Raw genomic sequence first — 67,828 nt, forward strand, 5'->3', positions numbered from 1 at the left:
CCACAATGTACTTCCATTTTTTTCCCATTTTCCTTCATTATAATGCATTTAATTAAACAAGATGATCAAAACAATACACGCTGTTTCAAATATGATCTTATGTATCAGAGTTCATATTATATCATATTATTTCCTAATCTGTTTCTAATGATAATCTATTTTACATCTAGCATGTGGCCTTTTTTCTCTCTTCCTGTAGACTTTGTGGTGAAACTGAATTCCTAATCTAAATTATTTGACCCAAAATCTAAACTATTTGAAGGACCGCCTCTCCCCAGTTGCATCTATTCAGCCCATCAGAGCAGAAAAGAAAGATTTGTTGCAAGTCCCACCTACTCAGAAAGTACACCTAGTTGGACTAAAGAAAAGGCCTTTCTGTGATGGCTTCCTTCCTTCAGAATACTATCCCCTGGAAGATAGGATTGGCCTCCACATTGACATTTAATGTTGTAAGATGCCCAAAGTCACAATGTGTGAGTTGAGTGGCCACAAAAATTTGTTTAATCTATCTATCTATCTATCTATCTATCTATCTATCTATCTATCTATCTATCTATCTATCTCTCTATCTCTCTATCTCTCTATCTCTCTATCTCTCTATCTCTATCTCTATCTCTATCTCTATCTCTATCTATCTCTATCTATCTATCTATCTATCTATCTATCTATCTATCTATCTATCTATCTATCTATCTATCTATCTATATATATAAATGGCTGTGTGTGTGTGTGTGTGTGTGCGCGCGCGCGCGCGCGTCCGTGTGTGTGTATGTCCCAGCATAACTCTGGAATGTCTTGAGCAATTTCAACCAAATTTGGTACACAGATAACTTGTTCTCTGGAAATAAATACTGTGGGAGTAAGACACTCCTAAAACCCCTTGGGGTGTGTGTTCTGTTAAGATAAATCCTGTTGTGCCTTAAAATGGCTTCTACTGTGCAGCGCAGTGGTGGTGCCATGGTAACGGCTTCACAGTACTCCACAAGGGGGCTCCTTCTGTTTAAAGGGGAAAATCCAATATTAGAAATTACGTTTGGTCCGGACATTTTCCCCCTATAAATAAATACCCAGACAATGCTGGGTTATCGGCTAGTAAATAAATAAAAATAATAAATCTAGCAGACCGACAGAATCATAAATAATGTTCAACCTATAATTGAAAACTAGGGTGTCATCTTAAGAAGGACAGATCTTCACACTTCAACGTACAGAGATTTGTGGCTCATGTGATTTCCTTTTCCATGAAGGAAGAATTGACTCTTTTTTTATTATTATTTTTGAGAAGGTGGGGCTTAGAACGGCTACAGACAAAGATATCACATGCTTCCTGTCCCTGTGCTTATTACTCTATGGCCCAAATTAGTACTTTCATATCCAGAGGCTGCCCCTTGTGCAAAGGCCATTTGGGCATCACCAAAGGAAGAACCAAAGCAAACATTCCATTCCAAACCACACTTGGCACAAGTGCATAGACAAACACGCCAGAGCACTTCCCCAACGCAATAAAGCTTGAAGGAGGGAAAATAAGCCAGTAGCCAGATCAGGTTTCCTTGCCACAAATCAGCAAGAAGGGGGCTCGGATCAAGGTATGCGTAGAATTTGGTTGCACGACTTATTCTGAACAAAATCCTCCAACCAAATTTAAAGAAGCATAACTATCTGAAGCTTTAAAAAGATGGTTATAAAAGTCTTATGAATAGCTGGAGTTCAAGGTGGGAATTTATATACGCGTTTCGTCTTTTTTAAAAAAACGTTTTGCTGGTTGCAGTAGTATTCTTTTGGCAGCTGTTGCAAATCTCTGACAAGTTTATCCTTTGGGTCCTGTGTGGGAAATCTGTATGGAAGTCATACAGCACGCCAGCTAATGCCTTTACTTGAATGTGAACAGACAACTCCATCCTACGAGGGCATTTAAAATTGACCAACCCTTTTTGCAAATTCATATGAAAATTCCAAAAAACAGCAGAAAGTTTCTTTCTTGCCCTGTTTACAACAGCTAACTCGATTAAAAACCACACCAACTCTTGCTGCAGTTCAGCTGTGTTTCCCCACAGGCTGTATTATAGTTCTCTAACCAGTCCCACAGCATTGAATGATGTCATGGGATCAGTTCAGCAAGATGAAAGGCATTAAGCGGAACCCGCTGGCACTGGGGAAAACTTCCAACACACAATCCGTGAGGAGCACAGCTTGAGAACAAAAAAAAAAAAAGGAAAGGAAAGGAAAAGAAAAGAAAAGAAAAGAAAAAAAGAAAAGATCGGTTAGAGACCCAGCTATTCAAATCCAAGAAAGACGGATATTTTTTTTATCCCTTTCCAAGGAAAAAGAAAGGAGGGTAAGTTGAACTACACTGATAAGTTTTTATTAAATGTATGTAAGAAAAAAAAGAAGCCACAATATTATTAGCTGCTAAAGAAGAAAGCAATCTCCCTCCCCCTCCTCCCTCCCTTTCCCTCTCTCTCTCTCTTCTCTTTCTCTCTTTCTCTCTCTCTCTCTCTCCCTCTCCCTCCTGCCCCCCCCTCTCTCTCCTCCAAAGCACAGCCTTTGATGTACGGCAACAGATCACTGATCAGATTACAGGCATTTGCTCTCACTGCTTGTCTGCCTTTGATGTGTGTGTTTAATTTTATTTTCCTGGATTTAAAATTTGCCTGGGCTTGTACTGACATACGTTTTTTTAAAAATGGGAAAAGATGAAGGTGTTTAATATAGAAGCTTTGGCAGAGTAAAGTTCAGTTGCAGGAAGCGTGGCTGTTGGATGGGCATCAGGATAATCCGGTACAGTATTGTATTATTATTATTACATTTAAAATGTGTCATCCATTGAACGCTATCTGCTTTGGGGGTTTGTTTATTTTGCTAGTGATTTGAAAGGGAAACTTTAGGTTATTTAAATCAACCGCATTCCTAGGAAATATTCCGGGAAGCATTCTGGTTTATAGACTCTATGGGGTAATATTAGAATAAAAAAAGAATTGTTCTCAGAAAAAGAATAATAAGTGCAGCATTTGTAGTACTCATTACAATTAGAAGCCTTTGTTTAAAAAATGTTAATCAGAAATGTGTGGCTTTAAGGTTTACTTAATAAGTACAAAAGCTGCCCCCATTTAAATGCTACATTGTGCCATCTCTTCAAAATAAATGATATGTGTTGGATTTAAAGACTTGAGAATCGTGGTCTGTAACTTGCAACCCACTGCTAGTTACATACAAACTAGGAAATGTTGAAATGTGTTTACAATTGAATTGCTTGCCTCAGTGAAGGCAATGAACTAGCGTGGAAACTACACCAGAAAATAGACTGCTCATTACTCCATCACTGCAATGCTAAGCGTGTATATCATGAAGTGTGTATATCATGAATTCTACTGGGGTTGATTCGTTGATTCACTAGTTAATATGTTTAGGATAGTAACCTTTACTACCTCTGGCTCTTGTCCAAATATGTGTGTTCCTGAGTCAGAAATGCTAACGGACAGAATTGCCACTTGTATTTTGAGGTGTTGCAGATGCTAAACTCATACACATGCAATCTTGAATGCACAATAGTATTTCTCTGAACACAAGAAGCTAGGAAAGTATCTAGGGTGAAGTACATATACAGTAATGGTTAATTATACTTAATCATATATATATTCATTCATTTTATGATTAGAACAATTCTGTGTACATTTACTTTGAAGTTAAGTCCCACTGTATACTTTTCAAAAATCAACGAAATTGTGCAAAATGTAATATAGACTTTTTGTGAGTTTCCTAATTAGATTCTTTAGACCTCTCCATAAAAATAAACTAACTTTTTTTTAAAAAGGAGATTAAAAAAACCTTTTAAACAAATCCCAGTTTTTAACAATGTGGCCAAACATTGAAATTGTAATCTGTTAAAAACCAAATCAAAACAAGATTTGTTTAAGCAGCTAATACTCAGAACATGTTAACTGGGGATTAACTGCTCTTAACAGGTTTTAGTGATGAACATCTGTTAAAGGGTTTCAGATTTTATGTTCCAAAAGCCAGCCTCTCAATGTGAGATCATCATCATATTTTGTGAGATCCATAGCCATCAACTATGAGACCTCTGACTCATAGTAGTAAGCAAATACTCTGAAGAACATTTGTTGTTTTCTTAATAAGAAAATACAAAAACTAAAGGGCTTCTTACTGGTTCTAGGAGTACGTGAAAACACTAGCAGATCAATAGTATAATAAATTCATTGGATATAGTAAACTCTTTAACATTTATGGGAAAGTCCCAAGATAAGATTAGTCATTAAAAATAAATATTTTTCTTTTTATTTAACACTTAAATCCATACCATATGCCTCACTCTTAAAACTCAAGCATATCTTTATGTTTGTAACCATATCCACCTCATCCTAGACAAATGATCAGCACAAGGAGAGGCTCTAATTTACGTTCTCTTTCAACAAAATCTGGAGCCACTCTTATGATGATAATTTAGGATAATTTAAAAAGTACAATCATTTACACATGTTGTAGTAGCTTCTTTGGTACATTTAGTCCCTCGGAGAAGAATTAAAATTCCACTAAAACCTTATTTTTTTTAATTGCCGTAATGTAAAGATATAGGCATTGTGCCTAATCGGATTTGCTCTGAATTATCAACTTTCATCTCAACTAGATTTGCTGTACTAATTCAAGTTCAGTCCACTTATCTATTTATTAAATCAGCTTTTCCTGCTTTTGGCTGCAATTAGCAATACAGTATATGTTTGCATTATGTTGGTGTGTGTGTGTTTGTATGTATGTGTATGTATGTATATGTATATATGTTTGTTTTCGTAGATTTTCATGGGTACAGGTATGCAGGTCTTGGCGTATTCGGGTCTTTTCCCGTGTAAGATTGAGAGTATCTTGGCGACATTTCGATCTTCGGGCTGGTGCCTTCGGCTTCATGCTTGTGTGAGCAAAGCGTGATCGGAGCTGCCGTCTTTCTATAAATATTGGTGGGGGTATGTGGAGTGCTGGCTTTGTTGCTGTAGGCAGATTGGTTGGCTGTGTTGTAATATCTTGAGTCCTGTGCCCAGGCGGTTGGCCCCAGGAGGTTGCAGCATAGGACTCAGGATATCACTACAATAGAGCTCAGGATGTCATCACACAGTCCATTACCCAGGTCGTTATAACACAAAAGAACAATAGGAACACAGCCAGTACCTCAACCACATCGGATGTTATGAAACAGCCAACTAATCTGCAAACATCAATTCCATCAACTAATCAAGATGTTACAACTCAGCCAACCAATCCGCCTACAGCAACAAAGCCAGCACTCCACACACACCCCGCCAATATTTATAGAAAGACGGCAGCTCCAATCACGCTTTGCTCACACAAGCACGAAGCCTAACATTGAAAATCAGTCAGGCTTGATGATTCCAAGATTTACAAAGTCAAAGCAAGAGCTGAGTATATATCAGGAGAAACATAAAATTATGTGGAATGCAAAGGGAAAGGGGCAATTTAAATATATGTATGTATGTATGTATGTATGTATGTATGTATGTATGTATGTATGTAGTATTTGTGCTGATAAATAAATAAAGGGAGACTAGTATAGATCTATTTCAAGCTATTTAGCTCTCATCAGCTAGCCATACCCTTACTGGGATTCGAACCTGGGCTGTATTGCATATTAGACAGATGTGTTAACCACTAAGCCACAGGCTCTGATCTGTTATCAGCTGAGCCAGGGAGAAATGTATATATTTAAAGTCACAACCCCTGGTATGCCCCAATTATGGGAGGAAGCTAACTGCTTCCATTCTCTGTCCATCAGCTCGTCACAAGAGACCATCCAGACAGAAAGCCCAATATTTTACTGTTGCCTTTGTTACATTTGTGTAGTATTTGTGCTGATAAATAAATAAAGGGAGACTAGTATAGATCTATTTCAAGCTATTTAGCTCTCATCAGCTAGCCATACCCTTACTGGGATTCAATGTATCTATATTTATACTTTAAATATATATATGAAAGGGGTTAAGGATGAATGGGTGATGTATGAGTGTGGCTGAAATACACAAGTTAGTGATCGTGACAAAAGAAGTACATTGAAATGATTTGGTTTTATAAAGAGAATGAATGAGACCTGAGTCAGAAAACAAATATATAAATAAGATAGAATGGACTGAAAGGAAGAGAAAGACCAGGAAAGTCATGGGTGAATGGAAGTGAGACGAGAGACAGTATAACAGTGAATGCATTAATGGTGCTGTAGAGGTAAATAATCCTGTTATTGAATTTTTGCAAATCTATAGCATTTATAACTCTATTAAGAGAGCAGCAGTTGCATCAATAACTGTGACTGCAATTACACAAACCCTTCAATAGATGTAGCATATCTGGGCTGTATGTAAAAGTTTACTTTTTAGTTGATTGAACAAAAAGAATCACTAGTCATATCAGTGGAGAAGTGGTCATTTTTCTATGAATTTAGAGAGCATTTCTGAGGATATTAGAAATCAGGCATGGACTTGCTCTGCCTAAACTCAACTGTAATTAATATTCCATCCAATTAATTCATACTTCAAAGAAACTACTATAAAGTAATGTAAATCATTTGCCTTGGGCAAATAACAAAAGAAAACTACTGTTAAGTCCAAGCATATACATGCTATATTTTAATCCTTTTATTATTTTCTTAATTTAATAATATTAGTTGTTCTCTAAATATACTGTAATCAGAAGGTGGGCTATGTTTGGGGAACCACATATCATATCACAAAGCTAACTGAAAGTATAGGACATTCTTTATCTCCATACTCCTTATAGGGATAAAACTTTCATGACTGAAAAGTAAGATATAAATGTAATACATTAAATCAGGGGTGTCAAATGTAGATCTGGCCTGTGGGGCAGTGGTGAAATCTAAAATTTTTCCCCCACCGGTTCTGTGGGCATAGCTTGGGGGGGGTGTCATGTAATTGGGTGGGCGCGACCAACTTTTTTTCACTTTTTAAAGCATTTTTTTCCTGCTGGTTCAGGCGAATAGGAAGGAAAAATGCTTTAAAAAGTGGGCGGGGGAAGTTTCTGAGGATCGCGCGACTCACAGCTGAGTCATGTGATCCTCGGAAGCTTTTTTTTTTTACTACCAGTTCACAAAACAAAGGACAATCATCCCTACTGGTTCAGCTGAACCATCCCGAACTGGGAGGATTTCACCCCTGCTGTGGGGCCACCCTAGAAATAGTGAGCGACCGGCCCGCGGTACTGTTGCCAGCAAAAATGGAGCTCCATTTTGCTGGCAGAGGGTTGCAGGTGGCCGTCACAGCTGGAAACAGAGCTTGGGAGCCCGTTTCCCTGGCAGGGTGCTCAGCTCGCCACAGGAACCGTCAAGCTTGCCACACCCATCCTGACCACACACACCCCAGCCCCCCCCCCCAAGATCACAACCCTGTTGTCATGATATGAAATCGAGTTTGACACCCTTCAATAAATGAATCATACGTATTTTCTCTCATTGTCCCATTACCAACCAAGTTTTCTGTTTCTATGGGATTATGTTATTTGTATTGCTAATATAAGAAATGTAACTTGTCAGTCACTTATAAGACAATCCTATATTGTACATATCTGCTCAAAAGTAATTTTTACTGCATTCAAGGGCACTTGAAGGTTGGTCTAGGATTACAGCTAATACTTTCTGTTAGTTATTACTATACATGAAAAGGTTATCTTTAATGCATGTTTCAACACAGCAAAACCTGATGACCATAAAAATAATGAGTTTGCAGCTGGCCTACCAAAAGTTGCCTTTATCTCTTAAAATTACCCTATCATCATTAATCAAGTAATACCTTTGTTGATTCCTCTAATGAATATTACTTCAAAGTCCCACAGTAACTTTTAACATGAAGGAGCACAGTAAATTTCTGCTACTGGAAATACAGTGCTGATAATTTAGTTCATTAGTCCATGCTTATTGTCTAATGATTTTAATAGCGTGCCAAAATGTTGCCTGCAACAACATTCTTACAGAGGGAAAGATAAAATCTTTGTTACTGTTCCTAAAACTAATATGGAAGCTTGGACAATTTACAGGAAGAGGTGTCAAGATTGCTCAAACTTGGCACGGAGGAATTGTGATATGCTTAAAATGGCTTAAAACAAAGCCTCTTTGTGGTGTACAGGGTGCAGGTAGTCCTCGACTTACGACCATAATTGAGCTCAGAATTTATGTTTCTAAGTGAGAAATTTGTTAAGAGCAATTTATCCCATTTTACAACTTTGCAGTTGTTAAACTAGTAACAGGGTTGTTAATTGAATCTGGGTTTCCCATTGACTTTCCTTTCCAGAAGTTCACAAACGATGATCACATGATCCCATCATGTGACACTGCAACCACCACAAATGTCAACTCGTTGTCAAGCATCCAAATGTAACTCGCATGACCATGGGAATGCTGCAATGGTCATACGTGTGAAAAATGGTCATAAGTCACTTTTTTCAATGCTGTTGTAACTTCAAATGGTCATTGAATGAGCTGTTATAAGTTGAGGAGTACCTATACTAGACCAAGACTTACTGAATTATTTTTTTCACATAAAAGTAGAACCCATTTGATGTAGTGGTGAAGATGCTGGCTTAGAAACCAGGACACGGTGAGTTCTAGGTTTTCCTTCGGCATGAAAGTTGGCTGGCTGATTCTCTCTACGTCAGTCTACGTCACAGGGTTATTGTGGGGAAATAGGAGGTGGGATTATTAGGTATGTTTGCCACCTTGAGTTATATATTTAAAATAAGCGGTCTGGAGAAGTCACATGGTGAGATAGGTGGCAAAGAAATTTAACAAATAAAAAATAAAAAGGATAAAAATCTAATCAAGATGTTAGTGATAATATAGGTATATGCTTCTTTATGGATATATACTAGCTTACAACTAAGATACTATATGCAATTAAAGTATATGCCATGCATCTTTAAAACTTTAAACACAGTGTAAAAACTATAGCTGAGACAAAACAAATTCTTTCCACTGATTCATGCAATTTTTATGGTTAAGGTACCACCTGTGAAAAATTATTTCTCAAATACATATGCAGAATTCACTGATCAGGGCTCCATAGACAGGAGGTGTCAAACTTGATTTCATTGAGGGTCACATCAGGATTGTGTTTGACCTCGGGGTGGGGGGTGGCCAGGGTGGGGGTGGCCAGCCTGACCTCACTCATGTCAGGGATGCAGTGACATGCGGTGAGGCTTATGCCTGGTGAGACTCAGCTGGGCATCCTTTTGCGAAGCCTCGGCGGTGGGGGGGGAATTTGCGGCCTCGGTGGTGGTGGGGGAATTTGCATCGCGGGAGCCGCCAAGCGCCCGGGTCTGCAGCAAAGGCGCTTGGCGGCTCCCACGATGCAAAGTGCCCCGCCGCCCACCCGCTGACCCGGCCTGCGGCCGCTGCTTCTCCAAGCTCCGCCGCTTGAAGTCTCGGATCGCCTCTGGGGAAAAGCTGAGTGAGAAGCGGAGCGAAGCTTCTCCGTGGCCTCCCGGTGCTGCACAGAACCTCTGTGCAGTGCCGGGAGGCCGCGGAGAAGCTTCGCTCCGCTTCTCACCCAGCCTTCCCCCAGAGGCAATCCGGGACTTCCAGCGGCGGAGCCTGGAGAAGCAGGCTGGGGCAGCGGGCGGCAGCAGCGGGGATGGTGGGGCATTTATTTTGCATCGCGGGAGCCGCCAAGCGCCCAGGTCTGCAGCAAAGAGGCAGCCTCCTCCTTCTCGCCCAGTCCTCTCTCCTTTGAAGCACGCCCCGCCCAACGTAAGCGTGCTCAAGAAGACACGATTGGCTGCTTCCAAATCAGGAGGCGGGAGAATTAGTGCCTCTTTTCCATCTGAACTTCTTTGCCTTTTAACTCTTTATTAACTTTTAGAAGGCGAAAAATTCCTTATGGAAAAGAGGCCCCGAGTTCTGTCGCCTCCTGCTTTGGTTAACACTAAGCAGACACCAAGCCACTGTGACCTGGAATCTGGTAGCAACTATCTTGGCTTTAATTATTTAAAAAAAAATATTTAAATTTCTTTTCTTTTCCTGAGGAGAGTGGTGAGGCTCCGCCTCCCTTGCCTCTAGTGACTGCACGTCCCTGCAGGGATGCCTGTAGTGACCCGAGCGCTCTGCCAAAGAAAACAGGCTCCTGAGTTCTGTTTTCGGCTGTGACAGCCTCCTGCAACCCTCTGCCAGTGAAAACGGAGCTCAGGGGGGCCTTCCACAGCCCTCTCAAGCTCTGTTTTCACTTGCAGAAGCCCTGCGGGCTAGTCCTTTGCTGTTTCTAGGGCAGCCCTGGGGGCCAGATTTAAGCACCCTATGGGTTGGATCCAGTCCACAGCCCTTGAGTTTGACACCCCTGCCATAGAGGAAAGTCTCGGAAGAAGGCTGTAGGATCCAAATGCAGCAGTGTAATCCATCAAGCTAGTGGTCTGAAATCACCAGTCACAAACAGCCTTCCAAAAACAGACTGGAAGCCAATGAAATTAATGTTGTGATAAAACCATACTGCCTAGTCTCAATGACCTATTTATTTCTGGCTTGCTTCATGGGATTGAAGATTATGCCAGTATCACTGTGAGCACTTGGGAAAGAAGACACAATATAGCATATACATATTTCAGTAGAACAAAATATGGAGACAGCATGTCAATAAGCAATAATACCTTTTCGACTTTCCAGATGCCCAGAAAAACCTGGCTGTTCTCCAGGCATTGGCCCAGGGGTGAAATGCTACCGATAGAAAGAAAAATGCTACAGGTTTGGGTGAACCGATAGTCAGCTGTGCCACAATCAGCTGTGCCGCGTGATTTATATTCACTAGAAAGCAGGAAATCCTGCTTTCTAGTAAATCTAAATTGTGCGGCATAGCTGTTCCCCCCCCCCCCGGCTCGCTATTCTACTTATCTTTTCAGATTCACAAAAGGCTTCTTAGCACCTACAGTGTGCATGCGCGCAAAGGGTATGTTTGGCACGCATGCATGTGCGAAGCAAACCAGTAGCAGGCTTCAGAGCATTTCACCCCTGCATTGGCCTATGATGAGCATCAGCCTGCAAAGGGGGAGCTGTTGCGAGTTCATAGCACCAAGATGGGAAGTGAGATATTCTTCGACAGTGTGAGACTACAGGTGATCCTCAACCTACGACCACCATTGAGCCCAAAATTTCTGTGGCTAAGTAAAACATTTGTTAAGTGAGTTTTGCCCCATTTTATGACCTTTCTTGCCAGAGCTGTTAAGCAAATCGTTGCAGTTGTTAAGTTAGCAACATTGTTAAGTGAATTTGACTTCCTTGTTGACTTTGCTTGTCAGAAGCTCACCAAAGCTGATTGCATGATGCCCTGGACACTGCAACTGTCATAAATATGAACCAATTGACAAGCATCCAAATTCTAATCGCATTTTGATGCCCCAACAGTCATAAGTGTGAGAAACGGTCGTAAGTCACTTTTTTCAGTGCTGTTATAACTTTGAACCATCACTAAATGAACTGTTGTAACTCGAGGACTATCCGTATAGCTTTATTTCCCGTTGCTACAATGTTTATAACAAATTATTTAAAAACTGCAACCTTCCGCCATTCAAAAAAGCGCAATGCTTTAAAGTTTAAAGGAGTCTTGAGTCATTTAGAATTTAGTAATACTTCTGTTGAGCGGCTTTAGTGTTCTACTATATAAACATCCATTCACTCACTCGCTCAGTTAGTAAATCATCCCAGCACAAAGCTTTCAGCAAGAGATGCATGGAAACATATTGCTCAGAGTTAAGCAATCATCAATTTCTTTCTACAAAGAGACCATCCAATATAATACCATAATATATTTGGGAGAATACTAGTATAGAAAGTTAATGTTGCTCTTGTACTATAAAAGCATCTGTTGCCAATATCTGCGCAGATCCGCTCCAGTTATGAAGTTAGGGTAGATATTTCTGCTATATCATAAGGGCTGCTTCAGTTAACTTCCCAAATAGATAAGATTTTACTTTTCAACCACATTAATGAATAAGTCGAAGGATAAAAGAGAATATATAAAAGTGGTCATTATATGACATTCTTCCAAAATATAATAGGATATCATCAGTTATGTAATGCTAGGAAGTCTGTTGTGCTATTAAGAACATCTGGTTTGATTCTCCGAAATCAAAACCCCTTGGTTTCTAAACTTCAGGACAAATGCTGCTACTCATGTCAAAAAAAACATTGTTGAGGACATTGGCTGTAATTCACTATTTTCAATGTGTTATAACTTCAAATGGAGACTAAATGAAGGGCTGTAAATCAAGAGCTACCTGTAAAAGCAAATTCTTTAGCAGCTCTCATGGTGACTATTTTCTGTATATGCTGCATCACAATAGTAACCCGTGAACAATTCTTGGAAAAGGGGATTATTTATCGGAAATAACTCAGTGTAATTAGGCTGCGTCATTGGCATCTTCTAGATTGATGCACATCTTTGCTTAATGCTGTCTACAAAATTATAACTGTCTGGAGAAGACTCCTGCGAGTCCCTTGGACTGCAAGGCGATCAAACCGGTCAGTCCTAGAGGAGATCGACCCTGACTGCTCTTTAGAAGGCCAGATCCTGAAGATGAAACTCAAATACTTTGGCCACCTAATGAGAAGGAAGGACTCAGTGGAGAAGAGCCTCATGCTGGGAAAGATTGGGGGCAAAAGAAGAAGGGAAAGACAGAGAATGAGGTGGCTGGATGGAGTCACTGAAGCAGTAGGTGTGAGATTAAAGGGACTCCAGAGGATGGTAGAGGACAGGAAGGCCTGGAGGAACGTTATCCATGTGGTTGTGATGGGTCGGACACGACTTCACAACTAACACAACAATGTCTTTTTTATTTTTGAAGAACTTATGACCTCTTATTCTTGAGTAAAATCACTTTTTTGTCCAAGATGCTCAGAATGAAACACCAATAGTTAGAATTAAGGAAAGTGATTCCAAGGCAGTTATTCAGTCCAAGTATTATTTTCAGAATTGCCCTGAGCTCAAAGTCATTTTACATAAGTTTTTTTTTCCCTTTCACACTCAAACATTCATGTCAGCAACCTATTATAGGAAGAAAAAGTGTTTTTCATCTTGGCTATTACACAATTAGGATATTCCAGTTCACATCTTTGGTAGTCATAAATTACAAGCTTTTAAAAAACATCACTAGACGAAAATGTAACAGCAATATCTACCTATGTTGCCTGGGCTCAAAGGCTAGGAATAGTCAGAAATGGTGAATACCTGGATGAAAAAACCTCCAGAAAATGTCAGAAGTATAGGTTTAACTGGGATAATTGAAAACATGCTACAACAATGTACCGCAATGCTAAATTGTTTTGATGTATGTGAGGGAGGGAGGGAGAGAGAGAATGAGAATTATTAAAATAATAATATTAAAAGAAACCTTGCTAAAATTCTAAAGAATATCACTGGGAGAATATCTGTATGTGAAATTATCAAGAGAATTTTTTGAATGCTCAATAAACATGCTTTCAAAAGAAAGCATTTAATCTGAAGAAAGCATCTGGTGATTAAGTAGACTATAAATAATGCGGTGATGAAAGAAGAAACGGAACATAGCAACTTCTTCCTTCTGCTATGATTTGGGAATATCCTGGGCCTGTCCCTCAATAGCTTGTCCTCCCACAAACTCTGGTGATTGGGAAAGAAGTGTATTCAATGGAGGGATTGGCAACAGCTACTAATGTCTCCCCGCCCCACCCCCCCTGGGAAACTGTACATAGACAGAAACAGGAAGCAACCCTTTAAGCCCATCTGCTTAGCAGTTCTCTTTGAACTGTGAAACAGAGAAGGTGGATCACCCAATAAGCAATCACATTGTCCACTAAGTTGCACACTTGCATTTTGCTGTGTAGATTCAACCTAGTGAATTACACTCACTCTAGAACAGTGTTTTTCAACCTTTTTTGTGCAAAGGCACACTTTTTTCATGAAAAAAATCACGAGGCACACCACCATTAGAAAATGTTTAAAAAAATTAACTCTGTGCCTATATTGACTATATATAAAGTAATTTTCCCACGGCACACCTTACACTATGTCACGGCACACTAGTGTGCCGCGGCAGTGGTTGAAAAACACTGCTCTAGAATGCCACTCAGAGACAGAGGCCTGACGAAAGGTTTTGCCAATTGTCCTTTGCAGACAATAAGAATAGAGCAAATTCTTAGAAAGTGCATAATTGCCAATAGGCAATATGATGGAGGGGACTAGATTTATTGGGGCCAGTGCATTGCCTCCTAGAGAGAGAGCACTATTAAGCGATGTCCCATTGTGATCAACCAGTAAATTGCTTAACCTGTGACTCAGGAGGAAAGATACTGTAATTTACTGCTGTAAATACAAAGTTAGTATATATATATATATAACACCCATAAAATGTAATTGACAAAGTAGATATTGCATAATCTCACCAACTTTTTTATGCACTTGATCTTCATTTCACACTCTGCATTTGAGGAGATAACTCCAAAAATCTCTTCAACCTTGTCATCATGTTGAGATTTTAGCCATTTAAATTTGTTAAATTTAATGTCAGGCTTCTTAGATGTTGTCTCATCATTTTGCAGGAGCCTCCCGGATAACACTAAACATGATGGTCCCCAATAGCTTTCAGTTATGGATTACTCTAGCAGTGTAGAAAGGAAAAGTCTGGGAATGTTCATTCCTTTCCAGTACCTCTGTTGAGCTTTTGCTTTTCCCTGAAAACTAAAGTGATGGTATTAAGCATGCCTTAAAAAAAAAAGTCATGCTTAATGTTGCAATGATCAGCTCAGTAGTAACTTCGTTGTCTCACACCCAGTTATTATTGCTTTTGCTGAAGGAAAGTACTTTTATGCATAAGCAAATCACGAGGATGGTACAAAATGTAATATATATATTTTAAAAAGTATTGGGTTTAAAAGGTGGTTATTGAGGACATGAGCCTAACCTTTTTAATTTTACACTAGATCCTAATCTTTAATTCTGCAAGTATAAGTTGTATTAAATGCAATTAAATTTGTTGATAATTCAAATAAATAATCCATAATTATAGAGTCGACCATTAACAAGAAAGAGTTCTGTGCCAAGAGTTCTATAGGAAGAATGAAAAAAAAAATAAGCATTTCATAGTCAGGAAAGATACTGGCTTAAGAAATGCAAAACCTGACCATGTAAATAAAATGAAGATCAAAAGCATGAAAACAAATGGGATAGTCAGTGATATCATTTAAAAAGGGGGTATTTGTTAGATTGAAAACAGATTATAAACAGGGAACTTCTGAAGGGGCAAAGGAGATAGATAAAAGTAGCAGAATAGGTTGGGAATAAAAATTAAAATAATAAAGTTGATGCACAGAAAGAACAAATTAGTTGAGCTCAGTATGGTGGGAATTGAAAATGAAGATGAAGTTCTAGCAGCTTTACCCTTTGAAGAGCCAGCTTGATGTAGCGGTTAAATTGCTGCCTTAGAAACCAACAGACTCTTGAGTTCTAATCCTGATTTAAGGTGTGAAAACCAGCTAGGTGACTTTGGGCCAGACACGCTCTCTCAGCCCAACTCACCTCACATGGTTGTTGTGGGGAAAATAGGGGAAAAGGGAGTATTACATATGTTTGCTCCCTTGAGTTATTTATAAAAATAATAACAGCAGAATAAAAATTGGAATAAATAAAATGAACTCAGCTGTAGTTCAGTTTATATATTTCAATAAAGTGAGACTTCAAATACAGGTTGTCCTCCACTTAGGACCACAACTGAGCCCAACATTTCTGTTGCTAAACAAGACATTTGTTAAGTGAGTTTTGTTTCATTTTCTTGCTACGTTGGTTAAGTGAATGATTGCAATTGTTAAGTTAGTAGCATAGTAGTTAAAGTGAATGAGCTTCCCCATCGATTTTGCATAACAGAAGGTTGCAAAATGAATACAAGACACGGCAACTGTCATAAATATGAGTCAGTTGCCAAGTATCTGAATTTTGATCATGTGACCATGGAGATGCTGCAATGATCGGAAGTATAAAAAATGATTGTAAGTCACTTTTGTATGAACGGTCACTAGTTGAAATGTTGTAAGTCGAGGACTATCTGTAAGCATTTAACTTGAATTCAGTAGGACTGACGTTTAAGCAGCAGTAGCAGCTTTACTCAAAGTGCCATATAAATATAATAAATGTTTTACTATATTAAGCAACCTAAGAAGACTTCCTGCACACAATCATTTGATGCAGTAATATTAAAATGGCAGGCTCAGATTAGGTTGAGATCCTTTCTGTAGTATTTAGGTGGCATTTCTTGAACATATTTCCTCCTTATAATTCTTTCTACGGCTTGCGCTAAAGGGAGGGTATAAGGGATTCTTTGCTGCTTTGCATCTTATAGAAAAGCTAATTCATCAGAAAAATTCAGCAAGTCTTTTTAAATGTATGAATGCAATTAACACTAATGTTATGACTAAGTCCTTAATTACAGCAGATGCATCAAGAAATGCTTTTCAAAAGCATGGGCATGCTAATGTTTTCATTGTTTTATCTACATCTTCCTCTTACTCAGTAGATCTGTTTTTCTCTGCCTGCAGTCACTTGTACAAGGGGGAGGAAATGGTAGTTAGCTAACACAACCTAGTACTGTATGCTTCAGCTGTGCCTAACCAAATAAAAGCTATCTTTGTCATGATAACTCTTAGGGTACTTTAGTGGCTGGGAAAGGCCAACATCACAAGTCATGTTTTAATCCACCTATATCACACAAAGCCCTTCATGGTATTGGATCTGGGTACTTGAGAGACCGCCTGCTGAATTACCTCCCACAGACCCATTAGATCTCACAGGGTTGGCCTCCTCCGGGTGCCATCTACCAGCCAATGCCACTTGGCTATTACCCAGGGGAGGGCCTTCTCTTTGGCAGCTCCGGCCCTCTGGAATGAACTCCCCGCAGGGATTCGGACCCTCACCTCTCTCCAGGCTTCCGAAAAGCCGTCAAAACCTGGCTTTGCCGGCAGGCCTGGGGGTGATGAGTTCCCTCCCCTCTCGACATGTATGGCTGTGCGACTGTTGTCTACTTTTATTATTTGTATTTTGTCTTTTATGTTCCCCTTTTTTCCCCACTTGAATTGTTTGCCGCCCTGAGTCCTCCCGGAGAAGGGCGGCATACAAATAATACAATACAATACAATACAATACAATACAATACAATACAATACAATACAATACAATACAATACAATACAATACAATACACTGATTGCCTTCTGGCTGGTGCCACCCTCCTTTATGGGAAGATAGGGCCTATTTGATTGGCTTGATTGAGTTAAGCTTGATTGAGGTGAATTGATTAATGATAGATCCTACTGGATTCCAGATGGAGCTTGGTTATTTTTCAAGGAACTTATGGGTGATTCAGGTGAAGCCTTGGTTGCCTTGTGGTTTACTGAGGAGCTCTGGGAAACAAAGCACCAGAAGAGACTACCTGTATTTCTCCACCATAATTGCATAGGCTGAAAGCTATCCAGAGGCCGTTTATCATGATCCAATGTGTTGCAGCCTCTACAGGGCTGCTGTGAAAATATTCCGGCTATTTAGCAGATATAGTTGGTCAAATCTGTTCTGAGTTGGACTCTGATTGGACAGGTCTACCAAAGTGTAGGCACAATCCAATGGGGTGACCTGGGATGAATTCAAGTCTGACTCTCATGAAAATAGCCAGATCCGGAAGAATAGACATGTTCTGGGCACCATCAATTAAAAGTGAAACACACTTTCTCTGCAGTGGCTGCTACTCTGTAGTTGTTCCAGAGATCTGTATGACTCTCACCCTAATAATGCTTTTGAAAGTCTTGAAGTACTGGCTATTTATCTAGGCTTTGGGGGTTAGTGTAGATGGGATTCTCTTGTTAATAAATTTTTGTGTTTATTTTGTGGTTGGATTGCGAAGTTGTGATTATTTTGTAATTGTTTCTGTACTTATTTTGGTCAGTTTTCTGTACAGGGCGGGGCATAACCTTTTCCTAGGGGGTCACAGCAACACTTGTAATAACAACACAAATAATTCATACACCATTCGAAAGCCCATCAAAAACTGAGTTTATTGACACGATTTAATAGTCAGTATGACCACCATTAGCCCTTCGAACAGCATTCAAACGAGGTGCCTCTCGAAAGGCAATGCATTTTATTCTGTCAATGATCCTTTGTTCTTCCGAATCGAATTTTCCAGCCATTCTTAAAGCAAATTTAACATTTAATAGCTCATTCAATTCAGTTTTTTATGGGCTTTAAAATGAGGTGTCGCGGAAGTTGTAAACTGCTGTCGATCTTGCTGTGACCCCCTAGGAAAAGGTTATGCCCCGCCCTAGAATTGCAAAATAATGACTGTTTGAAGATTTGTTGTGTTCTTATCCACCTCGTTTGAATGCTGTTCGAAGGGCTAATGGTGGTCATACTGACTATTAAATCGTGTCAATAAACTCAGTTTTTGATGGGCTTTCGAATGGTGTATGAATTATTTGTGTTGTTATTACAAGTGTTGCTGTGACCCCCTAGGAAAAGGTTATGCCCCGCCCTGTATTTTGTTGATTGTTATTTTATTGTTGTGAGCCACTGAGAGATGGTTGGAATTCAGTAGCATCAATAATAAATAAACTCCACTTATGTTGATATTGGACATAGAAAAAAAAGGATATCTTTCCAATGCAGAGAACGCAATGCAATGCCACCTTCCTAATCGTCATCTGAATCAGACAACACAAATTCTTCAAATAACACACTTATTTATTTTAAAGTGAACCATGACTTTTAGTGAATTATTCCAATTTGGGGAGTTTATAAACCAATAACCCAATTTAATTTTGGTGATCATTTTTTTCATGTGAATACACCTCAGCTAAAGAGCTAGTCTTTCACCTTCTATAGCTCATGGGAATGCACAAGATTGCCACAAAGGATAATCTCCAATCCTGTGTTATTATCATTTCTTCAAACCAATTTCCATTTTCCGGAAGATCCGATTTAGGTCCTATGAAAACTCTTCATCAAACTGAATTTCTAGTGATCACAAGAATATGTCCATGCAAGTTTTTGGGCAACAATTCCTTCCTTCCTTCCTTCCTTCCTTCCTTCCTTCTTCCCTCCCTCCCTCCCTCCCTCCCTTCCCGTCTCTTTTAGCCTGGATTTTCTAGTGGTCCCCGATCCCGTTATTAACCAGGTCCAACTCTTAATTACTCTTTTTCCGTTCCAGCCAAGATCAGCTGGATATTGCCAATATAAAAATGAGGTATTCCTCTCAAGGCGATTCCCTTCCTCCCCAAATGTTTCTTTCTGCGCCTTATATATATAAAAGAAGAAAAAGGGGAGAGGGGGGAATCACCCTTATTTATTTATTTATTTATTTATTTATTTATTTATTTATTTATTTATTTATTTATTTATTTATTTATTTATTTATTTAAATTTCCCGGCCGCTGCGTTCTCGCGTTTCGAAGCGTCGCCTCCTCCGGGGATGAGTCACGTGGTTTAGAGACCCACGATTGGTTTGAGCTCGCCCGCCCGGCTGGAAGGGAAAGCGGCGGGCAGTTGCCTAGGCAACGGGGAGAGCGCTGCAGGGCCGAGGAGGAGGCGGGGGGTAGCCCGGGGAGCGACGGGAGCCGCCGAAACGGCGGTTGCTCTGGATGGGAGCCTGGCGTGGCGAGAGTGGCTGCCGCTGCCCCGCCATCCCTGGGGAGGGGACGAGGGGCGACGTTTCACCCCTCGCGAGCTCCCCCGTCTCCCAAGCGCTGCGGAGCGACCCTGGACGGTGAGACTTGAGGGGGCTGATGAGCGTGTTGTGGGCTTCTCTTGTGAGGCGACCGGGCGAGGAGGAGGAGGCGGCAGTTCTGCTGGGGAGAGTGGAGAAGCTGAGGGGGAAAGCGCGAGAGGCGAGGCAGCGCGGGGGATTCGCCCGCTTTGAGCTGAGGGGACTCCCGGGAAAAGGCGGAGGTTGTTTGTACGAAGAAATGGTGGCCGCCAGCCTGGCCGGCTTTCAAAGCGGGTAGTAGAGCTCCGCCTGGGATTGAGGCAACAGGATACCCGGGCTGGGAAGCTGGAGTGGGCGAGGGCTATTTCTGTTTCGCTCCGGTCCTCCTTGCCAGCCGGTTTCCCAAAGACATCTGGCTCGCTCGCTTCTGTGGCAAGGCAGGATGGCCGAGAAGATGGGCCTTTTTGATCTGAGGCGGCAGGGCGCTCGCACTGGTTCAGACGCCCGAGAGTGAGGGGGGCTTGGTGGGAGGCTTCTGCCTTTCCCATGACTCTCCGCCAGAGGCTCAATGGGGATTGTCATTATTATCCACCGACACCAGACTCCCCTGCATTGGGCAGCATCCAAGTTTATTACAATAAGCGATAATAAAACACCCACACACCCACACAAAGACGCATGTTGTATTTAGGCATAGAAAGAAAGGGTGATACTCCATTGCATAGAAGAGCCACTTTCAAATCCTGGGAATCAGATTGTCCTCATAACAGGCTTTATCCATTGCTAAACCAAAGCAGTTTCAAAAAGAGGGCTGTGAAAATATCTACAGATCCCTCACATCCTGGACATAAATTGTTTCAACTTCTACCCTCAAAACGACGCACACCAGAACAAGGACAGTTTTTTCACGAATGCCATCACTCTGCTTAACAACTAATTCCCACAACACTGTAAATAATTTACTAAGACTGTATTACTATTATCCTTCTCTTCCTTACTATTATCTATCTCTTCCAACTTATTACTTATTACTATATTACCAACTTATTACTATAACTATGTTGCTTGTATCTTTCAATTTATATTGTTTTTATTTATTTCCTAATATGATTTGCTAGGTTATTAATAACCTTGACTATCACTAAGTGTTGTATCTTTTTCTTGATGAATGTATTTTATTCTTCTTATGTACACTGAGAGCATATACATCAAAGACAAATCCCTTGTGTGTCCAGTCACACTTGGCCAATAAAGAATTCTATTCTATTCTATTTTGTTGGATTATCCCAATTTTCTGGCTTTATTTAACACACAACTAAAATTAATGTTGTGTACTGTTTTTGTGATCTGTCATATGAACGCATCCCAGCTGAAACAAGAGATTATAGTTTTTCACCTTCTTTGGCCCATAGGAATGCACCACAAGACTAACAACAAGATCTTCAGTCTTCGGTGATATTTTCTGTCATTTGTCTAAATCTATCTGACTTCAAGAAGATCCAATTTGGAGATAAAGAAAACTCGTCTTCATTGATATTTGCTACATTTAACTGTGTTTGCTGCATTTAAAGGTTTGCTGAGTTAAACTGTATTCCTGTTTTGGGTTTTTTTTTAGCTGTTAGGTTTTTGTACTTTCTGAGGGCATTTATCAAAGGAAAGAATGAAATTTAGTAGAAGACTAAACGGCTGTTGTTCTTCCTTGGAATAATATTGCTATGCCCAATGAAGTTGGTTACAAATAATATCTCTATAGGACTGCAAGGTAGAGCTCTTAAAGAGAATGTTAATATTATTTATCATCTGCAAACACTGGTCTGTAAATATGTGTAAACTCAGCAACGACACACAGTATTGAGATCAATATGTGATGGTTGGGAACAAGTGGGTTTGCTTGCCAGAAATGCTGGCATTCAGTTGATAAAAACTAGAATTTTTTTGGTTTGGTTCAATACTGCTTTTCTGCTGTTGTGGGTAAATACCTTTATTTGTATGATGAAATTGTTGGCAAACAAACATGATCTTTCAGCTACTTTTTCTATCTCATATACTTAAGCCTTCATTGTGTAAATATTTCCTTATCCTATTCTTTGAATAAATACTCATTCATTTTTTTGTAGTGTGGGAAGAAACAGTTTGATTCTGGTTATCTGGAACTCTATGTTCCAAATAGATTTGGTAAATTCAGATCAGGAACAGCTGCTCCATATTCCTCCTCCTAGACTAGAGGAATGGAGTGAGAAACAAGGTCTTTTGTGTTGTTGCCCCATCCAATAAACAGCTTAGGAAGCAAAGAAAATGACACCTTTTCATGGCATTTTTGGTGCTTAAAAGGGAATTTGAAATGACTAAAACCTGTCATTCACACTATTCAATGCCCTTTCTTTGTAGGTCATTTTTGGGGTGGGTGTGGGTGAGATTATGTTACTTGCAGGATGTAGGATATAATTTTATTCCAAGAAGAAACCTAGTGTTCCAGAACTCGCTTACACATTTATGTTAATTTATTACATTTCTAGCCTTCTTTCTAGCATTTATAGAAAAAAAAAACTATGCAGGTGCCAACTAAGAGTGAGTTTGAGATTTTAATTCTGTAGGAAGTTCATCTCTGCAGTAGGTTTTTTGATAGTTGGGCACTCAGGTTTTGTGGAACATTTTAAAAATTTGAAAGTTGGCAGCTAACTACAATATCTGATGACATTAAAGATGAGGCTGGTATATATCTGTCTAAGGCTGAAACTACTATTCATTAATATATTAAAATTAATTAAATAATTAATTAATTAAACTCCAAATCTAGCATTACTCAAACATTTGGTAAATTTTGTTGATATGTAAAGTATTTTCTCTAAATACTGTTAATTAAGTTTGGTAATGTATGTTTATAAGATAGAAATATTTGTACTGAACACAGAAGCAAGAAACACACTGTTGGCACAATTTTGTTTCTTTCAAGAATTGCTTCCAGGCAAGTCAGTTATTTATATGTTTCAAATCTTTACTTTTCACACAGAAAATTAGATTTAAAAGTTATAGTGTTATTAGTGCATAATCTAATTCAGAAATCAATAGCTTAATACATAGTTTCTACATTAGCTGAGCTATCTTTGGGTATTTTTGTAAAATAGAGAAAGCGTGTGAAATTTGTCTGATCTTTGAAAAAGTTTAAGTCTTATCTGCTGTGAAGTAGTTCGGAGAATTTACAATTGTTGAAAGTCTACATATTCTTTGAAATATAATATCCAGATGTTCGGAGTAGTTCCAGCAGTAACTTTACCTTAGAGCCATTTGATGAATTGCAATAGTCAGAAGGTTGAATAATTCTTCCTGTAAAAATGAGGCTGCTTACTTCTATCCTAGCAGTTGACAAGATGTATTGCACTAATACTAGAATCATCTCAAGTGAAATGTTTAATGTTAAAAACTAATGTGACATTCAAATTTGCTGAATTTCTCAAACAGGGTTTGGCAAATTAAGTAGGAAAATATTGGCTATATTATTGAATACAGTAGGAAAGTGCTTCAATGTTTTCGTTAGGAAAAATATTTTTTAAAAATACTGACAAAAATATGCAGTGTTTTAGACTAGTATACTGCATATATATGACAGTAACTTTTAAGATTGAATGAACTTATTTAGTATGCCTTTTGTTAAACACAGGTAATTGGATATAATGGTGCATTTTTATTTATCTTAATTGTATCCTTTTCATAGCAGTTTTGTGCATTACAATTTTATCATTTTCTTAGCAGGATAAACTATTTTAAAACTGTTAATGCAAGTCAAAATACAAGTGAATCTGTGAATCTGGATTCACATATCACATGGTAAAGAAAATATGGTTTATTTGATTTTAGCTCAATATAATCCTGTATGAACTGTCATTATTGTTAGTAAACCATGATTAGTATGATGTTAAGCCAACTTTTTTCCCCTGTTGCTTACGTTTTGTTTCTCAAATGTATTGATTTTTATTTATTTATACATTAATTTGTAGGGCCACCCATCTTATGAGCATTACTCTCAACAGCTAAAAACATGTTAAAAGTAATTTAGGGTAAATATGTTCAATGGTCACTGAAAGAAAACCCAGGCAAAACAATTGACAGAAAGATGTCATATGGTAGAGGCTGAGAGCAGAGGTCTAGGTAGCCCTAGTTTAGATACGTTTATTTATTTTTTACCAAATTGAAAATCTGTATTAGAAAATATACATAGTGTTATCTATTCACTTCACCAGGTGAGTTCTTTAAAATATTGTTAGTCTAATTAACAATTTATTTAGCTGAATTGATCATATAGGTTAGCTTTTCCTCATAGTCCAGATATGGTGGGTTACAATTTCCAAGAATTCTTACTGTAAATTTTGACTGCTATAGAAAGATACTTACTGTACTAAATTGGGAGAGTTGAGTTAATTAAATGAAATATATAGGCAGATTATTTTATGCCCATAGTATATTATACCCATGATAATATTTCTGCAGCATGTTTTGTTTCCATGATGTTGACTGCTTTCTGAAAGTATTGGGCAATTATAGCAAGTCATGCACTGACATGAGAGAAATCTCTATATTGTATATCTAAATTGATTTTTGTAGTTTATTAAATTGCATTTACCAAGCGGCACGGTAGCCTAGAGGTGAAGACGCTCACCTCTCACTCGCAAGGCTGAGAGTTCAACCATAGGCAGCAGCAGATATTTCCATATCAGGGTGCAAAGAGGAAATATATGCTGTGAACGGGAGGGGAGGGCGAGCTGCAGCTGGTGCAGCTGGAGAGTGTTTGCAGTAGTGCCTCCCGGTTTTATTTTATTTTATCAATTTTTAGTACTCCCATTGGAACCTTTTTTATTTAATTAACATTTTTTGATGGAGATAACAGCATAAAACATAATACAAACAAAAACTTTTGTTGCTGCTGAGAATTAAAAAAGCATGGGCAAAAGAAAGAAATGCCATGGCACCAGCCCAGGATCTCTCCCTCCAGTGAAGACAGCAAAACAACCAAGAATTGAGGAGCTCAAGATATCTGTAAGTAAAACTAACCCTCCCATCCCCAACAATTTGCAGAGATTAGAACGAGACTGGTAAAAAGATGTGGCAAAACAGCATTTACTAGACTTTCCCGATCTGGCGCAGGGTGGGATGGGGGGAACAAACTGAAAGCCAGCTCTTCTCACAAACAACTAGCCCAATAACTTCCTATATGGAGGCTGAGCTAAAGGCAAAAAAGGCGACCAACAACCAGATAATTCAGAGTATGGAGAGTTTACCTTGGGAAAATTCAACTGAGTTTATGGCAAAGTAGTGCCTTCTCACAGCGCAAACGGTGGTTTCAATATTTGAACAATTAATTGCCATCCAACATGATGTAGAAACATTGAAAAAGATTTAGCTGTTTTTCTTCAAGTACAATATCGGGCCCCAGGTACCCCCACTAAAGTTCTTGCAGAAGACTTGGTTAACTCCCATACGCAGGATAAGGAAAAGGAAAAAGAGCAAAGAGCCAGAGAAACAGTTAAAGAGTTGGATAAAAGGTGGCAGTCCTCTCAGAAAAAACAGCCCCTCCCCAGACAAGGCAACGAGAGGAAAAGATATCAATAAAGAAGAAATCAGGAAAGCATTCCTCCCTCAATTACAACAATCACATCGCTCACTACAAACCCAACGGATAGCTTTTAGAATCCATTTGAACGGACTTAATTATGGATGTTGGAATTCCAGAAGTGCAATATTAAATTCCCTAAGCCAGCTTCTTCACTGTCACAGGGGCATGATTGATCTCCGTGCTGTGGAGTGGTTACCTGAAGCCCCAAATTGTAAGCGGATTCTCCTGTCTTTCAAACAGCCCACCATACCACAGATGTTATTCAAGATGAAGGCATATTTAACCTCCTTCCAAATCTTTCCCATCAGAGTCTTTGGTGAGGAAAGGGTTACTCCATTAATAGCTAACATGCAAGCTCCCAAGGTCGCTGCCTCCTCCTCATTTTCAACCTTGGAAAAGAGAGAGAAAGACAATGGGAGTCAACCAGTCCTGCCTGGTGAAGAGATAGTTAACAGCACAGAAGCTGGTCTCATTAACGCTTTTGGTGCTTTCCCAAGGAAAGAAAAGACAATATATTATACAAGTTAGAAAATTTAAAGAAATCCTTATTGGTCACAATGGACACAGCAGAGCCGCTTATAGATCTGCTTTCCCCAATAATTGAGCCTCTCACTTCTCCCCCAGAGAACAAGGGATTACATGAATATAAGATCATGGAAAATAGAAGCCAAGACCCAAAGGGGGTATTAGAGATCCCAGTAGAAATGGAGATGTTTTTATCCCTGTGTGAATATCCCATGACACCTTCAGCACCTTCAGCCCCAAACCAAGAAACTGAGAGTCGACCCACGTCAGAGCCACCATCTCAAAGAATGAAAGACGATCTAATAATGCCTTCCCCCACACCCAGAGAAGAGGAATCGGAATGGCAAGCTCTGTTAGCTGGTACGAAAACCTCTTACCCTGAACAAGTTCTTCAAGAGTCTACACATGACCTAGACGGGGCCTCCCTATTTTTAAAGAAGGCCAATTCAGTTTGCGATGACACCTCAATCAATGGTAGCAACCAGACAACTTCCCTTTGTATAAATCAAGTTTCCTGATGAGCTGCAAAAGATGACACACTTTCCCTTATAACCTGGAATATGACAGGTTGGTCTGTTCCATCAAAAGACCAACTCTTTTTTAACTATATATCACAATTTGACATCCTCTTCTTGCAGGAAACCTGGTGCTCCACAGAGATTCAGTTAGATGGCTTTTGGGTTAACTCAATCCCAGCTGTCCCAAGCAAGGTGTGGGGGGAGAGCTAAACGGGGTATTGTGACATTAATTAATACATCATTGCAATTTAAATGTGTACCACTACCACCTTTCCAGCCATGGGTTGTAACTACATTACTCTTATTTAAACAGGCGGAAATTTTGTTTTTTAATATCTATATTCCTCCACTTAATAAGAATAATGTGACTAACAAGATTTGGGATAGCATAGAAGATTTTATTCTTGGCTATTCAGCCAAATTCCCCAAAGCTGCAATAATTATAGGGGGGGACTTAAACACTAGAATGGGACCAAATGATCAAGCATTATTTAATCATTTTAAGATTCACTATGATGAAAATGTAACAGGAGAATCTTTGTATTCCAGACAATTTAAAGACCCTAAAGCTAATCGGGCAGGTTTGTGTGTAAGACAAATGACTGTATGTTTGGATCTTTGTATCCTTAATGGGTCCCCATGGGGCGACTTTCCAGCAGAATATACTTATTGGGGAGCAGGAATAAAATCCACAGTTGATTACTGGATAATATCATGACCTCCTGAAGTTCTTACAGAAGATGGAGGTAGACTCGCGACTGGAAAGCGATCATAATACAATACTCCTTACTCTCACATTGTACCAGAAATCTCTAAGGGCAGGCACAGCCTACCTACCCAGGTTAGAGACTCAAAATACCCAGGTAAAAATTAAATGGAATGAGAAAAACACTAAGGAAGTTACCAAATGGATGTTAGCCCACGTACATCTCTACTAAGAAATAAGTGTGGAGGATCTTATCTAGAGGGGTTTGAATCCTTAATTTTAAATTTGAATTCAGCTCTCAGTAACAGATCACTAGCTCACTCCAAAAGACAGGATTCAAAGAACAAAAAATGGTTCGATAGAGATTGCGTGCAATTAAAAAGGATATATAATATGGAATACAAGAAAAGTAAAAGTGCCCCCTTTGAGGATCACACTTACTACTTAAAGCAGCTGAAAGCACAATATAAGAACTTTCTAAAAGAAAAGAAAAGTGCGGCTCTGAAGGAGTCTTGGCATAGACTAATTACGGCAATCAGGACAAAAAATACATCCCTTTTTTGGTACATCACCAGGGGATTGGGAAAACCTCCCCTACCCCCAACAAATCAGGTTCCGATTCATGCCTGGGAAGAGTATTTTAAGGAGCTTTATACAGATCCTGACTATGTAACCAAGAAGAGTCAAGCTAGTTTGGACCAAACTCCTTACTGGCCCCCTGTTATGCCAGAAGAGATATCCCGGTTGATCGGAGCCCTAAAGGCTAATAAGGCACCCAGGGCTGATAATGTCCTGCCAGAAATAATCAAAAAGAACGCCAGTTGGTGGGCTCCACTTTTAGCATCACTCTTTACATTTATAGATAAAACAGGCCATATGCCTAGAGATTGGGGAGTAGCAATTATCATATCAATTTATTTAAAAGGTAATAGAAATGACCCAGGCAATTATAGACCCATTAGTCTTCTAAGCATTATTAGTAAACTGTATGCCAAAAACCTAAATTATAAACTTCAAGATTGGCTAATTTCATGGGGGATAATCAAAGACGAACAAGCCGGTTTTAGAGAAGGAAGATCTACGGTGGATCATATCTTGGTACTCCACCATTTAGTACAAAAATACACATATAAAAAAAAATCCTCCCTTTTTGTGGCCTTCCTTGATTTTAAGCAGGCCTTTGATTCAATATCCAGTATCACCCTCTGGGAGAAGTTAAAATGCACCACTATCGATAAACGCCTCCTCTTCCTCATACAAAAATTGTATGCCAATTCCACCTTGAAAATGAGGTGCAATCCCCAAGGGAGTTTAACTGGCCCAGTAAGGGTACAAAAAGGGGTATGGCAGGGTTGCATCATGTCCCCCTCCCTCTTTAACTTACATATTAATCCCCTGATTGATCTCTTACAGAACCCTGATTTCCATCCTCCTAACCTAGTACAACGCAAAGTGCCAATTCTCTTATATGCTGATGATGCCGCTATCTTTTCACAATCCCCGGTAGGACTGAATAGAGCAATTAGGGCAACACTCAGTTTTGCAGGCAAAACAAGCTGGTCCTTAACTTTGATAAATCAAAAATTTTAGTTTTTGCTAAAAGACCAAGCCAATACTCCTGGAAAATAGAAGGACATAGTTTGGAACAGGTTAGAACATTTAGATACCTTGGGGTGGTTTTCCTGGATCACACATTGCAAGTAGCCAATATGTCCTCAAATGCAATTAAACATTTCTTTTATACAGGTGGAGGTCAGTTAGTACCTGCTTCTTAAACCTTTTTGAGGCCAAAACATTGGCACAAATTCTATATGGGGCATAAACAGGAATCCTTGCAAAGAAAGGCTTGCTAGAAACCATACAAACCAAATTCCTGCGAGCCATCTTAGCTGCACCCAATGAAACTCCAAATGCCCACTTAAGAATTGAGACAGGCATGCCTCAAATTCAGGTAAGAGCCTGGAAGATGATGATCATTCATTGGCTTAAAATGCATTTCTTCCCAGAGGGACTATCCCCACTAGTGTTGATTGACAACTTTTCCTCCCCCTGGAAACAGGCAATTGATCACAAGCTGGGCTCTTATGGGCTTTCACTGGTATTCCCTAGGCTTTGATCAAGCAAAGCAAGTAGTAATCAATAGAACGAAGGATATGGAGTTCCAAGAAGAACTAAATAGGTTGCCTCTCCACAGTAGGGACAGAATCAAACAGGGTGTGGGAATGGGCAAGATATCTAAATGACCTGATCTTTCCAAAACAAAGAATAGCTTTCTTCAGAGCCAGATTTAACATTCTTCCTTCCTGTCCCTCCGGGGCAGGTATAAGAGAACACCTATAGCAGAACCGGTTTGTATATGTGGTAAAGGAGAAGTGGAAGATAATTCACATGTTCTATTACATTGCAAACTATACAGAGCTTGTAGGTCTGCACATATTCTCCCCTTATTAGAGAGATTGCCAGGGAGGGCAGACAATTTTTATCTAGGCTTTTTCCTTCAGGACACTAACCCGGTTACCACGTATGCAGTAGCAAAGTTCTGTGCTGCTGCAATGTCCATAAGAAAAAAAATGGCTACAGAAGTATAGTTGTCATCTTGTACCAATTATCTGGACATATCTCTAACAATCTTTGGACCATTGTATTTACTCCTATGCTTAACAGCGTTGCACCCAGGTAAACCAGGGAATGACCCGAACAATCTGAGAACATGTATGTTATATTCCACTTTTAACGTCAATACTTTTTAATTATATCTTAATGTCAGTACTTTTTAACATATTGTAAAAACTAATGTGTATTTCTGGTCTTTGACCGTAATAAAGATTTACTTACTATGCTGTGAACTCCGCATAGGCGTCAGGAAGGGTTTCTGGCCAGTAAATGCTCAGCAATTCAGGTCATGGATTGACTCCACCCTGACTAAAGGGATTAAAGGGTCATAAAAAGGAACAAAATGCATTTGTATTTTCTCGTTGGTAGCTTTAATTTTTTTCTTTAGAGTAATGAATGAAGGTTTGTTATAAAAAAAATAAAACAGTCAAAAACTGTTCATTCTGTTTTGACGTTTTAAAAAGTGTATTAAAAATAAAAAACTGGAAAAAAGGAATAACTTAGTTATGATATACGTTACTTTGCATTGCAGTATCCTAATTGCCTCATAACCAGTGATATTAATAGGGTAATTAGTATTAACATACAGGTAGTCTTTGACTTATGACCACAATTGAATCCAACATTCCTGTTGCTAAGCAAAATAGTTATTATCTGAGTTTTGCCTCATTTTACTATCTTTCTTGCCACATTCATTGTAAATTACTGCAGTTGTTAAGTTAGTAACACAATTATTAACTGAATCTGGATTTCCCATTGACTTAGCTTGTCAAAAGGTCACAAACAGTGGTCACTTAACCCTAGGACACTGCAACTGCCGTAAATATGAGTCAATTGCCAGGTGTTTGAATTATCATATGACCATGGAGATGCTGCAATGGTTGTAAGTGTAAAAAATGGTGCTAAGTCGCTTTTTTCAGTGCCATTGTAACTTTGAATGGTAACTAAACAAACTGTTGTAAGTCTACCTATAGTCTGTAACAGTGACATGCAGTCAGGGGAGGCAGGGCCTCGCCACTGTTATCATGAAAAGAAAAAAAATGTAAAAGGAAAAAGGCTGAGTTAGTTGCTGCCAGAGTCACAGTGGATGACTCTGCTTAGTGCTTAACTGTTTAAAAAATCCTCTTAAAAAGTGCCCTCTACAGGAGGAGTCAGGAGAACCACGTGCTTCATTTAGTCGGACTTTATGATCACTCGAGCATAGTTAAGCAAGGTTTAAAAGCCCAACAATTATTTATGTAGATGAGGCACGTGGTTCTCTTGCCTCCTCCTGTAGAGGGCATTTTTAGAGGCTTTTTTAAACAGTTAAGCAGAGTCATCCATTGTGGGGACTGGCAGAAGCTAGCCAGCCTGACCTCAGCAGCTCTTGCCTTTTTCCTTTTACATTTTTACATTTTCATGATGGCAGGCTGGAAAAGGCATGTGGGTTGGAGGGAGGGGGAGGAATTCAAAATTAATGTAATTTGTAAGTAATTGTAAGTAATTTGTGTGTGTGCTTGTTTGTTTGTTCCTTCACTCAAACGCACTCTCAATTTGAGAGAGAGTTTGTTTGAGAGTGAAGAGAGGGAAGGGGGTAGGAGAGGCAGGGAGGGCAGCCCACCAGATTTCTTTCTCTGTGTCCATGTCAGCCCGCCCGCAGAGGTGGGTCTTTTGCCCGCCTCTGCTGGCGGGCTGCCGCTTTCTTTTGCCCAGAGGCGGGGCAGTTCAGGCAAGCTGGCGGGCTGGCGCTTTCTTCCTTTTGCCCAGAGGCGGCAGCCCATCTGAGCTTCCTGCCTCTGGGCAAAAGAAAGAAAGCGGCAGCCCGCCAGCTCACTTTCTTTTGCCCGCCTCTATGTCCACCGCAGACATAGAGGCGGGCAGTTCAGGCAAGCTGGCGGGCTGGCGCTTTCTTTCTTTTGCCCAGAGGCGGCAGCCCGCCAGTTCACCCAAACCCGCTGAATCCCACCACTGCTTTTGATACAGAAAAAGATAGTCTAAACAGGATTAATATCACAGTGACTTCAGATTATAACTGATATTTTATGGAGAGTGAATTAGAATTTGGGAGTTAAGCAAAAACCCGTAGCCTAAGTTTATTTCCAGAAAAACAAATGCTAAGATCAGATATATTCAACAAAATGCAAGGAAACTCAGATACAAAGAAAGTTGAATTAAGTAACAAGATAGTGAAAGTGCTAACAACAAGAATGCTAACTAGAGTAGCTAAGAAATAACAAATTTTGCTGGAAACTAATGTCTAGCTTTAGATAGTGGCTAGAAGAATATATGGGCTCCAAATATTGCCTCTTGTTTCAATTATAAGATGACATCATATTTGCTCATTAGCTCACATATCTAATCACATTATTGCATACATATGCTTAACTCAAATAATTAAAAACCTATTAATTGCATAGATCTGTAGAGGACTATAACTCTTCCTCTTTAGACTTGTCTTTGCTCCATACCTATTAGGATCTTAAATGAAGTATGCTGGTCTCTGATTTAAACAAATTCAAAAATTCTCCTAAAGGAGTTTTATTAGAGAGAGAGGATTTATCAGTAAGTTTACTTGAAATGCCTTTAATTGTTGGAAACCTAATATTTAATAAAAGTTCTTTGAATTAGGAAATCAAAATGTATTTGCTTATATCTTCATGTTTTAAATCATTCTTCCTCTAGTGAAAATTAATCTGGTTTAATTGTAGTTGGAACTAAATTAGGAAATGCAATATGATGCTAATTTGCAAAGTAGACAAGTTATTTTGTAAATGTTATAGCTAATATATATTTAAACAACCACATTGACATTTTGGTCAATAATGTTTCTGTCCTCTTCATTTTTCTACTATTATTAAAAATTATGGGTTTGTCCCTTCTTCTAATAGTAAATGCATAGATAGCATTCAAATAGTGGTTATGAGAACTTTCTCACTGAAATTTCGATTCAGACATAAAATCCAGGCATAACATTATTACTGTGTATTATTTCTTATATGGCATAGGCATAATTGTACTTTACAACCTTACAAATTATTTTTTCTTGTTTATAGGTCTATTTCTTTCTTAAAGGAAAAATGCATAGACAAAAGTTTGAGTGGCAATATTTCATCTTTAGATTGCTGATACTTTTGATATATGTTGTAAGTAGATAAACATTTTTCTTACTATGCATTGTATGTTGTACTAGTAAATGTTCTTGCAGTCAGAAAACTAAGTAATTGGATAGTTGTTTTATGACCACAAACCAGCATGCGAAGCACTATAAAGTTTGTTTGTATTGTTTGCTTACACTGCAGCAAAGGAATTACTCTTTTATAAATGTTGACTTACTGACCAGATGTCGTTGTTTATTATATCAGATTAATCTGATCAATATCAAGTTGATTAACACAAGTTGACATTAACCTAAGGATAGCTAAGTTAACATATATTTATTTTAGTGTAAAAACAATAAGAACAACTGTCTATCCCCAGGTCCTTGGGAAGGACTTGACAGGTTGAAAAAATGCCAGCTCCAATCTAAACATCTGGCTGACTGTGTGACAAATAATAGTAATAATAATGTTACATCTGGCTGACTGTGCAACAAACCATAATAATGTTGCCCTGGAATATTTACAAAAAATACAATTTGCCTGCAAGTAAGTACTGATGGGACCACAAATGACTAAGTAATAGAAAATGAAAAGGCTAAAGTATTCTGGGACATCAGAATTCAAACAGACCTGACACCCCAGACTTAACAGCTATTGATGAGAAAGACAAAAAAAACATGATAATAGTGAAAATAGCAGAAGAGAAGAGAAAGAACTGAAGAAAATCACAAAATACAAAAATCTGCAAATAAAAGTAGAATTACTATGGTAAAAGAAAGCAAAGATATACGTACCAGTAGTAATATGTGACTTGGGTATAATCCCAAAACATCTAGAGCACAACTTCAATACCATTGCCATTGACAAAAATCACCATCAGTCAACTGTAAAAGGCAGTTTTTCTTGGAACAGCTTACATTCTGCAATAACAACTTTAATGTCATCAAACAACAACATTTGCCTATCCCAGGTTCTTGGCAAGGACTGAATAGGTAGATAAAAATGCAAAATCCAGTCTAAACATCTGGCTGGCTGTGCGACCAACCATCATAATAATATAAGCATGGGTGATTTCTGTGTTGTCTAAAAATTGCAGATGCAAAGCAATCTGTACAAATTATTTGGAGGAGTGGTGCACAAATGAACTTGCTGCTGCGTCTTTTGAAGCCCCAATGTGGTTGTTAAAATGGCAAAATTTCATCTCCACAATATACATATGAGATAGGTTGTCTTGAGATAACACAAGTAACCCAATGCACCAAGTCATCCTTGTGTGAGGATTTTAGCACAGATCTCCCCTATTCAAGTTCATTATCTTAACTACTATATGTCTGTGGAGATTCTCAGCAATTCAGGTCATGGGTTGTCTCAAAGTGCTTTTTTCAAAAGGCAACTGGGCTTTTTTCCTTGGGGAAGAAGAATAAAACATTTTGCTTCCCTGCCATCACAACCAATGAAGCTTTTTGGTTTTGTTCTTCCTCAAGGAAAAAACAGTCCAATTGCCTTTTGAAAAAGCACCTTTGAGACTTAACTACTATACAACACCCATTCTTGCAGTATAAACCTGGGGATTTGGGGGGGGGGGGGGTTCCCCAAAAACTCTTCTAGTTATATATGTTCCCGAACTTTGATTAGCAATTCCAAGTACATTTCTGTAGCTATGTATTTTCTTGGGAGTAAATTTTGAGTATGTATAGGACTGTATTCGTTTCTTTAACAATGTAATCTTAACTGCTTCTCTTTTGTTTGTAGTTAAATGTTATAATTTGTGAAACTGGAGAGTGTAGAGAGCAGGAGTACAGAGATCATGGTGGAAACTGTATATTGTGTGAACAGTGTGGCCCTGGAATGGAATTATCTAAGGTATGTTCATATAAAATTATGAAAATTATTCTCTTGATTTTTCAAGTTTGATAATTACTAACTATATTTCTCCACTACATATAGCACTGAAAAAACATTTGTAAATTAACTTTTTTTGGAAATTGCAATATTATTTACTAGAGAGGTCTTTTCATAGTTTAAGGATTAAACATTCATTCTTTCATACATTTTATTTGTATGGCCACCCATCTCACTTAAGACAATGCAGGGTCACAGTGCAGGGTTATTGTGTTCATGGTGTCCCATAGAAATTATTGCACCCATTGCTACATTTTCCATTAATTAAAGGCAGCCTCATTTAGTGTACATTGTAATAGATGAGACATGGTTATGCTCCTGCTTCACTTAAGGCTGAAGCTCGACCAGCAGGCCATGATTTCTACTTGCCCATTGAGTAGTACCTAGCAACCCAGGAGGATCCCCAAGTCATGGTTCTTCTCCCCTAGCATCACTTCCTGAAAAGACAACATGTGAGAATCTCAGTGGACAAACAACAAGTCTATTTTGCTTGAGTTTAGTTTCACTTGATTCTAATTATCTTCAAATATTGATTCAAAACATTGACCACACTGTCAAATTGGTGATGCACATTCGGATGTGATCAGCAATTTGCCGATATTGCACCCCATATTGATAGATGCTTCTCCCACTGGCTTCATATAGAAGTTAAAAGGAACTGAGCCCTGTAGCACTTCACAAGTAACAACACCAGGCTGATCTTTCTTTCTCTGTAAAGAACTGTATCTGCCTATATGATAATTGCCTAACAATAGATTATTTTTAATTATTTTGCAAATTTATTTTCCCCACTTGTAAACAGCTCCTATTAGGAAGCAGTTTTTTACTTGATAGAATTTTATGGTTCTATTATATTTTCTGATATTTTGTTTGGTTATGTACAATTTCATGTATTTTATGTGAGCCTCCATGTATTGCAGAATATGAGAGGGGGAAGGGGGAGAGAGACTTTGCATTATATTTAACATATAGCTTTTTCTATTGTTTATATAAAATAACAATTGTAAGCATTTTTGTTGATCATATACACCTTCAGCTTAGCTCGGCAAGTTTATATTAAAATTATTTTTTGGGTGTTCATATAATTGCTTGAAGGACTTCATAGGCTAGCTTCTAAATTTTGACATTATTGGCATAGTTTAAAGATGGATGTGCCATCAATTTTCATAAATTTATAATAATGAAGCAGTGGGAATCTACTGAGTCCTTTTTCATTCAACTGCTAGGGTTTCTGTGATAAAGTGGATAAATTAGTATTTCTTATAAAAGTAAAGGGGATTATTACCAATGGACAGCACTTTAGAAACTGCTGAAAAGACTATTTTATCTCTGGAAAGTTTTTATTTTCAGAAATAATTACCCTGAGACCTCATTTCATCTTTATTGCTTCCCATTATTCATGTCTCTTTGGAAGTGTCACAGTAGTGTTCGTTAATCCCACAGGAATGCGGTTTTGGATATGGAGAGGATGCCCAATGCATGACATGCAGGCCAAACCGATTCAAAGAGGACTGGGGCTTTCAAAAATGCAAACAATGTTTGGACTGTGCTTCAGTAAATCGATTTCAGAAAAGCAATTGTTCTGCCATTAGCAATGCTGTTTGTGGAGACTGCTTGCCTGGGTAAGTTATAGAAGGAATGATGAAGGACTGTGAATAATTTGTATTCTCAGTTTTGGCTGGCTCTGCTACTTAAAGTTGTCAAATTGCTTCTGTACACTGCAGTGAAAACTTGCTTTCATGGTTTAAATTGAGAGGAGGGAATGTCTGTTGCTTCCAAATGTCCATTCAATATAAATATCTATAATATTAATAGTAAATGCATTTATTTTTGTTAAAGAAATGATGCAGTTTACATCATTCCACAATTTTAATTATACAACTAATGTTAATTGATATGTAAAATTGTCCACTGGCCTGGGTATTAAGTCTATTACATCAAAGTCAGTCTGCTAGATTTTCCTTCTACCATGTCTTCCAGATACCTTGCTCTTAGGGTGTTCTGATGAAAAGTCATCTCACAATAGCAGAACTTCCTTTTCTTCAGAACTCCATTATGCAGTGCACATTGCTCAGATATGTATAAAGGAGAGATAGAGATACCATATTTTAGGTGGAGATGTGGAGATCTTAAAAGTGGCCAAAGAAGAATTGCTGACATAGCCCTCCCTTCCTGCTTGACTGCCCAATGATGAGTTGGAAATCTGGGGGGGAAAGGATTAATTTATGTTGGTTTCAGTGTGACAACTCTCAATATGATCCAAGAGTCTAATAAATTAATTTTGCAGATCACATGAAAAATTGCACTGGCATTCAAGCAAATGCAAGTGCAGTTCCCCATCAGATTTCCAATTGAACAGATGGAGGTGAAGGACAAAAGTAGCAGTGAGTAACAACAAGCTATAGTAAAACAAATGATGACAAAATAAAAAAATTCACCAAATTCACCTCAGGATTTTAGACCAAAGGCTTAAACTTATAGGCTTTATGGGGGAAGTGAGCCTAGAAACCTGTTTTTTATTTTGCCCAGAATGCATTGGGTTGCAGTGATGAATTTCAATGTTATGCTTGCCAAAATTTGGCACAGTTTCCTGCCATTTTAGTTAGTTCTGTATAGTACTGTGCATCATTTTAAAAACAATCTTCATAAAACTTAAGAAAAAGCAAAATCTTGCCCATGCTTGTGCATTTGATATGAATCTGCTTCTTTTTCATCATTGCTGTGCTCACCGCTGCCCTCATTTTTCTGTCCAATAAAACATTAAATTGTCCTAGCCCATCAGAAGAGTGTCATTACCTGAACCTCTTGCTTAATCACAGTTTATATGATCCCATCTTATTTCCATATCATTTTATTGATTTTATTAGCATAATTCTGTATGAAAAATATGATATTTTTCTTGTGTCTTCCAGATTTTATAGAAAGACAAAGCTTGGGGGCTTTCAAGATATGGAATGTATTCCTTGTGGTGATCCACCTCCTCCTTATGAACCACATTGTAAGTGCTTCTGATATTAAAATATTAGAACGTTCATGATGTAAACTGCATCTTCCTGGTTACTGTGACAATCTGGATGGCTTGGATTGCTATCACTAAGTAATACGGACATATAATTTCACACTTTACCATTGCATCACTTGGCAACATCAATCCCAGTCCCCAATTGTTGTTATAGCTCCAGACTACCTGTATGTCCATAATTATTCTCTGGAGAGTTACAAAGAGTGTAATTCTGAAGAAGTTCCATATGTTTGTGGGCTTTGCGAAGCCCCCTTAAAAAAACAAAGTTGCCTATATTCTCTTGAGAAATAGATGAGGTGAGGTCTTTGCATGGTATGGCATGGTTTTCATGGTATGGCAACTCTTAAGTCATATTACTTTTAAGCATAATGTAATACTGTTACTATATCTGACAGTAGTAGCCTGACTTGATAGGTACATGAAGTACGTGCAAGAAATTATTTTTATGCAAAATGAAGGCAGCAAAATTGATGGATTCTACCTGGGCCTTTATTTAAAATGGGTCCCCAACTCTCAAGGTGCAGCTCACTATCGGGCCACGGCCCATTCAGAACCAGACAAGCACAAGTGGTAGGCGAGGGCACATGTGAAACTCCATTTGTGCTTCGGAACTGAACAACATAAGGGGTGGCCGAATGCATCTGTGTGTGCGCAGCTCCCATTTGCACGAGCAGCAGGTGCTCTCACTCACACCCAAAGCTCCATTTATGTGAGCAGTGGACATGCATGTACTCCATTTGCACAAATGGAGCTGTATGTGCTTATGCATGCGCTTGCCACTCACACAGAAACATTCCTCCCTCACCAGGCCGCTAAGCTGGAAAGCTGATTTAAAACATTGTAGTTAATAGTAAATAAGACCAGCCAATTTGACAGCATTGGTATGTGATAGGTTAGGGACTGGCAACCAGGGTAATATATTTTCTGCCAATATAGTTTTTTGCTAAACAAAATGTGAGGAAGAGGTATATTAGTATTAATGAAATATATCATTAGACTCACAAAACCCAATTTTAGCAGAAATACAGATTTGTCATTATTTAAAAAAATTGAAAGAGACATTTTAACAACCCTGTGAAGTCAGGAATATTGTGGAGAATAACATTGCTAATTGGAAAAGTAAAACAGTAGCTTTTCAAACTGAAGCATTTAATGAAAGATCCCTTATGGAGAACAACAATCAGAATTTAGTAATATGAAACCTGTTGCTGTTCTCATCAAGTCGAAATATGTTGTTTGAAGATTTCCCTACATCTGTAGATAATTATGTGTATTGGTGAATACTGATATTAAGCTGTTTTATAATACTTTAATACTCGGTAAATTGCTTCAAAATTAACCAATTTATTTCAGTTTTTTGAAACTTTAGTGTATTGTAAATAAAACTGGCACAATAATTATGTGGACAAAATTAGAAATGTTTAGTAAGCATGTTCAATTTCATAGAACTTCCCCAAAGTGTACGCTGATACCCTATATTACAGTGTGTTACTGTTTGCTCTTGAATGCTAAATTGGATCCACACAGCCTTCCCAGGCTAAAATCCTATGATCATATAATGTGATAGCAACATTAATAACGATCAGAGAATGTTGATAGCAGTTGATTATTACCTAGCTAGCTATAAATTTCAGGGCTGCTTTCATCTACTCTCCATCACAACTCCATCAGTAGATCTTTTAAAACAGAGTTATGGTTTAAATATTTACTCATGAAAAAACTCGTTGTGGATTGTAAAAAGGCCCTCAGAAAGTTAAAAGGACTTTCTGAAAGGAGAATAAAAGGCAAAAGAAGAGAAATCACTCTTGAGTAAACATTTATGATAAACACTGAATTCTGTAACATTCAGTAATAGCAAACAATGCGGTGACATATGTTGAAATGGAATCAAGAACAAATAAATTTGCAAAAAATAAAGGAAGCATTTCTGAATATTGTATATTATATTCTGCTAGATATAATATGCATAAAATGTACTGGATTTTCAAAAACTTGAAGGCCTGGAAAAAAGCACGTAAATATAATTTTAGTTATAAATTTATAAATACATGCTGGTTGCCAAGCAGCCAAATTTAGATTATGTGATCATGGGGAAGATGCAACAATCGTGAGGATCATTGGTAAGTCACTTTTTTTCCAATGCTGTCATAACTGTAAATGGTTGCTAAAAGAATGATTGTAAATTGAGGACTACCTGTATATTTACCATTTCAGGAGAATAATAAGTGAACATGCAATTTACATCACTGCTAAGACTTTTTGTTTTTTAGTTTATCTGCCTCAACAAATTTGACAAGAAACTACAAAAACAGAAAATACTTTAAATCCTGAATCAGTAACTAATTTTTTTAAAAAAAAGACCAAAACAACAACAAAAGGGAAACTAACTATAAATATCACATCTTCATCAAATGCCAAACTGGTTTCTAATTCTACATTTAAAAGAAACATGGTTCTCTAACATTATCAAACATCATAACATTTATGCCAGAGCAGAACATATTGAGTCATTTTTTTCATCATTAGATAAAGTAGCTAGATGAAATATGGATAACTTATTTCTACATTTGGTAGATGCACACGCCTGAAAACAGCCTTTCAAGAATGGAGTTGTTGTTTTAAATTAGGAGGATTCATAATAAGATTTAAAGTAACTTTCCATTTACATTTCATCTCAATAGTGATTTGTCATTTACATGTCCAGACAAACCATGATAATGCCTAGAGCATAGCTAATGCTTTTGTCTGGTCAGAGCCAATAGGCAGAAAGTCGATTCAAGGGATATTAGAGATGAAATATTGCACTTGTATAATAAATACAAATTTATTAAAAACATAACTTTTATTTCTGCTCTTTATAGCAGAGAATCTAAAATTGTGATATTGAAGGCATTCTTATATTTTAACTTTGCATATGGCTATAGAGGCAGATGCCAACTCAGTATACACTAAGATATTGATTAAATGAATTGAACTGCTTCCTTGCTGACCATAATTTGGCCCTTAAACGTTTGTTTAATAAATTCTGTTCCAGGATCCTCTTATGTTCCCTCTTTTCTGGTTTTATTTTTCAAGGAAATGGGATTGGAATAGTTATTTCATTTTTTTTTTTACCACAAATACTGATTGCAGTATATTATATGAAACAAAACAAGTTTCTAGACTTACTTAATGAACTGTGTCTCGGAATTGATTATACCAGCATTTCTTTAATGAAGTTCGGGTTCACCCTGGCTCATCAAAATTAGTTTGTTCTGTACAAAAAATGACATTTGGACATGTTCAGAAAAACTAACCTTTTAAAAGCTGCATTTTTTAATCTGTTGACCCCAGTAGTCAAAAATACTTTTTAGTAATCTTATTGTAACCAGGATCATAAATTGGAGATACCATCCTATTGCTAGCTAACTTAAGGGATATTTTTTAATCAATGTCTTCTTATAATTTATTTTAAAGTGCTTCTTGGTGGTTTTTCCTCTTTGACTGGGCCTCTTTTCTGAACAGACACCTAATGAATAAAAATCACAGTATATTATTCCATTACACAAATAAAGTATTTCGCATTTTTAGCATTTGTTAATCAACTCTAGAAAAGTTGGTGTAGAGAAAATATAATGCCCTTTTTAATCAAGTCATAGGCTAAATCATTTTTATTATTATTTATGTTTTGAGTTTGCATTTGCTTTTTGTAAGTGTCTTGGAAATCACCAATCTCTGATCAGCTGTTCTGCAACTAACAGCATGGCAGTGGCAATGGAACTGGCAAAGCTGGTTCTTAAATATTTACCCACATAGCACTAGATAGTGCTTAGATGAATGTACATTTGGGATACAGATTATTTTCCATAAGGAATGCTATGGCTCAGAACTTTAGGATGCTGAGCTTGTCAGATGGAGAGTTGACAGAGGGGTTCGAGACCCAAGCTCTGCACAATGGGGTGAGGTCACATTACTTGCCCCAGCTCCTGCCCACCTAGAGGTTCAAAAGCATGCAAATGTGAGTACATTAATAGGTACTATTTCCATGCTCCTTTGATACATGCAGGCAACGTGACCATGGAAATTATCTTTGAATAATGCTGGCTACCTTGTCCAAGAAACAGAGATGAACATAGTGTTCTTTTTTTCCTTTCTTCCTGCCTAGTTATGCCAAGTGGTTATAGAGGAAGTATGTTTTGTGTAGGCTTCTTGAAAGATCATGGAGCTGCAGTTCCTTGTTAAAGAGAAAGGACAAGTTAAATAGGGATGTGGACATACTGTGAGATTTCTTATTCCTTACAGTTACCTGTTGTGCACACACTGGTACATCTGCTTTATTCCCTGGAAAGAGGAAAGAAAGTGTTAATTTCAGCCATGAGATTTGATAAAGTCGGTATTTCTCTTAACCAGTTTTTACACAAGTTAATACTAGAACCAGTCTTTCATCTTTTGAGTCAATCCCATAATTAGGATCCTTCTTTGCCAGGGGCTGAATGAGTGTTTATTTTACATATAGGATGTCTGCAAGATATTTAACTTAATCATTACTTTTTATTAACAAAGAAATAGCTGCTTAGTTATCAGATTTAAGTGAACTTGAAATTCCTGAGAGGGAATGATGTATGGGTAATAATTAACCTATACTGAATAGATTCTCTTATGTGTTTATTAAAACAGCTAACCCTTAAGGACAGTGAAAGTATTTACACCCGATATTAATTACTAACTAAACATTTGCCTACAGCTCATTAAACTACAAGATTACAGGAATGTGATCTGTACATACTTCAGTGGCCTTATTAGTTTTGTTCAGAATTTATTGACACACAAAATTTGTAGACAATGAAAATATACTTCAGTAATTCATTCTTGTTCCATTTGAGAACAAAATTCTACTTAAGATATAAACAGTAAAGTAATTTAGGTTATAACTAGATTAATTTATAAGTGATAACAAGTGTTGCTTATGTTCCTTATGTCCTCAGCTTCCAGAAAATTATATAAAGAATGAAATATTGTTGATCTTATTTGCATTTAAGTCTACCCTTCCTTGGTATGATGTCTGCTGTGCTGGCCATTGATGTGCTATTCAATATGCCACTGTGTTGATTGTGCACACAGTTAAGGTGGAACTTCCAACCCATTTCTTGAAATATAGAGCATGATGTTCTTTCCCCATATATTAGGGGAAAGGGTTTGTTCTAGCTCTCCTAGAACAAACAAAGCAACCTGAAAAGCTCTGCAGATGAACAGACTCCTAGCAATTCAGGGAGACGAATAAATTAAAATAGATGGTGTTGGAACCTATGAATGTTTCATAGTTGGGTAAATTGCTTTTTCAAAAATAAGGGGCGACAAAGGAAAACACTGTGCTGGTGTCTAGAGGACAAAAGAGTGGGTCCAGAATATTTTGTATTTAGCATTCAATGTTCAATGAGATGACAATTGAAAACCTATCTAATAACCAAAAGCTCCATTGTGGGATTACTGTAGTTAGTACCCAATGCAAGGTGACCAAAGAGCAGGTAAAGGGTACAATTTTCTGCTTGTAATATTGTTATTAAAATAATGTAAGCGCACTGGGGTACAAAAAATTTGAATAGGTAATCTGAAAAAATTTAACTTGACATTTCCATGGTAGTTTTAAAGATAAGGAAGGAAATATATCTTTAATTAATGTCAACAATTTTGCAAAGCCCTGGAAAACAGAAAAAATGTAGAAACATTTTTTTAATATTATCTAATTACTATTACCACAGAAAACAAGCAATTTGTTGATAAATTCAGTATGCACATATGAACCAAGATTCACAATTAAGACTAGCAGATAATTCAGATAATAAGTTTGAAGCCAATAGCATAATAGTACATTATTTTAAGATTTAATGCTCCCCGAGTTATCCAGTTGCTTATATTTTTAAGGATTCAAAAAGTAATAAATTTAATTTTTTAATTACAATTATTTAGCAAATAATCAGTCGATCCTTTTCTAATTAACAACTTTTAAGTGCATTTTAGAAACGAAAGTGAGTAATCATTAATCTTGATAATGTGATTTGATTGTACTTTATAATAGGATCTGTTACAAAAATATTTTTATGTGAAGTTGGTATCAATAATAAAAATTTTATAATTACATATGAATCCATGAGTGGATGCATGAAGAAGAAGAAAATAATATTATTGTTTCTTTCCTCTGAAAGTTTCTGAATATTTAGTATAAATTTGCAGATAATTATAGGTCATCCTCAACTTACAGTTACAGTGGAGCCCAAAATTTATGTTGCTATGCAAGACAGTTATTAAGTGAATTTTGCTCCATTGTTTTACCTTTCTTGTCACAGTTAAGTGAATCACTGCTGTTGTTAAATGAGTCACACAGTTGCTAAGTGAATCTGGCTTCTCCATTGACTTTGCTTGTCAGTTGCCAAGCATTTGAATTTTGATCATGTGACCATGGGGATGCTGCAATGGTCGTAGTGTGAAACAGTCGTAAGTCGCTTTTTTCACTGCCATTGTAACTTTGGTCATTAAATGAAGGACTACCTGTATACATTAAATGGGCAATTTTAATAGGACTGCAAATGTTATATTTAATAGTAACATAATAATTTGTAGGGCTTTTTAGCTACATAATCTGCATTTTTATTATTCCTTCAAATTTCAAAAAGGTTACTGGTTTACAGATGAAAGATAATCCAGATAATCCAGGAAACACTTATCCAGTGTGGCAAATCTGTGTTAAACAAGGATGTTTATGTATATAAGTGAAAAGTCTAGTATTGTAAATAACATCATTTCATCAGTAATATATTTATGAAACTAGGGCAGGGGTGTCAAACTCAAGGCTTGCGAGCTGCAGGGTGCTTAGATTTGGTCTGCAGGGCCACCCTGAAAACAGCAAAAGACCGGTCCGCCGTGCCTCTGTCAGCAAAAACAGAGCTCAGCGGGGCCACACATGGCCCTTCCAAACTACATTTTTGCTGGCAGAGGATTGCAGGAGACTGTCCCAGCTGAAAACAAAGATCAGGAGCCCATTTTCACTGGCAGAGCTCTCAGACCATCACAGGAGCCTCCGACACAAGTGATGTCAAGTTGGCCACACCCACCATGGCCACACTCACTCCAGCCTCCCGAGGTCAAACACAGCCTTGATGTGGCCCTCAATGAAATTGAGTTTGACACTCCTGAACTAGAGCTTCAACCTATCTACTTTTTTCTTTCTGAAATACTGCTGTGTCTTTTTAAAAATACTTTTATTTTTCATCATTGTAATTATGTAACACTAGTCCCAGTATATTCTATTATATAATTTATATAATTTAACTGTATCAGAAAATGGTTCAAATATTTCAGTTTTTCTCATTTATCTAAACACTGTAGTCATTATTGCTGAATTATACACTTTTGCTCATGACATAGTTCTATTGGCAGAATACTAGCTGTTAGTAATATATTGTAGATTCTTTCTGGCTTAACAGATGTGATACAAAGAATTTAGTCAATCATTAGAAAATCTTGAAGAAAATATAAATATGAACTTCCTTTTGAATTGAAGTATGCACAGGGCAACATGAATTCTATGCTAAGGACTCAGCATAATCTAGTAATATATGCAATTAATTTTTGAAAACTTAAATGGTAGTCTTGATGGACACTGCGTGATTAATTGAGCCAAGTTTGTCTGATTAGCTTTTTCTTCTTGTCCCCTAGCTGTATCTTAGTCAATTCTCTCCTATTTACTTAGAATATAAAACTTTATTCTCCCTCATATAATCACATATAATGTGATAGTAAGTAAATAGGAAACACCATAATGAAAAGCATTTGATTTTTTTCTACTAAATATATATTGGAAATTTAAAGTAACATTTTTACATGTTACAGCAGCCTTTGCCAAATAGGCACCTTCCAGTAGTATTAGACTTCAGATGCTATAATGCAATTGGAGTCCAACATATCTAGGTCCCAGATTAAAGACACGTTGAAGTGTATGCAGATACTTTGTCAGTGTTTGGTCTTATAACTGATCATTATGTCTACATATAATTTTTCAGCAAATTATACCCTTTTAGTTTTGTCTAGACCAACTTGTGGTAATAGATTTAACATTTTTCAGAAGCTAATACGTTGGAACAGTTTCTTTTAATATTTTATTACATTAAATATTTGTGGATGTTTGCACGTGAAGCCAGTGCTTTTCATGAGAGTCCATAAATACAGCAATTTATAGTTGTTTAATAGTCAATTATAGTGTTATAAGCATTAAATGTCTTACATCATATCTTTTGTTGCATTAGATATACTGTACATACTTGGTTTTTGGTGGGTTTTTTATTACAGACAAATTATACTTTTTTCTCTGATAAACAGGTTTTGTAGATTTCTGTAATTTAAAACATATATGAATACAGATAATGATAGCCTTCTGCAGATGTTAATAATCCACAAAGAATGCATATAGTGATAGTGGCAGGCTCTGCCTTTGGGTTTTGTTTACTATAGTGTACTGTGTAGAGAGCCACTGTATGTAAGTAATATATAAAAATCATATATTTATTGCATAGACCCATTTTGAGACGGCTCCCATATTGCTTGGCCCATACAAACACTGAATGTATCCCCATTAATGTTGAACAAGACTAATCAAACAAAAGAAATAAGATTCCCAAAATGTTTTTAAAAGTCTTTGATGTCTTTACTATTGTTTTGTACTTGATATACTGCAAGTAGTAATTTCGTTACTTTCAACATCAATTTCCTACTTCATCAGCATTCAAAGTAAACAAAAGATACATGGATGAATTTCTTTTGAACTTCCAATTGGGGTGTGGGGGGGAGGTTCAGTATTTTCATCATAGAAATTATGCTAGTGCTGTGTTTTAATTTGACTTGATCGGAGTTTAGAACATGAAGGATTACAAATATGCTGTCTTCTTAAAAGACATTTTTGCCAGTTTCCAGGTTCACATAGTGGCAGCAAAAGTTTCCTGGCAGCAGCCATAGGATCTCCCCAAAATATGCAGTTGCTTTCCTCAGTCACAAACAAATGATGTATTAATGCTGCACTATTTTCTGGAGCAGTCCTGCAAACCACATTGAAAAATTTATATATTTCTAGTACAATTTCAATTTGCTTGTTTCAGGGTAGAATATACTGAAAAAAATAAATGTGCTACTTTAGTTCCATTTTTAGAAATCATTTTATTGACTTTCTGCCTTAGATCCAGATCCAGACTCAGAAGATTTTTTTAATCAACTTCCTCTTTCCCCTTATTTTGTTTCTGATAGTCTCCAAAAATTTTGTTTCAGATATGAAGGGGGGAATATTTTGGGGGAATTGGTGAAGATTGTGTCTCTTCTTTTCATTAGACTAGTTAATTATTATAGTACAACTCCTCGGAAGTCTGGATTTTAGCCATTGTATTTAATATATCTTCAGTTGATAATTGTTGACTCTGTTTTTTAACAAATTTTGGACAGACTGAGCAGTGGTTAGATTCTGTTGGCCTTATTTAAATGGCCTGAGAGCATAACATAAAATTAGTGGAGGAGCTTTTTGGTGTCCCTTTGCTGATATTAGTAGATCTGGATTGCTGTTCTTTATCCACTTATGAAACAGTAATAGAAAACATCTTCATCTGACCCTCTGTATAAGAATTAGTTATAGTGAACACATTTACAGTATATAGCTTGCTGGAAAAGTTACAATTTCACCAGATGAAGTAGAGTATTCAGTCCTAGGCACTATACTTAGAAAAGATATTTTCTTAAGAGCAAAGAATAACAGTGATGAGGATCAAGGGACTAGAAATTAACTGATATGAGAAGAGATTGAAGGAACTGGGGTAGGATTTCTTTTGAGAAAAGATAACTGAGAGGAGATCAGTAAGATTCTTCAAATGTCTGAATAGATGCCAATAGAAGGACAAGAGTTTTTCTCTGTCATCTCAAAGTGTACAGAATAACAGTATTAAGTTACAAGACAAGTTCATTTGAGTTGTAGGAGAAAGCATTTTGCTCTTAAGAGTAGTTTGACAGCGGAATGAATTTCTGAAAAAGATAAGTTCCTTTTGCTAGTTATATTCAAATAGAGATTGAGTAATGGTAGCATTCACTAAAAATATTTTTCTTTGGTTTCATTCACTTAGGGGGGTTTGACTTCATTGGCCATTTCCAATTTTATTAGTCTCTTTGTGCTGTGCTGTGTAAAGTTTTAAAAGGATTTATCACATATGCCTAAATGTTTTTTTGTTCTTCCCTGCCTAAAATTTCATATCAATAAGAGGTATGCTTTTATTTATATATAGGCACCACAAAAGTGAACTTGGTGAAAATCCCATCAACTGTTTCCAGCCCACGAGACACTGCTCTCGCTGCTGTGATATGCAGTGCACTGGCAACTGTACTTTCAGCGCTCTTCATCCTGTGTGTTATCTATTGCAAAAGACAGTTCATGGAAAAGAAGCCAAACTGTAAGTTTCTCTCCTCCCACTACCGCCACCACATTACATTTATTACTAATATTCTTACTCATGTCATCTTTATGTTGAGTTTTACCATCTAATAAATGTCTGTGGCAAAAAAAAAGATGTATTTGAGCTTAACTAATGTAACTTAAGTGTAACCTGGAGTTGCAGTCACAGTTTCCCAAATGTAACTTTGATCAATTACATCAAAGAAGATAAATAATGTGAATATGCTGACTATAAATTCCGTCTATATCCCTCTTGATTTTGTCTAGCATTTTGTGAAACACTCAAAAGGTCATACAAAAATACATCAAAAATTAATATCCCAAATTCATGTTGCAGTGTGAAAACTGTGAGAGTCTGAAGAAAGATTAGCAGTTTTTGGGCTACTTTTCGTGCTACTCAGTTGTATTTAGATTGGGGGTTTTTTGAAAATTTTTTATTATTATTTTTCCTTCTATAACACCTTACAGTCATTATATCAACATTATTATGTCATCATACCTTTACATGTAAATATTATTTTGCTTCTATGTTTATAAACCTTTATACACAGTTCTCTCTCTCTTTCTCTATCTATCTATCTATCTATCTATCTATATAGTTTTTTGGCTTAATTAATTTTATTCTTGTTTTGCAGCCATTTGTACCAATTGTTCCAAATTTCATAATATTCCAACTCGTCTTTGTCTTTTAATTTTAGTGTTAATTTGTTCATCTCTGCACAATTCAAACTTTTTTGTATCACTAATTTGTCCGAGGGGATATTATTTGTTTCCAGCATTGGGCAAACGCTATTCTAGCTGTGGTCAGCAGATGTGTTAATATGTACTTAATTTTCTTTGTATATTTCCCTTTGATTATTCCCAGCAGAAAGAGTTCGGGTTTGTATTTTATTTGTTCTCCTGTAATTTCTTGCACCCATTTCCAAATTTTTGTCCAATATTTTTGAGTTTCCGGGCGGGTCCACCATATGTGATAGAAAGTCCCTTGTATTTTTTTACACTTCCAGCAGGTCGGATTCATGTTTGGTACATTTTAGCCAATCTCGTTGGTGTTAAATGCCAACGATAAAACATTTTATACATATTTTCTTTGAGTGCTACTGATCATGTTAGTTTATAATTTGTGTTCCAAATTCTGTATTTAGATTTTTAAAATTAGAAAATCATGGGGAACATATTGAAATAGGCATAAAGCAACAAGATCCATTAAAATGGTTTAATTCATATTACGTGAAAACTTTTATAATAGATGCTCTAAGTTAAGTTAAAATGTAATGTTACTAAATATGATTATAGAATAATTTAAATGTAAATAAAATGGGTTAACACCCAGTGTCAATATCTTCTCTGTTCTAAAGGGTCTGTACAATCACAGGATGTTCACTATGAAGGGTCAGAACTTGCATGTTTTGATAGATCACAACTTAATATATATGAACATAGAACATGCTGCCGGGGCCAGCAAGATTCATTACAGATGTGTGGTAAGTATGGTCTCTAGTTACTTGCTGGGTTAGTCTAAGTAGGAGAAACACAGTGAAACTGAAATTTGAAAGAAGCATAGAAAAGTAATTTATGGATACATTGCTATTTAATAGCATAGATCCCAATAGGGTTAAAATAATAGAATTACTAGCATTTAATAATATAAAGCAAATCAAAATTACAAATATAAAAATATATGTTTCTATAATTAAAACTTTATATGAAGGCTAAATGCAACACGACCATTGCAAAGGCTAAATGTGTTATGAAGATTTTGTATAAGAGCAGATATGAGGCCTGTGCTGTGTCATTCTCAAACATATGATTGTTGTGTAGAACGCAATTCCATATCATCGTCCCTCACTTGCCCCTTTCCCCAAAGTGGATGGATGATGGATTGTTTGGCTAGGCATTAAATTCTAATGGGATCTAAACAACCCCTTTTGTTGTTGATATTTTCTTACATAACAGAGAAGCAAAAGCCAGAGGCCAACAGCTGTTCTTCACTATGTGTCAAGTATACACTATGGGACTTGTGTGAACCAGCTCAAAGCTAGTCTCAACAAGTATAAATTATTTGTATTTCTAGAAAACACTTTGCAATTTGTTTCTTATTTAAGGTTTTCTTTCTTCAAGGTCCAGTGCATTTGATTCCATCGTTGTGCTGTGACGAGTCCTGTAGCTTTGAACGTAGTTGTCATAGCTGTCCTTTTCACTCTCAGACTACACTTCATGAAAGGTACTTCAGGTTTTTAACTTCTGCCTTTTGCTAACTCTTCTACTGAATATTTGGATTATTACATGATACATTGGAGTATATATCCTGTAGAGTTTTCAATCAATGGAACAGACATTTCTGACAGATTCAATCACTAATTTGAAAGGGAAAGGGGAATGTACAATATGCAGGAAAAATCCAATTCAGGTAAATTAACTATATTCTAACTATATTCTACTCTGTAATGTTGTTTTTAAAAGTTCTGTTGCACTTTTGTTAGTACTGAAAAGCATAATTTTGTTGTGTCCATTTCTTACATTTTGAACTTCTCTCTGTCTTGTCACTTGCAATAATTATAACTGACTGTATGATGTAAAATTATATTATTATTTTTTAATTATATTGTAATGCCATCTTTCTGCTCCTAAATGCACAAATTTGACACAAACCATACTTTACTGATATGCAATTAGCACGCTAGAATCAAACCTCAGCCACCAAAAGGATCCTGAAAAGAACTGAATTAGCCCTAATCAGAAACAAACTCCACAGGAAAAGATTCCTACTAGACCAAACCAACTGAGACCTTCTCACTCTTTACTTCAAACACAGCAACAAAATCCACCCAGCACTCTGGGACAAATCCAAACAACTAGCCCTCTAGAGAGCCGAAACAGAAACCTCCTACAAGACAGACAAACACACCAACAAACTCCACAGACTAGAAAAACAACAGAAGCCCAACCCCCCTCCACAGCAACTCATGAAACAAACAGTACACAACGTATCAGACAGAACCCTCACCACAGCTGAAACCAATGTCCTTTCCAGAGGATTCAACTTTGCAGTCGCCCTAAATGCATCCCCACTGAAGACACCATATGCAGAGTTGAAGCTACACTCACCAAAATCAACCCAGATGAAGCCAATAAAATCAGACTTGCAGTCAGCAATGTCCTTTGCTCCAGTAATCCACCCAGAAGAAACTTACAGCAAGAAGAAGAAATAGTACCCACCAACCTGAGGAAAGACAACAACATAATCATTCTCCCAGCAGACAAAGGTAACGCCACAGTAGTGATGAACACGTCTGACTACCAAGCCAAACTATCCAACCTACTCCAAGACCCCACTTACAAACCTCTAAACACAGACCCCACCACCTGCCTGGGAAAAACCAACAAATCCAAAATAAAATCCTGTCCCATCAGTGAAGAGATCCAGCAAAGAATCATCCCCAGAGAGAAATCTTCCAGATGTCCCAAACTCTATGGCCTCCCCAAGATACACAAAGAAGGAACACTACTCAGACCCATAGTCAGCTCCATAGGCTCACCTCTACAGAATCTTGCCAAATTCCTCACCAAACAACTCCAACCCTACGCAGAATCCATCACCTCACACGTACAAAGCTCACTCCACTTCATAGAAACAATAAAGAAGCAAAACCTACAACCCAGCGACCTACTCGTGAGTTTCGATGTCATATCCCTCTTCACCCAAGTGCCTATAAAAGAAGCCTTGACAGCTATCCAGAACAAACACCCCCCCCCACAACACATCCTGACCAACCACTGCCTAACCAACACATACTTCATCCATAATGGACAAAGATACAAACAGATAGGAGAAGTACCCATGGGATCACCCCTCTCACCCATCATCACAAACTTATACATGGAACATTTTGAAACTAACACCTTAGATAAATCTGAACACAAACCCAAACTTTGGCTTAGATATGTTGATGACACTTTTGTGATTTGGCCACACGGGAAAGAAAAACTGGACAACTTCCTCACACATCTCAACAGCCTACACCCCAAAATACATTTCACCATGGAAATAGAAGCAAACAACCAACTTCCCTTTCTGGATATCCTAATCTACGAAAAACCCAATGGTTCCCTAGGACACACCATCTACCGGAAAAAAACACACCAACCGCTACTTAAACGCACAATCCCATCACCACCCTGCACAGATCAACTCTGTAGTCAAGACCCTCATCTCCAGAACTAAATGCCTCGCCAACAAAGACCACCTGAAAACTGAATTACACACTCTCACAAACGTATTAATCTCTAATGGATTCCAAAGAACACACCATCTACCGGAAAAAAACACACCAACCGCTACTTAAACGCACAATCCCATCACCACCCTGCACAGATCAACTCTGTAGTCAAGACCCTCATCTCCAGAACTAAATGCCTCGCCAACAAAGACCACCTGAAAACTGAATTACACACTCTCACAAACGTATTAATCTCTAATGGATTCCAAAGAAAAACAATTACCAACCTAATCCAAAGGGAGACTCCCCCCAAAAACCGAGACACAGAACAGGACAACAGCATCACCCTCCTCCTTTACATCAAAGGCACCACAGATAAAATCAGCAAAATTCTCCACAAATACAATATCAAGACAGCCTTCAACACTGACCAAAAAATAGCCAACATCTTAAGAAACCCCAAAGACAAAATCCAGCTAGAAAACCAAGGAGTCTACGAAATACCATGCAATAGCAATAGCAATAGCAGTGGACTTATATACCGCTTCATAGGCCTTTCAGGCCTCTCTAAGCGGTTTACAGAGAGTCAGCATATTGCCCCCAACAATCTGGGTCCTCATTTTACCCACCTCAGAAGGATGGAAGGCTGAGTCAACCCTGAGCCGGTGAGATTTGAACCGCTGACCTGCTGATCTAGCAGTAGCCTGCAGTGCTGCATTTAACCACTGCGCCACCTTGGCTCTTCTGCAAAATCTGCCCTGCAACATACATAGGACAAACAAACAGGAGAATAAATGCACACATCGCAGAACACAAGAACGCAGTAAGAAAAAAACTTCCTCCCTTTTCCAGCACCTTAAAGCTATAGGACATGAAATTAATTCTGCAGGAACCAGATTAATCTCCAAAACTGAACACTTCAACAAGAGAATAATTATGGAAGCTATCAAAATAGAGAAACACCTCCACAACATGAATAAACGTGACGATACCTCCCGCCTACCAGACATCTGGAAACCAGCCCTAGTCAACAAACGAGCCCCACCCACCACCCAGGCCGTTACAACACGAAACAACAGAGCACCTACAGCCAGCACCAATCTACCAATCATGATACAGCCACACATCCAATCAATCCATTTGCTGAAATGGGGCCAGCACTCCACCCCCATCCCCAAGGTTTGTAGAGGGACGGCAGCTCCGATCACACTTTAAGCCCAAAACACCAGCCTGAAGATGACGAGTGAGACCTCACTGAAATGTTGCCAAGACAATTTCAATCTTAATGGGAAAAGACCCGAATACAACAAGATAGCATATATATATTCGATTCCCAGTAAGGGTGTGGCTAGCTGATGAGAGCTAAATAGCTTGAAATAGATCTATACTAGTCTCCCTTTATTTATTTATCAGCATAAATATAACATATATATATATATGTATGTATGTATGTATGTATGTATGTATGTATATGTGTATATGTGTATATATATATATATATATATATATATATATATATATATATATATATATATATATATATATATATATATTTATATATATATATTTATATATATATATATATATATATATATATATATATATATATATATATATATATATATATATATATACACACACACACACATATACATATACATACATACACACACACACACACACACGTATACATACATGCTGTATATATATATATATATCTTATGTTGAATCCTTGTTAAATGTCTTCTTTCTCAACTTTTTACAGGAATTCAAATTCTGTTGGAGAAATGATTCCAGCATTTCTTGGTTCTCTTTCACATTCCACTTGTGGAGATCTTTCAGATGCTTGGCCTCTCATCCAAAAACCAGAATGTTGTGATAGTATTTCTTTCTCTGAATCATACTCTGAACTAGTGGGAGAAGATGAAAACCTTTTCAGCCCCTTAGAGATAGAAAGTGACACTATGGATTCAGATAACAAACAGGATTTAAATATAGTCACATCTACAAACCCTCATTTCGGAAGCTTGACAGAATCACATGAACTTTCCAGTATCACTGCTCCCTTAAATGAGGTTTTGGCTGTTGAACCATTCTCAGCAACAGATTATGACAGAACAAACTGATAAACAGGTAAGCACAGTTATCTAGATAGTTTAAATGAAACTGTTAAGCAGTATTGTCTGGAATAATTATTTTCTTGTTCAATTAAATGCACACCACAGGGAGAAAATGACAAAAAGTTATTTTTAAAACTACTTTTCTGGGTTGGTATTTTGTATAATTCATTTGTTACATTTATATCTCACTACAAATGACTGTCAGCAATTAACTTGACATGGAAAAAGAAGTCTAAAACATTCATGGTAGAATAAAATCAAAGCAGTATAATAATAAATAAAAAGTCAAGAATAGAGCAAGCCCCCCCAAAATACTAGAGAAGGCCTGATCTAATTAGAATATTGTCTGAACAATTCTCTTTGAGAATCTTTTTCAATGTAAGCAAGAAAAGGCCAGACTGATTCCCATGGGGTAGCAGCTCCTCCTGGTATGAGTTCCTCTACTTCAGGGGTTTCCAACCTTGTCAACTTTAAGACTTGTAGACTTCAACTCCCAGAATTCCTCAGGCAGCAAAGCAAAGCTTTGGAGACCCCTGGGACACTGCTGCAGCTTAGTCCTCTAAAACTGTTGAGTGGACATGTAGGAATGAGTTAGAGAAGGAGACCAATTGTTAGTTGTGCATAATGTTTCTATTGGCTGCAGAAATGTTTACATCTCTGTTTTTAGAGATGTTCCAAATTTGTCCTTGGGTTTTGGATGTGTCAAATGAGGTTTAGGCTTCCTCAGTTGCTCCTGTTGTAGTTTCCACTCTGGGGGTTTCTACCATCTTTGGAGGCTAGCAGAGAGGTGAGGAAAAAAAGTTCATGTGTTTGGTTTAGCAGATCTTGTCATCTTTCATTAACTAATGAGATCATCTGAAAATAAAACTGTAACATTGTATGTGTACAACAGCAGTTGCAGATGCACTACAAGCTTTCTCTGAATAGGATTGAAAAGTCCTTGATCTGAAATGTCAAGAAGAAAAATATCAAGAGAAAAAGAAAGGTAGTTTTTTTTCTGTCGCAATGAAAAGTTAAGTGGCCTACAAAGGCCTTTAGGTTATCGCTAATAAAATGGAGGACAAAAATAAGAGAGACTTGCTGGATTCTGTCTTAACATTTTTCTTTTCTTTTTTTTAGGAATCCGCATGACCTTTCCTGGCAGCCCTTATATTGAGTGCCTCTTCTCTAATGTTTGTGAATGGAATGCTGCCTGGGTCTCAGTGGGACTGTTTCAGAAACAGCTGGAATAAATTGGCAGCATTTGAAAGCTCTTTGGCACTTGGATTTGCAACAAAGCAGCTGTATGAGAAGATTTCAAGGAGCGGTGTGGTCAAAGACCAGGGGCAGCTAACTGCGGGTTCTCCCTCATTCAGACATAGTTTGATGGATTGAACTCACAGCTAAGGAGATTATGTAAGGCTAACAAGCGGTAGAATAGTCTTCTCAGTATATGTACTAACAGCAGACGTGTGACAGGAATTTATCCTTTATTATATTGGCAAAAGGAAGCATTTGATAGGATTTGCAACAAAAAGCTGTGTTGAATCCCTGTGAATGTGCCAAGAATCCTAGCACTGCAAAGAATCCTTTTTATGAAAAATGAAAATTTCTGATTTGCCTATATTTATTTATTGTGAACCTGGAAATCTCCTCTGCTTTTCACAGTTCAGTATTGCATAAGTGTTTATATGGAAAAAACACATTGTAGAAATTGAAAAGCGGTGCTCGAGCCTTTTTCACGGCTCTTTATAGGGCAGCTCTCTGATGTTTATCTTGAACTAAGTCCTGGTGGGTTCGGTGCTGCCTACCCTGGAGGTAAAATAACACCAATTTTCAATGAAATATTTCCCCTATAAATAACTGCTGTTATATGCTGGTGTTTGGCAGAATTTCATAATTCAAAAAAACACATTAGATGTCATTTATTTCAGTAGGGATGTTTTGTTAGTTATACCAGGCATTGACTATATCAGTGAAATTTAATGTGCTTTTTTATACATTTTTTTTTAAACAGTTTGAAATCAAATTATAAATGGCCTTGGCCCATTGGAGAGTATCTCAGGATCCTAGGATTCCTTACATTTCTTCTTCTTTTTAAATAAAGAAATGAATAGTTAGAGCAGAAAGCATTCAGGATCCAAAACTCTCTACCTAATTTCCAACCTGTTTCCATGTCTCTAAACTGCAGGGAAATATAGCTCAGCAGTGGAACTATTAAAAAGAAATCTCATTGCTTGAAGAAGTAGGTAGAGATGTATATATCAGTAATTACTTCTACTCTTTAAAATAGTAGCAAAGAGAGCATTAGAATAGTTCTGCCACTCTGCAATACTATTCCCTCTTCCTTGTGGATAAAAATTGAATTCAGTGGGATCTATTTTCTCAGTAGATAAATAAAACTGCAATCTTAAAAGCTACATTTTTAACCCACAAATACATAATTGAGGGAATGCAGTCTTATCCATAGTTATTTGAAAGGCGAGGCCCACAAAAAACTAGAATGTAAGGTCAGACATCCGAGGCAGATAGGTATGCAGGGTACTATGTTAACATTATTGCAAAATTCACGTTTCTATAATTTTTGCATGAGGAACCATATTTATGTAAATTTTGTAAATAATCTGACATGCATTTCAGTATTGTGTAAAACTTTTGATAAAATATGTATAGAAATTTCACCCATGAAAGCTCTTTCATAAATTAATTTTGTCATCTTTATCCTTTATCTATGCTATCTGTGGACAATGGTCATTTTGTATGCGTAATTTACACTTTATATAATTAGATTACCCACCAGCCCACATATTAAAAACCGAAGGACAGGGAAGTATAAATTATGTATAATATACTGTTCATTTCAACAACATTCATATTGATTATGTTGCCTATGTCAAACAGTGATATATGCAAAAAGATTGAATGATTGATTATGAGCCATAAAGTTGGTGTCAACTTGATGATCACATAGGTAGACCCTCACCAGTATAATTCTGTCCCTGATATGTCCCTTCAAAACGTTCAGTGGTATAGCCATCACACTTGCTGATCACACTTCTCTTCAGTCTTTCCCAACATTATGGACTTATCAGAAAAGCTAGGTCTTTATATTATGTTTCCAAAATATGATAATTTGCCCATTTGTGCTTTAAACAAATTTTTTGGCTGACTCATTCTGTGATCTGTTCATTATTTTCTTTTGACGTTTTCTCGTGAGTATTCTCCAACATTCAAAAACTTCAGTACTCTTCCCTTTGTGCTTATTCAAACTCCAACTTTTGCCTGAATGATGCTGATCTTTGTAGGTCACAGCATCTGTATATTTTTTTCTAAGATTTTCATGCTGCCCTTTCATGTGCTAGTCTGTGGCATAATTCTTTATTAGTTTGTAGCTGATAGCTGATCCTAAAATGCAAACGCTATTCTCCATTTCAGTATCTTCATTGTCAATTCTGAGGCTGGTTGCCATACCAGTTATTTCCGCATTTTTCCATGTATAAGACGCCCCCATGTTTCATGTAGAGTAAGAACGCACACTACAAGCCATTACTGTGCAGAAGTCACCTTATTAGAGAGTGAGTAATACAAGAACAGGAAATGCATCACAGGAACAATAGAGATGAAACCTAGAGTGGCAATGTGATACAGGAAACAACTACAATAGAGAGGAATGATAGAGCTGCATATAAGATAGCGGCTCATCTGGCAGAACTGGAGGACGGGGATGGGCCATGCCTTCTCCTCTCGGCCTCCTGTGTATAAGATGATCCATTTTTAACTACATTATTTTTAAGAAAAAGCATCTTATACACGGAAAAATAGGGTAGTTTGTATTTATTATATTTAATCTTTGTCCCATTTTTTCACTGTGCTCCTTGACTTTGATTATGAGAGCTTGCAGATCATTTTCAGCTATTAGAGTAATGTGGAAAAGGTTATTCATGTTTCTTCTTCCAAATTTTAAAACCATGCTTACCTTGTTCCAATCCAGTCTCCTTTATCCTAGAATTGCCTCTTAACTAGATGGGCAGTATATACGTTTAATAAATAAATGCAAGTCAAATAAATAAGGGAAAAATATACACTTTGTCTCATTCCTTTCCCAACCTGGAGCCTGTCTGTTTGCCATGTTCCTTGCAGACTTGGCTTCCTGTCCTAAGTGTAAGTTTTGCGTAAGGGCACTGAGATGTGTCTCTGAATTTTCCCAAGGCACAACATGAGATGAAAACCTTGGTGGTATCAGTGAAGTGCTCTGCTAACTTTTATTTTGGTGTACTTTGGCTTTATCAAATATCAATAATGTCTCTTGCTCATCCTTTTTAAAAACCGCTTCAGCATCTGGCCTTTTGCTTTTCTGTAGAATCTGTAGGATTCTAATTTGTGTTGCTTCTGTTGTCAGTACTGTCTTAGTTATAGTCTTCCTGGATATGAATGCAACATTGTTGCTTTGTTGTTTTTCATGTTCCAAGTAATAAACAGGATGATCTTTTGACTGAAAGTATCCAATTTCAGTATCCATTATCCAGTATTCAGTATCCATTTCAGTTCACTGATGGCTAAGATGTCAACGTATAGTTTATTAATTTCATCTTTCATTGTATTGAGATTTCCCACATTTATGCTTCCCGCATGCCCATTGGAGCACTTGTCTATGTTGCTTCAGTTTTTTCTTTTCCTACATTACAACTATGTTTCCTGTGTTACAAATACATCCTGTATGTTTTAATCTAACCACATCATATACAGCATCAATACTCAAAAAAAAACAAAAAACAACCCCATCTCCCAGTAGCTTTTTCAATGCATCTGATGTGAGAAGCCCATCATTTGGCATTATTTCCTCAATCGCTTTACCTGGTCTATCCATGTGGCTTTCTTAGTGAAATGCAGGAATAGCTTACCATTGCCATCTCCCACTCAGTATAAAAATGATACCATTTCCGTTATTTCTAAGGCTGCATAAAATTAAATTTAATAAATTTAATTTATTAAATTTAATTTTATGAATTAATAAATTATGAATGAATCCTTGCTACCCAATGTAGATGCTTACTTACTTTGTCTGAGCAACTAGGATTACCTTCGTGCCTTGGGTGATCCATTTGGTGCACAAGCTCAGCCGTGCCCTCTGCTACCACAATAAGGAAGTATAGCAGGGCTGAAAAATGGGCGGGAAGGAGGGAACAAAAACATATACTGACACAGACTTTTCTCTCAAACACAATTAAGATTTTTTAAATATTTTATATGTAGAAATACAAGTGTGACTTGAAGCATTGTGTACGTGTTTATATATTTTTCTATTTGTTAATAAATAGTCATTCAAATAATATGTGTATGTCTCAGAATACTCATCTTTTTGTACATGAATATGGGATGCCTCCAGTGGTGGGTTCCAGATCCCTTTGCAACTGGTATGGTGTAACGGGACCAGGTGTCCACCACAAGGGTGCGCACAGCACGCGCATGCATACTTCCCACCTGCGATGGCTCTGCGATGCTCAAGCTGCTTGGCGGAGCATCGTGCAGGCGGTGTGCACGGAAGCCCTGATCAGCTCAAATACAAGTAAGGACAGCAGGTGGGCAGGTGGGCCTTCCGGAGCACCATACTGGAATTGTACCTGGTGTTCCCAGCAGGCACTGGTACGCCTGTACTGGGCGTATCCCACCACTGGATGCCTCAAACTATTATTTTAAAACAGTGACACTTATCAGATGCTGTGCCACTTTCTGCTGCAGCTTAGATTAATATTATTATGCTTATTGATGAAACATGGTTAAATATCTGAGCAACCCCTGCTTCTTAATTATGAGTCTTACATTTCTAATCATAAATTTGCAATCATGAACAGTAGCATAATTTTTACCCTTTAGCATGGAAGCTGCTTGTGAAGATATTTCTGACCCGATTGCCTCAGTGGTTTAGCAATTGAGTTGAATAGGACAAGAAAGGGGTGGAATCACTAGAGAACGGTGTGTGCTCAGCCACATGGGACAGAAAGGACATTACCTAAATAGTTGCTGAGTGTTAAAGGAATCCATCAAGGAGGGAGGGATCAAAAAGGATTCCCAAACATTTTTCTACCATACTGGAGACTGCCACTCGGCTAATTTGAGATACCGGGAAGAGAACAAGAAAAATTAAAGCCCTTTACGCTGGTAATACCCTTAAGAAAAAAAAGTGAAAATAAATGGTTAGAAGTCTGCACTTTTGCTAAGGCCTGAAAATTATAGAGCATATATGTGCAACAAATGCAAGTTCTACTAGTACTTTAAAAATAAATATGAGGATTGGAACAAGAAGTTTTATTAAACCAAACAACAGGTATGGACTGTGATGGCCCCTCGATTGCTGTCTCAGAGGAAGAGGCATCAGGATGGGGGTGTGATTGGATGGACAGCCGTCTGCTGAAGAAGAGGAAGGAGAAGCATGGCTGCTGCTGGTTAATGCTAGTGATCAGTAATAATACCTGTCGCCATCCGATCTACCAACACAAAGTGCAGAGAGAGAGAGAGAGAGAGGAAGCTCGAAGGGGTCTGAAATCTCATCTTGCCATTGTCTCCAACAGTTGGTGCTGCAGGTTTATTACTGATACTTAAGAGTGTTGACTTATTCATTTCAGAGCCAGGTCAGCCGGTGGTGAAAAGAATTATTGTGTGGCATGTTATTTTCCTATAAAGGAATGTAAATGAAGAAATTAAATGAAGGCTGTAAATGAGGAAAATTAGGCCACACTTGGAATGCTGCATTCAGTTTTGGTCGCCATGATGTAGAAAAGATGTGGAGACTCTAGAAAAGAGTGCAGAGAAGAGCAACAAAGATGATTAGGGGACTGGAGGCTAAAATATGAAGAACGGTTGCAGGAAGTTTAGTTTAATGAAAAGAAGGATTAGGGGAGACATGATAGCAGTGTTCCAATATCTCAGGGGTTGCCACAAAGAAGAGGGAATCAAACTATTCTCCAAGACACCTGAGGGTAGAACAAGAAGCAATGGGTGGGAACTAATCAAGGAGAGAAGCAACTTAGAAATGAGGAGAAATTTCCTGACAGAACAATTAATCAGTAGAACATCTTGCTTCCAGAAGTTGTAAATGCTCCAAACACTGGAAGTTTTTAAGAAGATGTTGGGTAACCATTTGTCTGAAGTGGTGTAGGGTTTCCTGCCTAAGCAGGGGGTTGGACTAGAAGACCTCCAAGGTCCCTTCCAACTCTGCTATTGTATTCTTAAAAAATCATAGTAACAAAATCAAGTATACTGGTGGGACCATGACCATGGCACCTGCTGCAATTCCTTGAAGCATCTGGGAATATTCATCAGCAACAGATGGCAGTCCTACAATCCCTAAAACAGCTGCTTTAAAGGGTTGGGGAGAAATATTATGTTCTTCCTCTCATGTGCTTAAAACACTGTTTGAAGATTGAATCTAAAGTATTGCACAATCCTATAAATTTCAATTTTCTATATCTTCAGAAAATGCATTTTATCTTTTAGGGGGAAAAATCAAATTATATTAAATTTTATTGATTGACTTGAATATGGAAGCTGTGCTGAAGTTGTCTCCTAAGCTGGCATTGCTTAGGCATATTTTTTAACATAAAAATGTGAAGTTGCTACATTACCTTGAGCCAGTTTGGTATAGTGGTTAAGGCAAAGGCTAGAGACAAGGTGGCTGTGAGTTCCAGGCCTGCTTTAGGCATGAAACCCATCCATCTGGATGGCTTTGAGCCAGACACTCTCTCAGCGCAACTCATCTCACAGAGTGTTTGTTCTAGGAAAAATAGGAGGATGGGGTAATAGGTATGTTCACTGCCTTGACTTACTTATAAAGTAATAAGGGTAGGATATAAATAAAATAAAAATACTCATTATTTGTTTGGGAATGTGCCATCATTACAATTTTTCCTGTGTTGGGGCATTATGTGGCAAGGTTAAAACCCTTACTTTCCCTTTAAGCACTCACTCCAGTAGATTAAATTACTTTCTCTTCCTCCTTCACTGAGCTTCATTGTGGAGTGAGGATTACATTACAACCTCAAGCACATTCCAATTCATATTTTTTAAAAGACAAAAACAAAACCCTTATTGGCTTCAGTGTGTGCTGTTGTTGAAAGAATGGGACTGGTATACTCGCATAACAAAGAAGCACAATGCAGGTCTCTGTTAATATGGTTCAAGTTAATCCTCCTTGGTTTTAGCAGGAGCGCTGGCAAAACTGTCCTTGGCTTTACAACACATGGGAGCTGTTTTGATTAGGTTTTGCAAGATGAAAAGCTTGCGAAAGGATTGCCAGAGGTCCTACTGTGTTTCACAGCAGTAGTAAAGAATGAAATTCAGGAATACGTTGAGCAATAGCTTGGATAAGAAGCAAAGAGGCAATTGACAGGATAAATTGTAAAGATTTCACTACAGTGCTATCCTGTCATAGGTTGTGGAGTAAAACTTGGAACTTTTACCCAAGAAATTATGTCTGTGCAATATTTTAAATGGAACAGATACTTTAAACGCTCTCTCAGTGTTTCTCAACCTCAGCTACTTTCAGATGTGTAGACCAATTCCAAGGATTCCTCAACCAGCGTGGGAATTCTGCAAGTTGAAATCCACACATTTTAAATTAGCCAGGGTTGACAAACACTGTTCTTCCTGGAGCCAGGATCATGAATGTCATCTTGAGCTCTTTGGTAGAAATCATGGATGTACTCTACATTTTATAGATGACATTGTCTTTGTGCTTGCTTTGCTTTTTGTTTTGTTGAAGACATCATAAAGAGGGACTTTATAGCTACTTTTTATTTATCTAGAGATTCTAGATACATAGAGGCAAGTAAAGAATTACAGTTCTTTCATTGTTCATTTTATAAATTAAAAGGCTGTACTCACACATTGACCAATACTCTAGGGCAGTGTTTCTCAACCTTGGCAACTAGAAGATGCCCGGACTTCAACTCCCAGAATTCCCCAGCCAGCATTTGCTGGCTGGGGAATTCTGGGAGTTGAAGTCCGGACATCTTCAAGTTGCCAAGGTTGAGAAACACTGCTCTAGGGCAAGGCTGTCAAAGTCCTGGCCCACGCCTGAATGCGTTATGCGCTGGCCACGCCCACGTCTGGTTTAACAAAGGGGGGAAGTCCCGATACATCACATGATGCTCCCGTAATATGCAAAGAACAATAAAATAAAAAGGGAAACCTCACACCCATCTGGGAAAAAAACAAGCACAATCCATCAAAGAAACTATTAAGGTAAAGGTAAAGGTTCCCCTGGCACATATGTGCTAGTCATTCCTGACTCTAGGGGGTAGCGCTCATCTCCATTTCAAAGCTGAAGAGCCAGTGCTGTCCGAAGACGTCTCTGTGGTCATGTGGCTTGCCTTACAAAATGCCGAAGGTACACAGAACGCTGTTACCTTCCCACCAAAGTTGGTACCTATTTTTCTATTTGCATTTTAACATGCTTTCAAACTGCTAGGTTGGCAAAAGCTGGGACAAGTAACAGGAGCTCACTCTGTTACACGGCGCTAGGGATTCGAGCTGCCAAACTGCCGACCTTTCTGATTGACAAGCCCAGCATCTTAGCCACTGAGCCACCATGTCCCTCTTTACTTTAACATGTAACGAACAATAAAATAAAAAGCGAAATCTCACATCCATCTGGGCGGAAAACCTAAACACAATCCATCAAAGAAACTACTACTTACCTCCAGTTCTGGGAGAACAATATATTCAAAAATCTCCCGACTCCTGCTTGCAGAAAAGAAACTCAAAACTTGCAGAAAAGGCATTTCAAAAAGCCCATGTAAAGCTGCCTTGCTTGCTACTACATTTAAATATTCCAGCAATCCCATTTTTATGCTTTAAAGGTGCATCAGTTCTTTCTCTCCTTCTATCCATCTCCTCAATACTTAATTCCTTGGATGTCGAAACATTTGCAGCACAGTTGTTACAAAAAGGGCTGTATTTTCTCATGCTTTCCTGCTCATAAAGTATTGGTTGCGGTTGGAGGAGCCAACATCGCAACGAGATGGACGTGTGGTCTCGATGCTCTGAGACTGTAGCCAATACTTTTGCTACTGAGTGATCCAATTGGACCTAAATCATCCCAAAGAGACGGTGAACAGGAAGAATATGTCTTGCTGACCTCAGGGATATCGCAAAATCCCTGAAAGAAGCAAGATAAGTTCTTCAAGCCGGCGACAAAAATCCAGCCAAGGCTGACAAAGTCGGGGCGGCTCCAAAACAGAAGGATACGGAAAGAGAAAGTGTTTCCAGCTGGTGAGGAACTTTTACTGTTTTAAAAAGAGACTGCCTATAAAAACTTAAAATTAATCTAAATTGGGGAGTAGAAGAATCAAGCGGCAGAATTAAATTTGGAATGGTTTTGGACAATAGTTATCTTACTTTTTAAATGCTATCTTCATAGATGGAATTTATGCAAGCCTTTTGAAACGGATGGATTAAGTTTTCTTCTTCTATTTTTTCTTTTATTGTTCTCTGTCACCTATGGACTAAAGTTTTCCTCTTTCATTGCTGTGGGTATTTTTCTAATTTATTTAAAGATTGGACTCTTTTTTTCTAACTTGAAATACAAAAAAAGATACAAAAGGAAATTAGATCTTTAACAGTATTACAAAGTGACGTGCGGTGCGGGATACCTTTCTCTCAGGAGACTGGGGAGGCTCTGCCTCCCTTGCCTCTAGTGACTGCACGTCCCTGGTATTACCGCTGCTCAGAGGCTGGGAGGTTTTTGTTGATTGGAGTTTTGTGTATTGAAAATGGAACACTTTTTTTTTTCTCCACGAATTGTTTTGACTTGGCACTACAAGGTTTTACTGCTTGGCTACAGAGAGTGATAAGAATGGAAGCACACAGATGTCCCTTTTGAAATATATTTCTAATCAGACAAAAAAGGAAAACAATGTTCTTTGTGAATCTATGCTTTAATTTTATTTAACCTTCCAAGCTAAAGCAGCTGTGTTTGTTAGAATTGCACAATTTCAAAAGAAAATAGGTCTCAAGTTTGCAAAAGATACTTTCAGAAATACAGAAATTATCAAATACATATGAAAGAATAGAGAAAAAACTGGAATACTTAGAGCACATAACAATAAAATATGATGAAGAAATTGAGGATGTCCATCAAATGTAAAACTGGGTGGTTGAAACTCAAAAAATCAAAGTAGAAAATGAATATAAAGAGATTAAACCTGCTGATATTTATGGTGATTGGTTTGTCTCTGAAAATGGAAAGAATAGAATACTGAAAGAGGAATTAAATGGAGAAGAAATCTATTCCAGAGGGCAAGATACAGAAGAAGAAAAAACTAAAAAATCTATGGATTTAAAGAGAGAAATTTTATTAGCAAAAGCATTTATAACACTGCTGACAATCAAAGATAAGCTGAATAAGGAAACAGAAAGAGGGCATGAAGATTATATGAGAGATCTTATAAGCAAGGAGTTGCTAAGAGAAGTCCATACAAAGATGACCAAGAAAATGATTAGAGGACTGGCACCACAAATGACAGAAGATATAAGACTGTTTTGCTATTGGAAAGATACAGGTTGATAGATGGAAGAATATAATTTAAAACTAGTTAAACTTATTGAAATTTATTGATAATAGATATAGCTTAAATAAATAACTGATAATGTTACTAATGTATACAATGTGTAGTGTTATGATGAGTATAATTGGATATGAATATTGATTGGCACCCATGTAAGGAAGGTTAGCAATTCCTTTGGATTATACATAAAGGATAATAATAATAATAATAATATAATAATAATAAGAATATAACAACAACAACAACAACAACAATAACAACCCCTGGGTGGGGCCCAACTAGTAACCAATGCCAAATCCGGCGAAACAACTGGCCGCTGTGATACAATTGTATAATAATAATAATAATAATAATAATAATAATAATAATAATAATAATAATAATAATAATAATAATAGGGCCAAATTGATGAATGGTTGACAACTGGAAAAACATACTTGATTCAGAAAGATCCAACTAAAGGAACAACACCTGAAAACTATAGACCAATAACATGCTTGCCAACAACCTTCAAATTACTCACAGGCATTATTGCAGATAACATGATGGATTATTTGGAAACAAACAACATCTTGCCAGTAGAGCAAAAAGGCAACAAAAGAAGGAGCAGGGGCACAAAAGATCAGCTTCTAATTGATAAAATGATATTAGAAAATTGTAAGAACAGAAAAACGAACTTGAATATGGTCTGGATTGATTACAAAAAGGCATTTGACTCACTGCCACATAGTTGGATCATAAAATGCTTAGAAACAACTGGCATTAGCAAAAATATTACATCCTTTACTGAAAAGGCAATGAAACAATGGAGAACTGAGTTGGCAGTAGGGAATGAGAGCTACGGAATGGTTAACATCAAGCGAGGAATTTTCCAGGGTGATTCACTTTCACCTCTTCTCTTCATCATCGCAATGATCCCACTATCAGTAATCTTAAAAAAAATGAAATTAGGCTACCAAACAGCCAAAAAAGCTGAAAAAATTTCGCATCTACTATATATGGATGATTTGAAACTCTATGGAAAGTCAGAAATAGAAATCCAATCATTGACAAATACAGTCCGAGTATTCAGCACCGATATTTCAATGCAGTTTGGCATGGAAAAATGTGCCACTGTATCCATAAAAAGGGGCAAAATCACTGCATCTGAGGGAATTGAAATGCCCAATGGCCAACTAATTAAATGCAAAGAAAATGAAGCCTACAAATACTTAGGCATTCTGCAGTTGGATAACATCAAGCATGGAGAAGTAAAAACTATTGTCAGACGAGAGTACACCAACAGAGTTAGGAAAATTTTGAAATCTAAATTGAATGGTGGAAATACAATCAAGGCCATAAATACCTGGGCAATACCAGTTATAAGATACACAGCTGGCATAGTTAACTGACACAAACTGATTTGGACCTTTTGGACCGAAAAACCAGAAAACTAATGACAATGCACTACAGTTTACATCCACATGGTGATACTGATAGAATATATCTGCCCCGAAAATCAGGTGGCAGAGGATTACTACAAGTGAAGCAAACAGTTGAAGAAGAAAAACATGCACTGGCTGATTATTTAAAAGAAAGTCAAGAACATCTATTAATCGAAGTAAAGAACAAAAATCTACTGAAGGCCCAACAGACAAAACAAGAATACAGAAAAGATGTGATAAAATCAAGAATGGAGAGTTGGCAGAACAAAGGACTGCATGGTCAATTTCTGGAAAAAATAAAAGATAAAGTGGACAGGGAACAAACTTGGTTATGGTTAAAAACAGGTACATTAAAGAAAGAAACAGAGTCACT

At 37.6% G+C, this 67,828-nt stretch overlaps 1 protein-coding gene across 2 annotated transcripts; it reads left to right on the forward strand.

Annotated features, from left to right (window-relative positions):
- The first annotated feature begins 2,261 nt into the window (after positions 1-2,261).
- Positions 2,262-59,799, forward strand: TNFRSF19 (TNF receptor superfamily member 19). Of its 2 annotated transcripts, XM_087721222.1 has the most exons (11): positions 19,623-19,781; positions 21,134-21,292; positions 32,724-32,813; positions 34,521-34,631; positions 36,114-36,292; positions 37,583-37,668; positions 47,982-48,146; positions 49,507-49,632; positions 50,270-50,372; positions 54,134-54,501; positions 55,608-59,799. In XM_087721222.1, exons 3-10 carry the CDS (start codon positions 32,748-32,750, stop codon positions 54,492-54,494), a joined length of 1,197 nt encoding a protein of 398 aa, XP_087577348.1. In that variant the 5' UTR covers positions 19,623-19,781; positions 21,134-21,292; positions 32,724-32,747; the 3' UTR covers positions 54,495-54,501; positions 55,608-59,799. The 2 variants fall into 2 exon arrangements, with proteins under 2 accessions (XP_087577349.1, XP_087577348.1); XM_087721223.1 differs by lacking the exons at positions 19,623-19,781; positions 21,134-21,292 and adding an exon at positions 2,262-2,335.
- Positions 59,800-67,828: the final 8,029 nt, after the last annotated feature.

The sequence above is a fragment of the Thamnophis sirtalis genome, unplaced genomic scaffold (genome assembly GCF_051295495.1).
Source record: "Thamnophis sirtalis isolate CommonGarterSnake01/CBP01778 unplaced genomic scaffold, rThaSir2_p1.2 scaffold_8, whole genome shotgun sequence".
In the NCBI taxonomy this organism is placed as follows: Eukaryota; Metazoa; Chordata; class Lepidosauria; order Squamata; family Natricidae; genus Thamnophis; species Thamnophis sirtalis.

Excerpts from the sequence above, each read along its gene's own strand:
- TNFRSF19 (XM_087721223.1), top strand. The coding sequence starts at position 32,748 with ATGCATAGACAAAAGTTTGAGTGGCAATATTTCATCTTTAGATTGCTG. Across the intron at positions 36,293-37,582 it reads TGTGGAGACTGCTTGCCTGG|ATTTTATAGAAAGACAAAGC; the intron begins GTAAGTTATAGA and ends TGTGTCTTCCAG. Across the intron at positions 48,147-49,506 it reads CATGGAAAAGAAGCCAAACT|GGTCTGTACAATCACAGGAT; the intron begins GTAAGTTTCTCT and ends TCTGTTCTAAAG.